Here is a 72,089-nt window from a genome sequence, read left to right as displayed (position 1 = left end):
CCCCATCTCATCCTCTGTAGCACCCATCCACCCAGATGTCCAAACGCCATGCACAAGGATCAGCTCGTTAGACCGGATGCTGAATGGGATGTGTGGATATCCCCGTAGACTCCATTATGCTGACAAAGATAGATCTGCTTCTGGAGACCATGCTAAATATGGAGCAACGGATGCTACATATGGATCAACGGATGGATCGACGGATGGAGAAGATAGAGGCTGACATAGCGGGTATACATCATTTGCTCGGTGTTCATGCCCCTGTTTCCCCGACGCCGGAGCAGGAGGGTGTCATGGATGTGATGAATGGGAGCATCGACACCCTTCCATCACCAAGCGCACCCCCTCAACCAGAAGATGTAGTGTATATGTATGCCATTGAGGAAGACATGACAACCCCATCATGACCACGTCAGGAGGCAACACGGTGACCAAGACAGGAGGAAAGCTTCCTCCCAGACAACCTACCCTCATCCATCGCCTCAAGCACACCCGCTCTCAGAAGACCTATATTCGCTCGCATCGATACGGTGCCCAACATCACCCTGCGCGATCTGCCACCGGCACTCGGGAGAAGTATAGGGTGATGAGTGCTGGTGCACCCCACAAGTATGCCTTGTACATTTTTAAGCACCATGTGCCCTACTCGTTGTACTGCGACTGGGCCTTCAGAGTGAACTATGAAGGAAATCGCCTAAAAAAGGATCTTCAACACAATTTAAGATTGACCATTCTGGAGGAATTGCGGCGCATTTATTCAAATACAAATCCTGTAATGAAAGGCGTTCGCGGCTGCATTAATTGCGTTTTGCGCCATGCAAGGCATCAGCCATGGAAGGACAATCTGGTGGGGTGCGCATTTGACTGAGTGTTCAACTGTTGAAAAGGTTTGGTAAATGTTTTGTTCCAGTCCCGGAGGGCCGCAAACAGGCCCGTTTTTCAAGGTTGTCCTGAAAACCGGGCCTGTTTGCTGCCCTCGAGGACTGAAGTGGTGCAGGCCTGACTGTTCTACACACCATCCCACTGCAAATGTTTTGACTTGCTGTTCTTGTGTAAAGGAGATGTTCCGTTTTGTATATTTTATGAATAAAGAATTTTTTTTAATCACAGGTAAGACCATACTGTTGTGCTGAACTGTACTGTACTGTACATGTTTTGACCTGCTGTACTTAAATAAAGGAGATGTTGTTGTGTGTTTTAACTTGTATTTATACAGAAATGTTTTAACTTGCTGTACACACACACAGGACCTGCACAATTTCAGTCCCCGAGGGCCGCAAACAGACCGGGTTTCAAGGTTGTCCTGAAAACCGGGCCTGTTTGCTGCCCTCGAGGACTGTAGTGGTGCAGGCCTGACTTACTGTTTTGCACACCATCCCACTGTATATGTTTCTTTAATAAAGGAGATGTTGCGTTTTGTATACTGTATTTTATGAATAAAGATTTTTTTTTAATCACAGGTAAGACCATACTGTTGTGATGAACTGTACTGCACGGTAATGTACATTTTTGACCTGCTGTATTTAAATAAAGGAGATGTTGTGTGTTTTAACTTGTATTAATAAAAATATGTTTGTATTTACTGTACACAAGACCTGCACAATTCCAGTCCCTGAGGCCCGCAAACAGGCATGGTTTTCAAAGGTTACCCTGAAAACTGGGCCTGTTTGCTGCCCTCGAGGACTGTAGTGGTGCAGACTGTTTTGCACACCATCCCACTGTACAGTATATGTTTTGACTTGCCGTTCTTTAATAAAGGAGATGTTGCGTTTTGTATTTTTTATGAATAAAGAATTTGTTTTTATAACATGTGACTTTAAACCATACTGACTGACTGTAAATGTTTTTACTTTCTATACATAAATGTTTTCACTACTGTAGCAATAAACCATACACCTGTTGATGTTTTGAATTGCCGTGCACTTAAAATGTTTTTATATTGTACAGTATTTGTAAATAAATGTTTTTGTACTTACTCCACCAATAAAAGAACATGTTGATTTGTTTAAAATTGTTCCATTGGCTCCTTTGATACTATAACAAAATACAGTGTTTCTAGAATGTACACTACTGTCCAGGCACACTGTACTGTATACTGTAGGCATGCTCAGTACAAGAGTATTAAAAAAAATAGAAGACAGATACTGTACTGTACTGTATGTACTGGCACTGTATAGAAGACACATACTGTATGTACTGTAATACATGTAGAATAAATGCATACTTTTTTATTTTTTCGGGTTTATTACACAGTATACTGTATATAAAAATGTATTGTATATTGTACAGTCAGAAAACATCAGCATACTGTTTCAGGTATTCTATCCTAATCAATAACAACGGCCACTAAACTGTAGACTCCGGTACGTGGTTTTTTAAATCCGATTCAGCAATGTGCAGGCATTGTTACACAAAGCGATAATATCCACCGAAATCCCTCCATTAGCCGTTTTCTTTTCTGAGGAAAAACAAAAAGAAAAGTTTTACTGTAATGGTCAGTCCCCTAAAGAAGTTCCCAGCCAGTCCCACTATAATTTTCTCGGGGGGCGTCTCCTGTTCAAATGCGCACGCGCCTACCGTCGATGCGATGACACGCTTATGCGTTTCAAGAAGGCTTCAATGCGCATGCGCCTAGCGTTACATAAATTGTTCAGTATCTGCAGTACTGCAGAAGCCGCTCAGCCAATGATATTGCTTACAGGAGAATCGGTTGACTTTTGAATCGCACCGATATTGATACTGTATTGTCAAAATGAAAAAAAACACAGAAAATAATACGGCAACAATACTCACCATAGAATTTCCCATTCAGGTGGCGCCGGCGCCGGGCCACTGCCAGTCCAGTGTTCTTGATCATACACGTTGATATTTTGCAGCGGGACTACTACATCAGTCAGCTGATGAGGCTGGAAATCGCTTAGGTACATGCAAGCTTGATCGAAACTGCACGCGAAGTCTGGCTCAGGCTTTCTGGACAGACAGCCAGGGTTGTCACTGACGGTGGGACCGTTATTGGAAGCCGGTGCTGGTGCTGGCGCATTGCTTGGCAGCGACTGTCGTTTCTTAGTTGGTTTTAACATGACCTTTCGCCTTTTGCTGTCTGCATGATCATAGATACAGGAAAAAGCCGGTGATACACACCAATACCCTCCAATAAATTGTGGCTCAATACGATAAAAACAGGGATCGCTACATAACCTTTTCCTTATTGCACGCTTCCACACATGAGGAGCTGGCGAAAATTTGTAAAAGTCATAGTTTTCGATAAAATACTGATACATTTGAACAACTGTTGCCATCGTATCATCTGTTGCATTAATCGCGGCCCATATCAAATACGCGTAACTTCTGTCGGGTTTTTGGAAAACGTGCTGCACTTGAACACTCATGGAGGCGGGTCTCTGGAGAATAACAGAAAGTTGTCTTTGTCTTTCTTTAATTTGAAAAGCCTAAATTGATACATTATTGCAACCTCTTCCTTCAGTCTCAAGGCCAATTTACAATAGCACACTGTGGTATCTTTTTTAAACGAAACACCTGCAAGTCGACACATTACTGAAGCGCATGCGCAATACAATTCATGAATATCTGCCATCTGGCAGATACGCGAAGATTTGCAACCTATTAAATCCGAACCATTCTCAATAAACGCATCAACCGTGTGTCAATCGCGCATGACCCGCTGCTGAGAATGCAACATGAATGTGGCATGCACCCGGTGAAATGCGTCACATTCGAGAAAAAAGCCAGGAAAAAAGCGGTGATGTTTTAGAATAAAAGTGGCCGCAGCAGTATATAGCACTGTGCATTATTTTATTATATTTGTGTCTGTGGTCAGTGTGACCAATTATTAAATATATATAATGTATATATATATATATATATATATATATATATATATATATATATATATATGCTAATCCGCGGTGCGCTTTTGTGCCTTGTGTTTTTTCTGTTGTGAGGAGGGCTCCTTCGGGGGCTCTCCTCAATAGGATCAGTAGAAAAGTGGCTCCTGGCACTGACAGCTGCAAGCGGATTACAGATTTTATAGAGAACAGCACGAGTGCAGAAACCTCATTTCGTACCGCTTAGATTAAAAATACTCTTAATTGCATTTTCCTTTTGGCTGTAGATTATCTTATTCCCCTCTGTCACCTAGAACTCTTTTTTTGCCTTTTTCTCTGATCTCACTTGAGCCCCTGACTCCCTGTAACGAAATTGTGGGTAGACAGCCCATTAATAAAGGTAGTGTGCTTGGCTGGTTACCCCTATTTCGCATTGGGGATGAAGGGGTTAATTTTCCATGCACTGTACATGTATTATTTTTTCCTCTGTCCCTTGTTGTCCCCATTTTGCAGGATTATATGTGCCTGCAGTAGTGTATGCCATGGTAAACTGACATTATGGGCTTTGGACACAAGATGCTGCTGTGAGCGCTAATCCATGAGGAAATTGGATACGCGTGGCGCGGTCTCTTTGTTCCATTGCCAAGGATAGGTATCCATTACTGAGACTGGAAGCCATAACCGCAGAGTCAATTGAATCACAGATCTGCGGTTTCCAATCTCAAGTGGTACTCGGATACAATGTATTTCCCTCCCGGTTAGTGAGCGTAACTTGAATGGCAGCTGCTCAATTGGTGTGGGAACTAGGTCAATTGACGTGAAAACCCGGTCAAGTGATGTGTGAATCCCGTAACCACAAGTTAAGTGATAGGAGAAACCCATAGACCAGCATTGCCAGTCAAGGAGAAGCTATATCTCGGGAACGGAAAGGGTTAAAAACCTGACATTTGGTGTGCACCCCATGCGTAACATCCCAAGCACATACATATAAAGATTATAACTGTGGAATAAGGGGAACAAATATTTTTAATAAAGTGGATTTTAGTTGCAGTTTTCAAAGGACAGGCAGGATGGCTTTTTTCTATCTGCCTTTGAAAGTCAACTAGCCACCAAATGTTTTGACACCTATGAGCTGGATTACTTTCCTACGCAAGCTTCCTAGACCATCTGCTGGGCCAATGCCAGTGAGTCTAGGGAAGTGTTGCATATGAAAGTTCCAGAGTTAGGATGTGTGAATTAGCCAGGATGGTTGCTAAATAGGAAATCCTGTTAGCCACCTGGGCTAGCTCACACCCTGAGTCCCCCTCCCCAGCCAGGGAGATGCCAGGTACAAAGGGGATTACACATATGCTAAGCAGGCCAGGTAGCAATGTCGCACAGGTGCTGTGTTAGCAGGAAATCCCTAGAGTGCTCACTCTGCAAACTGTGGGAAAGTTGGGGATTGGGGAATGAGAAAATTCCCATGAGGGGGATTGGGTGGGCATGTTAGAGATACACTCTCAAGCCCTATATACATGCTGACCAAGCTATCCCCGTGCTCTTTCTTTTTTCCATTCTACAATGTGAGCGGATTTCCATCACGCTTCTAATAGCGGATAAGAGCAGTACCAGCGAATTCAGAACGCAACAAAATCTTTCCATCGGAACCAAGTACAGAACTCTGCTTCAGGATTTTGTTAGTGCTGGGGGTTATCTAACGAACCCCAATGGACCAGAATGAACTTTGCCATTTTCACGTAGATATTGAATTTACAGTGTGCACCCCTCGCAACAGGACTGCATGTTAAAGAGACAATATTCCGGGGCTTTGTTTTATTTCTGGACATTCTATCCCATTTCTCTGTTCAGTAAATGTTTTTATTAAGTGTATTCTAAGGTTGTCGTGTGTCTGTGTATCAAGGAAATAAATGACAATATATTTTGCTCAACTTGTATGCTCAATCTATTTACCCAAAATATAAAATTGTTAATAAGTTCCGTCCATGGTGACAGGCCTTATTTACTGGTGGCAGCGTGTGGGATACTGATTAAGCCTATATTGCAGGCCCTGCGGGGCTCTTTAATATAGTAAGGACCTCATGGCTAGCGAGTTCCTCAGACAAGTGGCAACTTACACACACTTCCAAAGAAGCATGAGATAATTCACTGGTCTCTTGACACATACCCCGGGGGCACCATGCGTCTGAGCTCAGGAAGGTTCCATTCGTAGAACCAAGAGCAAGTCATGGAGAAATGTACGGGATACGGTTTAACGACAGACGGTCATTACAAGAGTCAGCTGGAGGAGGATTTTGAAGAGTATGAGGGCAGAGCGGCCCTATTAGCTGCTGTGGCAGCGGATGGTACTCAGCCCGGAGGACAGGAGGTCCCTCCAACTCCGGGGCTGCAAGGAGAGGGGGAGGATGGTGCCGACCACCCAGTCATTGGTGGATTGGTGCCAAGGGGTGCGGAGGGGTCCGCGGCTACGGCCGCCAGACTGCAGGCCAGTGGACTCGGTGCACTGCTCGCCACCTGGGGAGAGGGAATCAGCTATGAGCAGAGGTTAAAGCTCATCTCGATTGCTGTGGGAAAGGGTTCCCAATCCCACCTTGTAAACGGGGAACAAGAGCTTTCCCGGACGGATCACCACAGTTTTAGCAAGTTTATTGATGGCACGGATGACCTGGACTCATTTCTAAATCATTTTGAGAATCAGTGTGGCCGGTTCCGAATACCAAAGAGGGACTGGGTGGTCAAACTGCGACCACTACTATCCGGCAAAGCCAAGAGAACTTTGATGGAGCTTCCCTGTGTGGATGCTGATGACTATGGGCATGTGAAGCGTAAGCTGCTGGTCCAGTATGCCCTGACACCTGAGGGGTATAGGAGCAAGTTTCGGACTGTGGATGTGAACCACGGGGAATAATTTGCGGACTATGCCAACAGAGTGGTCAGGCACGGGACCCAGTGGGTCGCTGAGTATGAGGCTACCAAGTACCATACCTTGCTGGACTTAATCTTTCAAGTACCATTGATGCAACATTTTCCCCCCAAAATACGGTCTTGGATCTTTGACCATAAGCCCAAGACCTGGTAGGACGCTGCCCGGATGGCCGACAAGTATGTGGCTAGCAGAATTGCACTGAACAACCCAGCAGTTCCCAGATCAAGGGCCCGAGCAGCCCCGGGAGCTAAAACTACCACTCAGTGGACAATTAAACCTGCAGCCACAAGCAAAGCGCCAAAAGCTGCAGAGTTCAAAGAGAACGGTGAAGAAATGTTTTGCTTGCAACAAGGTCGGGCACCTTAGAGCCGATTGCCCGGACCGGGACCGGGCCAGAGGACCCCATCAGGGGCACCGCTCCCAAGCAGTGAAACCAGTCGCCCGTGTGCAACTGGCACCATCGGAGGGGACAAGCGCAGCTGTGACGCAAGCCAACAGAGGGATGAATACGGAGGCTCCAACTCTTGCCAACAGAGGACCTGCAGTGGAGGATGGAGGGCATCAGGTTGCGCCAGTCGGGCTGCAACCCAACGATGCCCGGCAGAAGATTCTGCGGAGGGTGACCATCGGAGACCGGCAAGAAGAGGGTTTGCTGGACTCCAATGCCACCGTGACTCTGGTTCGCCCTGATATTGTGCGGCCAGAGGATTTGCTCCCGGGCACCGGTATGCAAGTGACCATGCCAGACGGAGGACCGTGGTCACTCCAAGTTGCCCAGGTCTTTTTGGACTGGTTGGCGGGTCGGGGAATGAGGAAGGTGGGGGTATTGCACGGGTTGGCAGCTGAGGTGCTCCTTGGCAATGGCCTGGGGCACGTTACCTGTGTTTTCACTGCGGAGCTGACACCTGCTGCACCGGTTGAAGCAATTTCTAGGAGCCAGGCAGCAAAGATCACAGCAGCAGCCCCTGTCCACCTGCATTTGGGACCTACAGTTCCAGCAGTCTCTGAGGATACCAGACAGGTAAGCCAGACTCAGTCCACTTCTGACACTGACTTACTGTACCCTGTCCTTGTTCCCTGTCCCCTTGTCTCAGGTATGACCGGGGGTGGCCAGAATTACCCACTCAGTTTAGGGAAGTTATGCAATCTGATCCCACCTAAGAGGGCATGAGACTTTGGGCATCCGAGTCTAAGCCAAGTGAGGGATCTGATTACTAACTGTGGCACCGCGAGCTTTTGTTTAGAGAGTAGGGGGCTACAGGGTAAGATAAGTTCTGGACCTGGCAAGCAACAGTTAGTGATACCCATGGGGTATAAGCAACAGTTATTAAGTGTTGCCCACTCCATCCCGCTTGCGGGGCATCAGGGGGTCACACGCACGAGAACCCAGCTCTTGTACCGTTACTACTGGCCGGGGGCATCAAGCGAGGTGGCTGATTTCTGCCGCTCCTGTGATGCCTGCCAGTGAGGAAGGAGGGTGATCGTGTGAAGGCACCTCTCAAACCATTACTGGTGATAGGGGAACCCTCCCAGTGGGTAGCAATGGACCTTGTGGGGCCCCTTATGATCCCCAGCTGGACAGGGAAGTGCTACATTTTCACAGTGATGGATTTTGCCACCTGGTACCCTGAGGCTGTAGCGCTGGCTACTATTGATGCGAAGGTAGTGGCTAAGGCTTTAATTTCCATTTTCACTAGAGTAGGTTTCCCTAGTGAGGTCCTAAATGATCAAGGGTCGCAATTCATGAGTGAATTGCCACAGTGTCTTTGGGATGCGTGCGGTGTGAAGCACCAGCGCACGACCCTTTACCACCCCCAAATCAACGGACTATGTGAGAAGTTCGGATAATCTCTTAAAAAGAGTGAATGCGCCGCACAGCACCAAAAAAGAAAGTGAAGGCTGATATGGGAAAAATAAAAGAGCTTTATTTGCACAAGGTGCAAGCGAAACCTCTTGACGCGTTTCGGCCTGGGTGGCCTTTGTCAAAAGAGTGATTCGCTTGCATCATCAGACATCCATTTATACATCCGCAAACTAAGGACAGCTGTACATGTTGTTCAATGTAATGAATATCAGGTGTCCAACATAATGACCATTAACAACCTCAGTGTCAGACCTAGTGCCTGCATGATGAACATAGATGTCAGAAAAACATGTTAAAACAAAAGATATATATATAAAAAAGGACCAATCATAATGACTAAGAACATAAACATAAGTCTAAATATCTCAGTAAATACATTAATGACAGGTCAATAAGATATGAATTCTATGCACCTTGAGCTTAAATAAAGCACAGATAATATGAATCTAAATTTAAGTTTAATCACAAACCCAGAAATATGGGATAGGAGAATCAAGGAAGAAACAGGGGTTATAATCAACATTTTGAGCATTAATATATATTAGCAACACTTTCATAGTATCATAATAGTAAAGTTAATGGAAGATAACATTTTAAATCAAAAATAAAAATAAATTGGAATATGTAAATAACTCAGAAAATAGGGAAAGAAGGGAGGGGAAAGAAGGGGGGGAAGGGGGGGGGAGGGGGGGGATGGAATGGAGGGGGAGGAAAAGGGGAGGAGGGAAGGGGGGGGGAGGGGGAGGGGGAGGGGAAGGGTGTAGGAAAAATAAATTAATATAATGAAACAAAACAGACCCTACTAAGAGGTTTCTTGGTGAGCTTGAAAAATTGCTTGAACTGGGTGACGTACTATATGTTATAACAAATAAGGAAAGACAATTCCTGGCATGTGAGTCTCCCATTGTACCTGTGTTTCACCATCTCCCAAAGATCCATAAATCACTGGAGGACCCTCCGGGGCGTCCCATTGTGGCCAGTATTGGATCTTTGGGAGATGGTGTATCACGCTACGTGGACAAATTCCTTCAACCAATTGTTAAAAATTTACCTTCATTTATTGAAGATACTTCATCATTGCTACTTTCATTGGGGGATATTGTTTGGAAAACAGGCTATCGTTGGGTCACCATGGACGTCACGTCATTGTATACCATTATCGAACACCAACACGGACTTCGTGCCATATATCACTATCTTCAACTCTCACCACTTTCCACTGCACAAATCACATTTATTAATGACGCTATTCTTTTTTTGTTGACTCACAATTATTTTTTGTTTGACTCACAGTTTTTCTTACAAACACAAGGCACAGCAATGGGGACCTCTTTTGCACCCTCATATGCGAATCTCTTTATGGGTTTATGGGAATCTCAGCACATTTATGGTAGCACTAATAAATTTCGTTCTAATATCATTTATTATAAACGCTATATAGATGATTTAATTTTCATATGGGATGGTGATCTTGATAGCATTCACTCTTTTATTCACGATATCAATTGCAATGATCTTCACCTTCATTTTACTTTTGAGACACATACTGAAAAAATAAACTATCTTGATGTGACCATCCATGGTGATCCTACAACGGGTATACAGACAGATATTTTTACGAAACCCCATGCTAGAAATTCATACTTGCATGCCAGTAGTAGTCACCCCAATGCATTGATCCAAGGTATACCTAAAGGACAATTTATGAGATATAAGCGCCTATGCTCCAACCAGGAAACATTTTTGGAACATTCCAAGACTTTGGGTTTAAAATTTCTCTCTAGAGGTTATAAACAAGATGTTGTTGAAAGGGCATTTCTAAATGCTGATTTGATGAAACGAGAAGATTTGCTAACCCATAAAAAGAGTAAAAAAGATAAACGAACAGTTATCATGGATGCACCTTGATAAAGAGCGTTGCTCGAAACGCGTTGGTGGGGGCCCGTGGGCTCACTGTATGTTTATGGTTTGATCCATTAAACTTTTATGGGACACACACTCTCTTGCAGATTGTTTTTTCCACCCTGTATTCAGTTGTGCTCCAACCTTCCTATATTGTTTGCTGTGACCATTGGAAGACCGGATGCACCTACCGGAGGAGGTATACCAGGAAGACCACCCAGCCGTGAGTAACATTACTCTTACACCTTACACCTTATTGTCCCACAGCGATATATCTGACTGGACACTAGCTAGTGGGAGTTGTTACTTACAATAGTGGAACTCCATCCAGGCCATCGTGTCATAGTGGTAATAGGTGTTATATCCAACAGGATTTTGGTTTGGTTTAATGCTCCTGGTACCCCTAGGATCTCTACACATGGAATTATTCTGTTGAAGGACTTTATTGCAGCTTTTGATCTATGTTTCTGAGCACCATACAGCATTTTTTACACTGCATCACAGACCATAACCCACTAAATTGGTTGCAGAGGGTGTTGGGATTGAATGCCAATCTATTGTGCTGGAGCCTTGCCTTGCAGGAATTTGACTTCACCATTCAGACAAAAAAGGGCAATGAGCATGGGAATGCTGATGGCCTCCCCCAGCAGGACAATCCCCGAGACCTAAGGAATTCAAAAACTCTCAGGTCAGCCCAGCCACCAGAGGAGGTGGCCAGAGCAAACCTTGGGCTTTGAGTGGGGGAGGTGTAATGAAATTGTAGGTAGCCAGCGCATTAATAAAGGCAGTGTGCTCGGCTGGTTACACCTATTTCGCATTGGGGATGAAGGGGTTAATTTTCCATGCAATGTACATGTATTATTTTTCCCCCTGTCCCTTGATGTCCCCATTTTGTAGGATTATATGTGCCTGCGGTAGTGTATGCCATGGTAAACTGATTTTCAGGTCTTTGGACACAAGATGCCGCTGTGAGCGCTAATCCATGAGGTAATTGAATACACGTGGCACGGTCTCTTTGTTCCATTGCCAAGGATAGGTATCCATTACTGAGACTGGAAGCCGTAACCGCAGAGTCGAATCAAAGATCTGCGGTTTCCAATCTCAAGTGGTACTCGGATACAATGTATTTCCCTCCCGGTTAATGAGCGTAAATGAATGGAGGCTGCTCAATTGGCGTGGGAACTAGGTCAATTGATGTAAGAACCCGGTCAAGTGATGCGGGAATACCGTAACCGCAAGTTAAGTGATGGGAGAAACCCATAGACCAGCATTGCCAGTCAAGGAGAAGCTATATCTGGGGAACGGAAAGGGTTAAAAACCTGAAATTTGGTGTGCAGCCCATGTGTAACATCCCAAGCAATTTCAGCTATGGCCGCCTTTATCCTAATGCAGCCGTAGCCGCGTCGCTCTGAAAAGACGAGGCCAGATGCGGTCTGTTTTCTTTTTTACCGTAGCGGTTTTCGGTATGTTAGCGCTCGGATTTTTAGCGCTGTCTGCTATACTGCAATACCGTCTAAAAACACAGATAGGCGTTCGCGAGCTGTTGTCTTAAAAGTCTAATAGCAATTCAACCTACAGTACAGTACAGCCGTACATTTTCTTCAAGTCTATGTGCGCGCACAGTACTGTAATTGTAAAATGAAACGCATAGGCGTGTTACAGTATCACATTTTTGGCGCATACAGCGCTCTCCCTCTTGCCCCCGCGCACACACAAGGCTGAAGTACTATTTCAACTTCTTATCTACAGTACACATCTCCCACACCATTCCATGGAATTTCTGGCTTTCTGGCTTCAATCTTCCCGAACCTGTCATCACATTCCTGCTTGTATAATGTACAGAGCCTGGTGTCACATTTCTGTGCATGCGTTTATAACTTCACATTCATTTAGAAGTTCAAGTCTGAATTATTTTTTTTTGTGTTTTTTTTTTTTTGTTTCCAGACAAGAGCCTGCATAAAAATTCTTGATATTCTGATAGTCAATCGGTACTGTAGCTTTTTAATGCGACACTAGTCATGCACATGCTTTATTTATGTGATTTTTATTTATTTGGGGGTGTGGGTGTGGTGATCAAAATATTACGATGACCTGTTGAACATATTTCTTTGAACGACAGTACAGGTAATCCTTCATGCAGCTTTAACCCCCTCCCTCCTCGCACACACACAAAAGGCTCAAGGATTTGATTTCAACTTCTTATCGACACAGACCATTCATTTTCAAATGTTTGGCTTTGTGTTTTTAATCGTCCCGAGCCTGGTGTCACATCTCTGCGCCTGCGTGTAATTCAATGTGGGACCGTTTTGATTATTAATGCAGAGACCATTCATATTACTCATCTACCCACCCCCCTCCAACCCTTTGAGGCTTTGTTTAGGGTAACGCATGTGCACGTGTGATTCCTTCTCGAATTTAATATGTTAATCTGATTAGCCCTTCTTGGCAACTACAGAAACTACAGTAGTGTAGACTTGTGAGGTTTACAACCTACATGTACTGTACTGTTTAGATGAATGTAATTAATCAAAATGTGTATCCACAATTGTTGGGGACAGTAGGTAAGGCCAGAAACTGCATTTGTGTTAAACCATCCATTTTGTCTGTTCATAACCTGTTAAGATTCTGTAGTCAGCCTTTTGCTGAAATATAATTTCTAATGTATTCAGCTTCTGACAAAATACATTTCCTCTTTCCTTGCTAAGATACTTTTTGTGTTGTCAGTTTCCTGCTGTTTTAGTCAGTAAACAATAAGACTGGTTCTCTAAGAGAGGCAGGATCATCTAACAAAGTTGCTAGAGAAATTCAAGGTTTTTTTGATAACTGACAATGAACGGGCTATGTATTCAGACAGTGCCTGTATTGGGAGAAATACGCCCCAAAATTATTCCACTAATATGTCCTGCCCATAAATCACGCCTCTAATCTAAGCCACACCCAAGCCAAACCCAAGCCACACCCAGGTTACACCTACGTTACGCCTCTAACCAAACCTTTCTTTTTTCTGTATAAAAATCTTTACCCTATGCTTAATAAACTGAGACAAAGGAATTTGAAACCTGGCTTGTGTTTCGTTTCATTTCCTTCGTTTTCCCGGGCCTGTACATTCATCAGATTGGAGATAACAGTGCTAGTAAGTGATAAAGCTTCCCGGGGGAGTCTGCAGCAGTGAGGTGCTGTATGTTTGTATCCAGTCACAGAAGCCTCCAGCGCATTGACAGGGAAAAGGTTTCTTTCAATTTTGGTGTCAGAAGTGGGATTTCACAAAGGCGGCATGTGAGTATATGTGATTTTTACATTGTCTCACCCCTCTCTGGGAATTCAGTACCTAAATTATGCTGGTTTAAGTCCAGATAATTTCTAAATTGTGACTGTGGATTGGGTTAGAGTCTTTTGACAACATTTTTAGTTCAAGTCCAGAGAATTTTGTGCACGACTGGACTGTCATCTCTGATCTGGGGGAACGACCATTATACTTATCTGCAATTATTTGTCATAATTTAGCTGTTTTTCTATAAGCTACTAATGGGTGCTTTCATGAGTAAGAAGGACTCTGGAGGGAAGCCTACACTGGCGACACACTTTATTCGAGCTCGGCTAGTCCCACGAATTCGGGTATACTCGGGTGTATTGAGGTTTGTGACTGTTTTCTGCCCGAGTGCATTGCGTTATTTTCCAGGCAGGGATTGAAGCATTTTATTCCCGCTGGCTGCAATACTGCACAGTATATATATATATATATATATATATATATATATATATATATATACTGCATTACAATTCATGAATTTATGCCATCTGGTAGACACGCGAAGCATTGCAGCCTATTAAATCCTAATCATTATCATTTAACAGATCAGCCGCCCGTCAGCCAGGCATGAACCATGGCTGGGAAGGCAAACGCAATGGGGCTTGTCAGAGGTGAGGAGCGGCGCATTCCATGTATCTGCCAGGTACATACTGGGTATTTGCTCGAATAAAGTGTGTCGCAGCAGTAGGAATATAAAGTTTTTAAATGAAAGTGTAAACCTAGTCAGACTTCTGAGGAATTTGTTGCTCAGATGGCTGGTGATTATTATTGTGACCCGTTTGTAGATCATGCAGCAGGTTGTTCTCGGCAAGAGAATAAGGCAATGTATTTTGATAATGGACAACACCGAGGTAGGATACAAGGCAGAGGGCAGAATAGACGGAGATCTTATGCTGGTCCCAGAAATCAATCAGGAAGAATAGCTCAGAATAATGGTGCCTGTTTTAACTGTGGTAATTTTGGTCATTGGCAGAGAGAGTGCCCCTACCAGAGTCAGAAGCAGGGAACTGCTGCTTTGTCCGTGAGGGCTCAGAGTGCAAGTCCCTGTAAAAAAAAAAAAACACGCTACCTTATGTAAAAGAGTTTGTTTGAAACCCTGATGATTTTTTTCCTGAATGATTTATTGTGTGAAAGATACTGTGGGTCATGCTGATTATCATATGTGTATAGGTCGCCATCCATGAATTTGCAGATATTTACAAAAATATGAATATTAGTTGCTCATGATGAAATCTAAATTTTTAAAAGGTTTTAAAAGGTGTACACCAATCTAGAAATACATCACAACGGAATAGAACGAGTATATTCAGCTCTGTCCCTGGCGATAGTTTGAAATGTTTATTCGTCCTGGCCAGGCAAAGGCTTTTTAAACTGGACACATTCTTTCTGTTTGCTATATTTCTATCTTAACGAAAGGAGGAATTCTCTCCCTTCCAGTTTAAAGAATGTGCAGCATTCACATTAAAATTAACTAGCTCTGTGCTTAAGCAGTTTATTTATGAGAACAAGGTAATTTTGAAATGTTTTCTCTTCTGTTTGTTATTTCTGTGAAGTTGGTTGGCTGTGTATGAGAGACGTTTTTGTGTTGTGTGTCCTGTATTGTGTGTAACCAGTAAGATAACACATTTCTTTTTTTGTTCAAAAATGATGGTAAAAGCTCCCAAGCACTGTTTGAATTATATATGGTATTATATATATAGACATAAAAGTAACATTAAGGAAGAGGAGTCCCTGTGCTGAGGAGAATCAGAGTTTTAACAGTTGAGCAATAGAGGAAAGGGTGTATCTTTGTGATATTGTGGAGGGACATAGCATGCGCTTGTGGGAGTCTGTGTGTGTGTTTAAAAGTCATCTAACCTCGTCTATATAAAAGTCCCATTATTTTATTTTTGAAAAGCCATACAAAATGCAGTTTTAGAACTGTGTAGGAAGCTTCATTTTTAACATTAAACTAATGTTCCAATCCCCTGCGCGAGGGATTAATCCAGCAATTAATATGTATAAGATGGTGACACCCATTATCTGCTAGCTGTACTGCTCAAGGTTTTTGGTGAAATGCCTGGAACAAGCTGGCTGTTTGTCCGAGAAAAAAAAAAGGAGCTTTGAAAATTATTTTTTTAAGTCGGAGTGTCTTTAAAAGTAAAATCTGGCCGTGTGCTCGGCACTTCACAAAGAGTTACAAGAAATTAGTGTGAAGTCCTATGCAAAATCATTTGTCTATTTTAAAAGGAAATCTCAGGATTTCAGAATTTTTTTTCTCTTATATTTACAGCTTCCCTATTGTTAATGCCACAGTTGTTAACTTCTTATCTACAGTACACATCTCCCACACCATTCCATGGAATTCCATGGAATTTCTGGCTTTCTGGCTTCAATCTTCCCGAACCTGTCATCACATTCCTGCTTGTATAATGTACAGAGCCTGGTGTCACATTTCTGTGCATGCGTTTATAACTTCACATTCATTTAGAAGTTCAAGTCTGAATGATTTTTTTTTGTGTTTTTTTTTTTCGTTTCCAGACAAGTGCCTGCATAAAAATTCTTGATATTCTGATAGTCAATCGGTACTGTAGGTTTTTAATGCGACACTAGTCATGCACATGCTTTATTTATGTGATTTTTATTTATTTGGGGGTGTGGGTGTGGTGATCAAAATATTACGATGACCTGTTGAACATATTTCTTTGAACGACAGTACAGGTAATCCTTCATGCAGCTTTAACCCCCTCCCTCCTCGCACACACACACAAGGCTCAAGGATTTGATTTCAACTTCTTATCGACACAGACCATTCATTTTCAAATGTTTGGCTTTGTGTTTTTAATCGTCCCGAGCCTGGTGTCACATCTCTGCGCCTGCGTGTAATTCAATGTGGGACCGTTTTGATTATTAATGCAGAGACCATTCATATGACTCATCTACCCACCCCCCTCCAACCCTTTGAGGCTTTGTTTAGGGTAACGCATGTGCACGTGTGATTCCTTCTCGAATTTAATATGTTAATCTGATTAGCCCTTCTTGGCAACTACAGAAACTACAGTAGTGTAGACTTGTGAGGTTTACAACCTACATGTACTGTACTGTTTAGATGAATGTAATTAATCGAAATGTGTATCCACAATTGTTGGGGACAGTAGGTAAGGCCAGAAACTGCATTTGTGTTAAACCATCCATTTTGTCTGTTCATAACCTGTTAAGATTCTGTAGTCAGCCTTTTGCTGAAATATAATTTCTAATGTATTCAGCTTCTGACAAAATACATTTCCTCTTTCCTTGCTAAGATACTTTTTGTGTTGTCAGTTTCCTGCTATTTTAGTCAGTAAACAATAAGACTGGTTCTCTAAGAGAGAAAGGATCGTCTAACAAAGTTGCTAGAGAAATTCAAGGTTTTTTTGATAATTGACAATGAACGGGCTACTGCACCGACACACTTTATTCGAGCAAATACCCGGTATGTACCTGGCAGATACCTGGAATGCGCCGCTCCTCACCTCTGACAAGCCCCGTTGCATTTGCCTTCCCAGCCTGGGTTCATGCCTGGCTGACGGGCGGCTGATCTGTTAAATGATAATGATTAGGATTTAATAGGCTGCAATGCTTCGCGTGTCTACCAGATGGCATAAATTCATGAATTGTAATGCAGTATATATATATATATATATATATATATATATATATGTACTGTGCAGTATTGCAGCCAGCGGGAATAAAATGCTTCAATCCCTGCCGGAAAATAACTCAATGCACTCGGGCAGAAAACAGTCACAAACCTCAATACACCCGGGTATACCCGAATTCGTGGGACTAGCCGAGCTCGAATAAAGTGTGTCGCCAGTGTATGTATTCAGACAGTGCCTGTATTGGGAGAAATACGCCCCAAAATTATTCCACTAATATGTCCTGCCCATAAATCACGCCTCTAATCTAAGCCACACCCAAGCCACACCCAAGCCACACCCAGGTTACACCTACGTTACGCCTCTAACCAAACCTTTCTTTTTTCTGTATAAAAATCTTTACCCTATGCTTAATAAACTGAGACAAAGGAATATGAAACCTGGCTTGTGTTTCGTTTCATTTCCTTCGTTTTCCCGGGCCTGTACATTCATCAGATTGGAGATAACAGTGCTAGTAAGTGATAAAGCTTCCCGGGGGAGTCTGCAGCAGTGAGGTGCTGTATGTTTGTATCCAGTCACAGAAGCCTCCAGCTCATTGACAGGGAAAAGGTTTCTTTCAATTTTGGTGTCAGAAGTGGGATTTCACAAAGGCGGCATGTGAGTATATGTGATTTTTACATTGTCTCACCCCTCTCTGGGAATTCAGTACCTAAATTATGCTGGTTTAAGTCCAGATAATTTCTAAATTGTTACTGTGGATTGGGTTAGAGTCTTTTGACAACATTTTTAGTTCAAGTCCAGAGAATTTTGTGCACGACTGGACTGTCATCTCTGATCTGGGGGAACGACCATTATACTTATCTGCAATTATTTGTCATAATTTAGCTGTTTTTCTATAAGCTACTAATGGGTGCTTTCATGAGTAAGAAGGACTCTGGAGGGAAGCCTACACTGGCGACACACTTTATTCGAGCTCGGCTAGTCCCACGAATTCGGGTATACTCGGGTGTATTGAGGTTTGTGACTGTTTTCTGCCCGAGTGCATTGCGTTATTTTCCAGGCAGGGATTGAAGCATTTTATTCCCGCTGGCTGCAATACTGCACAGTATATATATATATATATATATATATATATATATATACTGCATTACAATTCATGAATTTATGCCATCTGGTAGACACGCGAAGCATTGCAGCCTATTAAATCCTAATCATTATCATTTAACAGATCAGCCGCCCGTCAGCCAGGCATGAACCATGGCTGGGAAGGCAAACGCAATGGGGCTTGTCAGAGGTGAGGAGCGGCGCATTCCAGGTATCTGCCAGGTACATACTGGGTATTTGCTCGAATAAAGTGTGTCGCAGCAGTAGGAATATAAAGTTTTTAAATGAAAGTGTAAACCTAGTCAGACTTCTGAGGAATTTGTTGCTCAGATGGCTGGTGATTATTATTGTGACCCGTTTGTAGATCATGCAGCAGGTTGTTCTCGGCAAGAGAATAAGGCAATGTATTTTGATAATGGACAACACCGAGGTAGGATACAAGGCAGAGGGCAGAATAGACGGAGATCTTATGCTGGTCCCAGAAATCAATCAGGAAGAATAGCTCAGAATAATGGTGCCTGTTTTAACTGTGGTAATTTTGGTCATTGGCAGAGAGAGTGCCCCTACCAGAGTCAGAAGCAGGGAACTGCTGCTTTGTCCGTGAGGGCTCAGAGTGCAAGTCCCTGTAAAAAAAAAAAAACACGCTACCTTATGTAAAAGAGTTTGTTTGAAACCCTGATGATTTTTTTCCTGAATGATTTATTGTGTGAAAGATACTGTGGGTCATGCTGATTATCATATGTGTATAGGTCGCCATCCATGAATTTGCAGATATTTACAAAAATATGAATATTAGTTGCTCATGATGAAATCTAAATTTTTAAAAGGTTTTAAAAGGTGTACACCAATCTAGAAATACATCACAACGGAAAAGAACGAGTATATTCAGCTCTGTCCCTGGCGATAGTTTGAAAGGTTTATTCGTCCTGGCCAGGCAAAGGCTTTTTAAACTGGACACATTCTTTCTGTTTGCTATATTTCTATCTTAACGAAAGGAGGAATTCTCTCCCTTCCAGTTTAAAGAATGTGCAGCATTCACATTAAAATTAACTAGCTCTGTGCTTAAGCAGTTTATTTATGAGAACAAGGTAATTTTGAAATGTTTTCTCTTCTGTTTGTTATTTCTGTGAAGTTGGTTGGCTGTGTATGAGAGACGTTTTTGTGTTGTGTGTCCTGTATTGTGTGTAACCAGTAAGATAACACATTTCAATTTTATTTTGATAGGATTAAGATAAGTTTGGGAATGTTTTTGTTCAAAAATGATGGCAAAAGCTCCCAAGCACTGTTTGAATTATATATGGTATTATATATATAGACATAAAAGTAACATTAAGGAAGAGGAGTCCCTGTGCTGAGGAGAATCAGAGTTTTAACAGTTGAGCAATAGAGGAAAGGGTGTATCTTTGTGATATTGTGGAGGGACATAGCATGCGCTTGTGGGAGTCTGTGTATGTGTTTAAAAGTCATCTAACCTCGTCTATATAAAAGTCCCATTATTTTATTTTTGAAAAGCCATACAAAATGCAGTTTTAGAACTGTGTAGGAAGCTTCATTTTTAACATTAAACTAATGTTCCAATCCCCTGCGCGAGGGATTAATCCAGCAATTAATATGTATAAGATGGTGACACCCATTATCTGCTAGCTGTACTGCTCAAGGTTTTTGGTGAAATGCCTGGAACAAGCTGGCTGTTTGTCCGAGAAAAAAAAAAGGAGCTTTGAAAATTATTTTTTTAAGTCGGAGTGTCTTTAAAAGTAAAATCTGGCCGTGTGCTCGGCACTTCACAAAGAGTTACAAGAAATTAGTGTGAAGTCCTATGCAAAATCATTTGTCTATTTTAAAAGGAAATCTCCTGCTCAGGATTACAGAATTTTTTTTCTCTTATATTTACAGCTTCCCTATTGTTAATGCCACAGTTGTTAACTTCTTATCTACAGTACACATCTCCCACACCATTCCATGGAATTTCTGGCTTTCTGGCTTCAATCTTCCCGAACCTGTCATCACATTCCTGCTTGTATAATGTACAGAGCCTGGTGTCACATTTCTGTGCATGCGTTTATAACTTCACATTCATTTAGAAGTTCAAGTCTGAATTTTTTTTTTTTGTGTTTTTTTTTTCTTTCGTTTCCAGACAAGTGCCTGCATAAAAATTCTTGATATTCTGATAGTCAATCGGTACTGTAGCTTTTTAATGCGACACTAGTCATGCACATGCTTTATTTATGTGATTTTTATTTATTTGGGGGTGTGGGTGTGGTGATCAAAATATTACGATGACCTGTTGAACATATTTCTTTGAACGACAGTACAGGTAATCCTTCATGCAGCTTTAACCCCCTCCCTCCTCGCACACACACACAAGGCTCAAGGATTTGATTTCAACTTCTTATCGACACAGACCATTCATTTTCAAATGTTTGGCTTTGTGTTTTTAATCGTCCCGAGCCTGGTGTCACATCTTTGCGCCTTCGTGTAATTCAATGTGGGACCGTTTTGATTATTAATGCAGAGACCATTCATATGACTCATCTACCCACCCCCCTCCAACCCTTTGAGGCTTTGTTTAGGGTAACGCATGTGCACGTGTGATTCCTTCTCGAATTTAATATGTTAATCTGATTAGCCCTTCTTGGCAACTACAGAAACTACAGTAGTGTAGACTTGTGAGGTTTACAACCTACATGTACTGTACTGTTTAGATGAATGTAATTAATCGAAATGTGTATCGACAATTGTTGGGGACAGTAGGTAAGGCCAGAAACTGCATTTGTGTTAAACCATCCATTTTGTCTGTTCATAACCTGTTAAGATTCTGTAGTCAGCCTTTTGCTGAAATATAATTTCTAATGTATTCAGCTTCTGACAAAATACATTTCCTCTTTCCTTGCTAAGATACTTTTTGTGTTGTCAGTTTCCTGCTGTTTTAGTCAGTAAACAATAAGACTGGTTCTCTAAGAGAGGCAGGATCGTCTAACAAAGTTGCTAGAGAAATTCAAGGTTTTTTGATAACTGACAATGAACGGGCTATGTATTCAGACAGTGCCTGTATTGGGAGAAATACGCCCCAAAAGTATTCCACTAATATGTCCTGCCCATAAATCACGCCTCTAATCTAAGCCACACCCAAGCCACACCCAAGCCACACCCAGGTTACACCTACGTTACGCCTCTAACCAAACCTTTCTTTTTTCTGTATAAAAATCTTTACCCTATGCTTAATAAACTGAGACAAAGGAATTTGAAACCTGGCTTGTGTTTCGTTTCATTTCCTTCGTTTTCCCGGGCCTGTACATTCATCAGATTGGAGATAACAGTGCTAGTAAGTGATAAAGCTTCCCGGGGGAGTCTGCAGCAGTGAGGTGCTGTATGTTTGTATCCAGTCACAGAAGCCTCCAGCTCATTGACAGGGAAAAGGTTTCTTTCAATTTTGGTGTCAGAAGTGGGATTTCACAAAGGCGGCATGTGAGTATATGTGATTTTTACATTGTCTCACCCCTCTCTGGGAATTCAGTACCTAAATTATGCTGGTTTAAATCCAGATAATTTCTAAATTGTGACTGTGGATTGGGTTAGAGTCTTTTGACAACATTTTTAGTTCAAGTCCAGACAATTTTGTGCACGACTGGACTGTCATCTCTGATCTGGGGGAACGACCATTGTACTTATCTGCAATTATTTGTCATAATTTAGCTGTTTTTCTATAAGCTACTAATGGGTGCTTTCATGAGTAAGAAGGACTCTGGAGGGAAGCCTACACTGGCGACACACTTTATTCGAGCTCGGCTAGTCCCACGAATTCGGGTATACTCGGGTGTATTGAGGTTTGTGACTGTTTTCTGCCCGAGTGCATTGCGTTATTTTCCAGGCAGGGATTGAAGCATTTTATTCCCGCTGGCTGCAATACTGCACAGTATATATATATATATATATATATATATATATATATATATATATATATATATATATATATATATATATATATATATATATATACTGCATTACAATTCATGAATTTATGCCATCTGGTAGACACGCGAAGCATTGCTGCCTATTAAATCCTAATCATTATCATTTAACAGATCAGCCGCCCGTCAGCCAGGCATGAACCATGGCTGGGAAGGCAAACACAATGGGGCTTGTCAGAGGTGAGGAGCGGCGCATTCCAGGCATCTGCCAGGAACATACTGGGTATTTGCTCGAATAAAGTGTGTCGCAGCAGTAGGAATATAACGTTTTTAAATGAAAGTGTAAACCTAGTCAGACTTCTGAGGAATTTGTTGCTCAGACGGCTGGTGATTATTATTGTGACCCGTATGTAGATCATGCAGCAGGTTGTTCTCGGCAAGAGAATAAGGCAATATATTTTGATAATGGACAACACCGAGGTAGGATACAAGGCAGAGGGCAGAATAGACGGAGATCTTATGCTGGTCCCAGAAATCAATCAGGAAGAATAGCTCAGAATAATGGTGCCTGTTTTAACTGTGGTAATTTTGGTCATTGGCAGAGAGAGTGCCCCTACCAGAGTCAGAAGCAGGGAACTGCTGCTTTGTCCGTGAGGGCTCAGAGTGCAAGTCCCTGTAAAAAAAAAAAAACACGCTACCTTATGTAAACGAGTTTGTTTGAAACCCTGATGATTTTTTTCCTGAATGATTTATTGTGTGAAAGATACTGTGGGTCATGCTGATTATCATATTTGTATAGGTCGCCATCCATGAATTTGCAGATATTTACAAAAATATGAATATTAGTTGCTCATGATGAAATCTAAATTTTTAAAAGGTTTTAAAAGGTGTACACCAATCTAGAAATACATCACAACGGAAAAGAACGAGTATATTCAGCTCTGTCCCTGGCGATAGTTTGAAAGGTTTATTCGTCCTGTCCAGGCAAAGGCTTTTTAAACTGGACACATTCTTTCTGTTTGCTATATTTCTATCTTAACGAAAGGAGGAATTCTCTCCCTTCCAGTTTAAAGAATGTGCAGCATTCACATTAAAATTAACTAGCTCTGTGCTTAAGCAGTTTATTTATGAGAACAAGGTAATTTTGAAATGTTTTCTCTTCTGTTCGTTATTTCTGTGAAGTTGGTTGGCTGTGTATGAGAGACGTTTTTGTGTTGTGTGTCCTGTATTGTGTGTAACCAGTAAGATAACACATTTCAATTTTATTTTGATAGGATTAAGATAAGTTTGGGAATGTTTTTGTTCAAAAATGATGGCAAAAGCTCCCAAGCACTGTTTGAATTATATATGGTATTATATATATAGACATAAAAGTAACATTAAGGAAGAGGAGTCCCTGTGCTGAGGAGAATCAGAGTTTTAACAGTTGAGCAATAGAGGAAAGGGTGTATCTTTGTGATATTGTGGAGGGACATAGCATGCGCTTGTGGGAGTCTGTGTGTGTGTTTAAAAGTCATCTAACCTCGTCTATATAAAAGTCCCATTATTTTATTTTTGAAAAGCCATACAAAATGCAGTTTTAGAACTGTGTAGGAAGCTTCATTTTTAACATTAAACTAATGTTCCAATCCCCTGCGCGAGGGATTAATCCAGCAATTAATATGTATAAGATGGTGACACCCATTATCTGCTAGCTGTACTGCTCAAGGTTTTTGGTGAAATGCCTGGAACAAGCTGGCTGTTTGTCCGAGAAAAAAAAAAGGAGCTTTGAAAATTATTTTTTTAAGTCGGAGTGTCTTTAAAAGTAAAATCTGGCCGTGTGCTCGGCACTTCGCAAAGAGTTACAAGAAATTAGTGTGAAGTCCTATGCAAAATCATTTGTCTATTTTAAAAGGAAATCTCCTGCTCAGGATTACAGAATTTTTTTTCTCTTATATTTACAGCTTCCCTATTGTTAATGCCACAGTTGTTAAAAGACCTACTACAGGCTTTTTCTTTTAACACAAGCAGTAAATATTTTTATAGTCGCTACACATATAAATCTATTTACCAGTTTAATTTTGCTATATCAAGCAACCAACACTTAAGCCACTACTGTTTTCATAACTATGTTTATATATTTGTTCACATAGAATATAGATAATATATGAACAAAGGAGGGGAGATACATAGGTTATTGAAGAACTCTTTGAGATCCCTATAGAGGAACCAGAACTTGATATGTTTGTAAATAATAAACAATGCACAGCAGGGTCAGAATTTATTTGAAGCAATGTTAACTCCAAGGGCTCTTGCAGTAATAAAGGTTGCTGCCATACTAACATGGCTGACAGGCTCTTGGTAAAAAAATACCTTTGCAGAGGGATATATCATATCTGCCAACTTTATAATTTTGTAACCATTTATTCGTTTTTGGGTGTGTCCTGGACATAGAGTTAAAGGACAGGTAATGCATTGTTGCAAGTGCAGTTGCATAAGTGAGCAGGGTATACATTATATACAAGGCATTTCACATTTTTAGCAGAATAGTTACAGTGGAGTATTTGAGGTGAAAGCCAGGAGTGACTGTGGGTGTGGGACAATAGCCATGAGTGCAGGCTGTTGGGATGCTTGATTTGTGGGGCGAGTTTTAAGGTTAGTTAGTATTAAATGACTAAAAGGTTGACACCATTTGCATCAGAGGAGATGGCAGATTGCAGTTAGGTATGAATGAGAGCAAGTGTGTATTCGGAGAAGACAGATTGATCTGTAGTTTGAGACAGTGTTTTTGTCCCCATTTTTTAAAGATTGGGACAACTCTGGCAGTTTTCCAGGTTTTAGGGATATGGCCTGCATACAGGATAGAGTTAATTAAGGAATCAATTGGTTCGGCACAGGCTGAGGTACCGGCTAAGGTACCAAGTCTAAGGAACTTGGATTGTAGCGAAGTCAATTCCACATTGGTTGCTTAGTTTGAAATTTGAAGAGCATTAATAGGGGATACCTCTGTTTATATGCGGATGCTAAGACAGTAGTAACCATATTAATACAAGAATTTATTTCTATGTATTAATTATCTCCCTATGAAACACTTATGGGATGACTTATGACTATCAGTAGTTCAAAGGAACGAATTAAGGACCATGTTATTGGTGATAAAACAACCAATAAGTATTGCATGCAACTAATATATTTTTTTGAGTCTCTCTAGGCACAGGTTAAAGCTGAAAGTGCACCTACGCGAGACGGATTAATGGTCAAGCATTTTCTATGCAAGCACGCTCTTCATCCCACATGAAAAGGCCATTTAAATACTACTCACCACCAGCACTGCAGTAAAAGTTTGCTTAATTATCATCATAGATACACATCACGCACGTCAAAATAGTGCCAGCCTCAGCACAAACAGCTAAAAAAGACAAAGACACAGCGCCTGCAAATTAGTGTTTTGATGGCCATTATACTCCCTGACCACTAATCATCAAGGGAGAAAGGTCACAGGCAAAAGTCCAGGCCTCAACACACGAACTTTGAACTTTTTATTTTTACAGGTTTTTATTATTTTTCAGTTACAATGTATGCTCCATTGGGTTTGTGTAAATGGCGTCCCATAAGGATGACAAAAACAAAAATAGTGTAAGGTATTATTTTTTTTTTTTAAAAAGAAGAGGGCTGCTCAACGCTCAAAAACGGAGAGTAGAAAAAATATATATAATAATGTCAATGTATGATAGGACAACGGTAGCTGGAAGTGAGGGAAAATCTAAACGTTGGGTCCGTAGTAAACAGATGGGAGAGGTGACCAGGAACAGGATAGGTAGTGTCGGAGTTCCAATGGATAAACGCTATCTGGGATAAACATATAACAGAGGAAATATATGTTACCTCTGTGATCTCGTTATAGCCCTCCATCTTCAATGTATCTCCTCGTGGTGCCGGGCGTGGGTATCTCAACCTCCAAGTGTAACGCCGTCTTCCTCTCTCCAATACCGCGGAGCTCCTGAGTGCCGGTGGTGTGTGTTGCAACCTCCGGTCCGTCCGGGAACACTCCACTTGGTCTGCAGGTTCCACGTGCGTCTCCTACGTAGAAATGGATCCCATGTAGCGTGCCCTCACAGCCACCGTGCGTCTCCCCAGTCGTCAGATAGCATAAACAAAAATGGATTGGCATGAAACAGCAGAGTCCCAGAAATAAGCACCATCAGCTCACCAGTATTATTTGTTTAACTCTGTTTATTTTGTTTGGATTTCTAGATTAATAGAATCTCCCTGCAGAATGATATCCCTGTGGGAAAATGTTTTATCAGTCAAACACACGGTTATGTTAATTGCTCACATGTAGAGTTGGAAACAGGAGAGAGCTACCCAATAGACAAGTGCTAAAATGTAGTCTATGGGAAGAACAAGTTTCGGGGAACTTATTCCCAAATGTAGGAGTTGGGTTACTGTATGACAGGTTTACAGGGATATCCTCAATCATGCAACCACAGCCATTTACTCATTTAACCAAGAATAGGATTAATTTAGATTAATGGCCTTACAGAATGGAATAGATCTAGACTATATTTTAGCCGCAAAGGGAGGGGAATATATGCGCCCTAGTTAAAGCGCATTGTTGTGTATTTATGCAAGATTCAGGAACTATTGGGACTTGGTGGTTGGATTAGTTCTCTTGAAGCAAAGCTAGCAAATGTTTTTGTATGTGTGTCTGTCCCACTCATTGCTCTCTATGTGTTAAGTTCAGCAAGAATTTGGTCCAGAAGTACGCTGCAATCCCCCACCAACGCTATGCCTCTTTTCGGTGATGATGTCGCCAGTCCCCAAGAAGAAGAGACTGAAGAAGAAATCAACTGGGCTGATATAATGGCCGGAAAGGAAATGCATGAAGTTATGCACAACTTGGACATCTTGGTCCAGCAGGACTATAAAATAGTTAACTGTTCTTTAAATAGACTGTCTCTTAAGGATATGGGGGGACTGAGAAGACTGGATGTGAGGATATGAGGAAGGTGGGAGGTCACCAAAGGCCGTGAGTCAACCACAAGGAAAGGATCACAAGTCATCCATGTTGACCATAGCATCCATTTTGTCCATTTTGCCATTCTGAGTAAATGCAGTATGAAAGATGCGTGCAAGAAGGATGTTTGTGCAGTCGCTCCTAGCAGAAATTAGCCCCCACCAATTCTCAGAAATAGCTGACCCTTAAATTATGTGACGTATTGAGACATAAGCCATTTTCCTTATCTGCAGAAAAGTTTAATGTTATATATATATGACACTGTTGGTCCCTACAAGGCTCTAGTCATAGAGAAGAGTACCAAGTAAGGTTATAGTTCTTTAGAGAACAATAAGGAGGGAATTGTTGGGGACAGTAGGTAAGGCCAGAAACTGCATTTGTATTAAACCATCCATTTTGTCTGTTCATAACCTGTTAAGATTCTGTAGTCAGCCTTTTGCTGAAATATAATTTCTAATGTATTCAGCTTCTGACAAAATACATTTCCTCTTTCCTTGCTAAGATACTTTTTGTGTTGTCAGTTTCCTGCTGTTTTAGTCAGTAAACAATCAGACTGGTTCTCTAAGAGAGGCAGGATCGTCTAACAAAGTTGCTAGAGAAATTCAAGGTTTTTTTGATAACTGACAATGAATGGGCTATGTATTCAGACAGTGCCTGTATTAGGAGAAATACGCCCCAAAATTATTCTACTAATATGTCCTGCCCATAAATCACGCCTCTAATCTAAGCCACACCCAAGCCACACCCAAGCCACATCCAGGTTACACCTACGTTACGCCTCTAACCAAACCTTTCTTTTTTTCTGTATAAAAATCTTTACCCTATTCTTAATAAACTGAGACAAAGGAATTTGAAACCTGGCTTGTGTTTCGTTTCATTTCCTTCGTTTTCCTGGGCCTGTACGTTCATCAGATTGGAGATAACAGTGCTAGTGTATGATAAAGCTTCCCGGTGGAGACTGCAACAGTGAGGTGCTGTATGTTTGTATCCAGTAACAGAAGCCTCCAGCTCATTGGCAGGGAAAAGGTTTCTTTCAACAACTTCCCAAATTGAATATGTTAATCTGATAAGCCCTTCTTGGCAACTACAGTAAGTAGTGTAGCCCAACCCTAAGCACTTCACACACAAACCTAAAGACTTTTTCAAGAATCCCCCCCCACACACACATTCAAAGTGAATTTAAAGTTCAAAGATAAAAAAAGAGATTTAAAAAAACCATCATCTGAATGATGTTTTTGATAAATTACCAATTTTTGGCATTCTTTCTTTTTCTTTGGGGGGGGGGGGGGGGGCTTTCAATGATTATGATTATCGTGAATGTAATGAAATATTTATTTTATTTTATCAGGAATAAGAAAAACAAATAATCATGAATAATACAAAATTCAGTCTTTATCTTCTTTGTACTGTACATGAACTGTAGTTCTTCTGTCAGTTGAAAATTGAGGGTCGGTGGATAATCATGGAAGAATGAAAAACAAAAATAATCATGAATAATGCACATTTAAAATAATAAAAACAGTAATACAAATGTTTAGTCTTTCTCTTCTTTGACATGGCCACATTGCATTCTGTAGTTCATTGAGAGAGGGGGGGTTTGTGTAAATGTGTGTACTGTAGATACACTATACACACAGTTCACACAATTTACACATGATACTCCCCCTTCCCCCGCCCATCCTTTTTTAGTGCAGCTCTCTGTGAAAAGGAAAGAAAAAAATAGTGCAGTTACAGAAAGTGAATACTGTATAATGGCATTGTGTACAGTATAGCAACTCCATATTGGACTATGCAGTTACTACTGCCAAACTAGTGTATACTGGAACTACTGTATGACTACTGTAAAATACTTTGTAACAAGATTGGGAGTGCAGCTCTCTCTGAAAAGAAAAAAATAGTGCAGTTAAGTACATATAATGGCATTGTGTACAGTATAGCTACAGTATAGCTACTCCATATTGGACTATGCAGTTACTACTGCCAAACTACTGTATACTGGAACTACTGTATGACTACTGTAAAATATTTTAGTATCACAAGACAGCTACCTGCTTAAACTAATAAATCACAGAGCACTAAGGGATGATAATATAAGGATGTATAACCATCCACTTAATGTAGAAGTGCTGCTAATAGTGTGATAATGGAGGATGAATGATTCATAGCGTAGTGAAGCAATTGTTCACAGCATCATAGTCAATGAATCATTATATAGCTCACTCCAAATGAACATGTCACATATAAAGCAGGAGGTATGTACACTGAGTATTAGTAAAATGACCAATTTAGATCTACATAGATAGAGCCAGAAGACTACAAAACACTACATAAAAGCAGCTCCAAGTAGGAGACTGACAACATTGCGCATCCAACGCGCGTTTCCCTCCAGCAAAGGAGCTTCCTCAGGGACAAATTTATCATCCCTTAGTGCTCTGTGATTTATTAGTTTAAGCAGGTAGCTGTCTTGTGATACTATCATTCACTGAGTTTATTAGTTACATCTATACATATACACATATGTATTTGTTCTCATAGGTGTCCCAGAGGGTTTTTTTTACCCTGACTATTAGCGTTTTGTGCCCTGCTATCTCTAATATAATTGTTGTTTGAGATTATTCCAACGTACAATCACTGACACATACGCTTGTTTTGATAATTTAATTTATTTTTAATGCACAATACACAACGATTTGGTAATTTATGTTTTATGTAATTATATTATAAGTTAAATTTTATATTAAGTAGGAGTGCAGTATAGTGAATTCTTTAGGAGACACACTCATTTTGTGTTTCCCCCCCCCCTTTTCTGATGTATTATATTACGTCGATGTTCCAAGAATCTTATACATACTGTAGGGCCCGTTTAGTTCTACCAATATAGTGAAGGTATATTCTGGCAGAGTGACTCGAAATCTTTCAATACAAGTGTATAAAATGTATCAATGAACCCCCCCTTTGCTTGATAGGGGAAGAAAGTGGATTTTGAGACAAAAGGTGAATGTATGTAACTGGCCGTGGGAGGGTTCCTTGATACATTTTATACACTTGTATTGAAAGATTTCGAGTCACTCTGCCAGAATATACCTTCACTGCAAAAAAGAAATCTGCATAAAAATGAACTAAAAGCCTTAAAAGAACTAGGTGAAGCAAGCGAGATTGTAATAAGGCAAGCAGACAAAGGTGGAGGCATAGCGCTTCAAGACAGGAGCGTATATATAGCAGAAGCCAATCGCCTGTTAGGTGATGGGATATCCTATGTACTTCTGCATAGTGATCCAATGGATATCTATCAAAGGGACCTAAAAAGCTTTCTCCTAGAGGCAAAACATATGGGAATAATCACAAAAGCAGAATTTGATTTTTTATTCAAACATTATCCTAGAACACCAGTGTTCTATCATATACCAAAGATACATAAAAATACAGTAAACCCACCAGGGAGACCAATTGTCTCGGGGGTGGAGTCTATGACGTCCAGCGTGTCCCAGTATGTTGACCATTTTTTACAGCCTATGGTGGTCAAGTTGAGATCACATATTAGGGACACGCTGCATATTTTGGACTCCATCTCTGGGATACCCTGGAAATCCACTTACATTTGGGCCACATGTGATGTGGCCTCGCTCTATACATGTATTAATCACACCAAAGGGGTGGCTGCAATAGCACATTATTTGGAGAAGGAAATTCATATCAATAAGACATAAAGAGAATTCATTCTGGATGCAATCCTGTTCATTCTGGAACATAATTATTTTTTATTTGAAAATGACTACTACCTGCAGACCTGTGGAACGGCCATGGGCACCCGCTTTGCCCCCAGCTATGCGAACCTATACATGGGCCTATGGGAGGAGACCCATGTGTGGGGGAATGCTAGGCTGGGGGGGGGGGGGTTGGTGTTCTATGGCCGTTTCATTGACGACCTAATATTCATTTGGGACGGTGAACAGGAGGCATTGGATGAGATTCTAACATCATTTAATGACAATCAGATGGATTTGAAGTTCACTTTTGACACAAATAAATTCAATATTAATTTTTTGGACCTGGAGCTAATGGTTAATAGTGAGAATCAGATTACTACTAAAACATATTTAAAAAAAGTGTCAACCAATGCATATTTACATCATAATAGTAATCATTACCACAAATGGCTGGAGAACGTCCCCAGGGGCCAATTTCTCAGAATCAGGAGAAATTGTTCTCTGGATTCTGATTACTTGGCCCAGGGGGACGCTCTAGCAAAGAAATTTATAGTCAATGGCTACAATAAACACACTGTCATGGAAACCTTTAAACAAGTAGGTCAATTAGATAGAATAAAACTGTTGGATCAGTCAAAGGCTAACATATTGTCTAGAAACAATAAGATGCGCACTATGGATAAAAATCAGACATGCATTCCTCAGTTTATTACGCAATTTAACTGTGCCTCAAAGAAAATTAGAAATGTATTAAACAAACACTGGGAAATTCTGCTTAGTGATCCCATCATAGGGAAACATCTGCCACCAAAAATACCGGTGGTATTTCAGAAGGCAAGAAATATTAAATCAATTGTGGCACCGAGTAGACTGAAAAAATTTCATAACACTAGCCAATCAAGCAATAATATAAAAAATGGCAATTTTCTGTGCAATCGCTCAAGATGTCTTACGTGCAAACATTTAAAGAAAACAGAGACTATTACATCCCATTCAAATGGATCCATACATCAAACAAAAGGGCATATCAACTGTCTTTCAACCCATATTGTTTATGCAATAATGTGCCCTTGTGGGCTTCACTATATTGGTAGAACCAAACGGGCCCTATGTATAAGATTCTTGGAACATCGACGTAATATAATACATGGATTAAAAACACATAGTTTGTCCAGACATTACGAATTGAAGCACAATAAGGATCCATCTTCTTTAGTAGTCATGGGCATCGAGGCCATCAGTTCAACACTTCTAAGTGGAGATAGGCACAAACTTCTTAATCTTAGAGAGACATACTGGATCTACGAATTGAGTACACTCAGTCCAGAAGGCCTAAATGATTGTATCGATGTAAGCACAGTTATCTAAATTCCCTATCTACCAACGTTGGGACTCTTGATCTTCTTCTTCTTTCTTTCCTTTTTATCACCTGATATCCACCTCCTGTGGGTTTGGAGGTCATGGAGGTCTGGGTTGAACATGCTTGAACACAGATGAAGATGGATTACAGATAGAAGACCCGTGGATGGATTTGGATTTTTAGTTTAATGTTTATTATTTTCTGGTTTATTATTTTATGGGTTCCTGATCGTGGATTGGTTCGTGAGTAAGCTGCGCAACGGGAGTCGTTGGGGGCAAGTAATGGTAAGTGAACTACAGTAAAGAAATGTATTTTATTTAACTTGTTAATTTTTTCAAAAGGTTTTTTAACATGTGTATTTTTTATTTTGTGTTTATATCATTTCATGCCACTGTATGTATGTATGTATATATGTCTAGAGAGATATATAAATACAGTACAGTACAGGGTAAGAAATTATGTTGTTTTAAAAGCTGGATTAGATGTGTTTTAAATTATTTTGTGTATGCTGCTACAGTATGCTTTATTGTGAGTTTAAAGTATTTTAAAATTAGATAGATGTATTCCTTGGTATTGTATTGTGTGTTTGAGGAAGGTCAGGGATAGGCTTGGTTTGTAAAGGTTGTATTTTTGTCTGTACTTATATTTTTTCAAAGGCTTATTTGTTCTGCTCTAGGCGTGAATTTGTTAATGGTTTTATTGTTCGGGATCTAGTGTGAATTGTTTAGGGATGTAAATAATGATTGCTAATTGAGTTTTGTTTACTTGGTTGATTAATTTGCAGAATGTATATGGTGCATAGATATTTAGGCATCATTTATATTGGAATGTAAGTTGTTTAAATGGCTTTTCAGAGATTTAGTGATGATTTAGATTGAGAGATCAGTTATGAATATTAAAGGAAATTGATTTTAATTTAGTGTGTATGTATGGAGAAGTGTTTGGTTGTAGGTCAGTGCTTTTGATAACCCTTCTACATTTATTTGTACTGTATATTGGTTTATCATGGGTGTGTATATAACGTGTGTGTATATATATATATATACTGTATATATATATCTCTCTCTCTCTCTCTTTCTCTCTGTCTCTCTGTATATATATACAGTATATATATATAGTTTCATGATGAAGCCACAGTGCAAATTCATGGGTGAGGGTGGGTATCGGGCCTGTGTGGCTTAACCCCTTAATCACCTTTGCGGTTATTATCTGATAAGGTGTTTAAGGGGTTAATTGATATCTGAATGTAATTGCAATGTATTGGCTTTTGATTTTTGTTTACTTGGTTGTAGGGCAGTATGCTTTTTGATAACCCTTCTACATTTATTTGTACTGTATATTGGTTTATCATGGGTGTGTATATAACGTGTGTATATATATATATATATATACTGTATATATCTCTCTCTCTTTCTCTCTGTCTCTCTGTATATATATACAGTATATATATATATATATATATAGTTGCATGATGAAGCCACAGTACAAATTCATGGGTGAAGGGTTGGTATCGGTCCTGTGTGGCTTAACCCCTAAATTACCTTTGCGGTTATTATCAGATAAGGTGTTTAAGGGGTTAATTGATATCTGAATGTAATTGCAATGTATTGGCTTTGTATTTGCTATGTATGTTGTGGACAAGACAAGGATTTTGCTGGCAACGTACACTTCGTATTGATGAGGTTAGTAGTACTTTATTTATTTGTATATGCTAGTTAATGTTTTTAATAATGGGCAATTAATCTATTATCCATATCTGGATAATAGTTATTTTGCACATTATTGTACTGTAGGTGTTGGGGGGGAGGGTGTATGTATTGAATGTATAGGCCAGGTTTATTTTTTTTACATTCAGGGTTTGATTCCGTGGTTTTGCGTGGGGCCTCTGGAGACCACCTGTGGGTATCCTCGGGTATCCCAAGGGTAGCAGGCTGGTGGTTCCACGGGTGACACATGCGGGGATGATGTGTGGTCCCACTTCTGTGGGGGCACCGCGGACCCGTAGTCTGCGGGGATGACGATGTGTGGTCCCACTTCTGTGGGGGCACCGCCGACCCGTAGGTGCGGGGATGATGATGTGTGGTCCCACTTCTGTGGGGGCACCGCGGATCCATAGTGAGCACCCGTGAGTTCCCCAGACCCCCGAGGGAACCACCCGAGGCCCCGCAGACACCTGTGGGTTTGACCCGGGGCTCCCAGACATGCTTGGGCCTACCGTGGAGACCCAATTGTGGCCCACGGTGACCCAAGGAGACCACCTGGGTGCCTTGGTGCTGGCAGGATCCACCAGCAGGCCTCCAGAACCTGTGTAAAAAGGGCTGCTGGTAAACTGTAGGTCTGTCCAGGTGCCCTGCCAGCCCACCGGGGACTAGCGTGGGGCTGCGTTATGAACCCTGTATGTAAAAGGATAAATCTTGTATTTATGGGGGGGCACAGGGGGTGGGTAATGTATTTAATAAATATAATGCTGTTTATTGTGGGTCATTGTACTGTTTTTATTGTGGGTACTGGGGGTGGGGTGTTTCCCCAACGGTATGTGGTTAGGCCTCCCTTGTGGGTACTGACTGGGTGGTTAGGCCTCACGGGGGGGGGGGTTAGTGTGGGAGGGTATGTAGGCATCCCGAGTGGTTGGTGAGGGTGGGTTAACCCCTTCATGACTGTAGCGGTTAATAACCGCTATGGTGATTAAGGGGTTAGGGGACATTACTTTGTATGTTTTAATTTTTGTGTCTGTTTTGCAAAAGCGGATGGGCCATGGCCAGGATGGGGGGGGGTAACGGTATGTGGGTAGGGGTGAGGGTGGTTAGACCTCACAGTATGCACATTGGGTCGTCCCCCCTCCCCACATTTACATACACTGCTCTGAAAGCAATGCAGGGAGGGAGATTTACTGGTAACAGAAACATTTCTCTGCCTTCAGTGTAATCTGTTTAAAGCCCCCTCCCCCCTAATGTGTGTTTCTGTAAAATCTCTCTCCCTTCAGTGTAATCTGTTTAACAGAAACATTAGGGGGGAGGGAGCTTTAGGCCTTTACATCTCTCTCCCTTCGGTGTAATCTGTTTAACAGAAACATTAGGGGAAGGGGGCTTTAAACAGATTACACTGAAGGCTGGGAGATACAGGGAATGTACTGTATTGTTCATCATGTACATTGCAATGCTATGTATAATGTTTAAGGTTTTTTACAATTAGATAGATGTAATCCTTGGTATTGTAAGGGTTAGCTTTGGTTTTAAATTGTGTTTTCTGGTTGGTACTTACAGTATATATTGATTTTTGTTTACTTGATTGGTTAAAATAGTTGACTTGTTTGGAAGTGTTTGTATTTACTGGTAGAGTAGCTTGCAATTATATTGTTAACATTCATTTAAAGAATGTATATGGTGCATAGATTTTATGCATCATTTATACAATGTAAATGCAATGTACTGTGTGGATTGGAATGTTATGTTTTATATTGTAAAATCAGTTAGGATTATTAAATGGATTATTATTATTGTCTGTATAGAGAAGCGTTATCTGTAGGACAGTATGATTTTGATAACCATTCTACATGTATTTGTATATTGGTTCATCATCTGTGTGTATATATACTGTATACTGTATATATCTATATATATATATATATATATATATATATATATATATATATATATATATCTATATATATATATATATATATATATAGATATATATATATATATATATATATATATATATATATATATATATATATATATATATATATATGTGTGTATACAGTGTATATATATATACACAGTATATACTGTATATGTATAGGGATTGTTATTATATATATATACTGTATATATATCCAGTATATATATACAGTATATATTTATTTCTCCTCATGTATTTATTTATTTATTTAGATTTATTTATTAATTGTGGGGCTGCTGTGCGTGAATTTTTTTTATTGGGGGTGAGGGGGGTGCTTGGCCCCTGGTGTGAGTTTAGGACTTGCAGCAGCAGAACAATTAATAAATAAATATAAATAAATAAATGAATATAAATAAATACATTTAAAATACATTTTTATTGATAGTGTAGATGTGCAGAGGGTCTCCAGAGCAGAACTGCACTGGTTTCAGGTCTGGGGACCCCCTGCTCCCCGAGATACAGGCCCCTTTAGGGGGTGCCGGTATCCCTCTGCTCTGCTTGGTTTACAGGCCGCGATCACGTGGTCGGGCCCTTTAAACCAAGCAGAGGGATACCGGCACCCCCTAAAGGGGGCTGTATCTCGGGGAGCAGGGGTCCCCAGACCTGAAACCAACGCGGTTCAGCTCCGGAGACCCCCTGCACATCTACACTATCAATAAAAATGTATTTCAAATGTATTTATTGTCATTTATTTATTTAGATTTATTTATTTATTTATTGGCGGCTGCTGTGTGTATTTTTTTTATTGTGTGTAGCGGGGGTGGGTACATGGGGTATTAGCCCCAACGGTGCTTGTTTAGGGCTTGCGGGGGGGTAGCGGGACGGCTTAACCACTTCATGACCGTAGCAGTATTAACTGCTACGGTCGTGAAGGGGTTAAGTGCACCCGCAACCCCCCCGCAAGTCCTAAACTCACACCAAGGGCCAAATACCCCCCTCACCCATCCCCACTACGCACAATAAAGCGGGCACGGTGGGTTAACCCCTTCATTGCCTTAGCAGCTATCCGCTATGGTAATGAAGCAGCATTTCTGTATTTTTAATAATATTGAGCAGGAGCAGGGGGGGTCCCTGAGCATTAATTTCTGGCTCAGGGAACCCCTGCTCACTGTACAATATTATTAAAATACAGAAATGCTGCTTCTTTACCATACCACCGGCACCCCCTAAAAGGGGCTGTATCTCGGGGAGCAGGGGGTCCCCAGACCTGAAACCAACGCGGTTCAGCTCCAGAGACCCCCTGCACATCTACACTATCAATAAAAATGTATTTAAAATAATTTTTAATGTGCCGATGTTTGCGCAGAGAGAGAGCAGCGGATCTCTCTCTGCTGCAAACACATCTCGCCCCCGCCGCCCATACAGTAGTATCATTTATGTATGTGCATATACAGTACTGTATGTGTACAGTACTGTATGTTAGGGCTTATAGGGGTTGTTGTTATACAGTATATATATATACAGTATATATACTGCATTACAATTCATTATAGGGGACGGCTTCAAAGAGCACAGCTCGCAAGCGCCCCCATGTGTATTTACACGGCATTGCAGTATTGCAACCAGCCGGAATAAAATGCTTAAATCCCTGCCGGGAAAATAACGCAATGCACTCTGGCAGAAAACGATCAGAAACCTGAATACACCCGGGTATACCCGAATTCGCGGAACTAGCCGAGCGAGTATAAAGTTTGTCGGTACTGTAGAGTGAAACGGGGCATTCAAATGAAAGGGGTAAATGTAAAGCCCTTATTTAAGCCCAGAGGAAATAAAGTTTTTAAATGATATATCCACTCAGCTTCTCGTTGCAGGAGTTTAAGATCAATGTCACCACCACGTATATTGCTTTTAATCAGATCGATCCCCATAAATTGCAGACAGTTCAAATTCCCATTGTGTGTCAAGTTCACGTGGCGTGCTACTGGCGTATCGGCTTTATTGATGACAGAGTTAACATGCTCCAATATGCGTCTCCATAGTTCACGAATTGTTTTCCCAACGTAACTTAGACCACAGTTACATTTAATGAGATATACTACATTAAAACTCTTACAATTAATAAAGTGTTTTATCTCAAATTGCTTTGTCTGGTCATTATTGTAAAACATTTTGTGGTTCGAATGTATTGGCAAGCCTTGCAATTGCCACAAGCAAAGCAACCCTTGGGTGGATTTGGTAACCATGTTGATGTTATCTTTCTGTGGTGGTGACTATGTACAAGATTGTCTTTTAAATTTTTGGACCTCCTACTTGAAATACTGGGTGTCTCATTTAGGGCCTCATGCAGTAAGTGTTGATAAGGGAATTATCGCCATTTTATAGCCAAATCTGGGTTTGAGATTCAGTAAGCGCCGATAAGAGCTTGATTTCGCCATGTTTCGGATCCGATTATTTTGTTATGGCCAGTCGGCTGCCGATAAGCCTGTTTTCGCCACTGATCGCCACTTTTTTAAATCGGCTGGATTCAACAAAAAAAATCAGCTTATCGGGGCTGATCGGCACTACGAAATTGAGATGTTATGGCCAATTTCTCCCGCCAACTAAAGTTGGCAGTTTGGAGGGGAGAACGATCGCTAAGGCTTGCCGGAACGGCACTTAGAAAAAAAAAAAGCTGTGTGTGCTGTGCACGCGCATAGTAAGTGAAACTTCTTTGACTTTTGTCACAGAAATTGTGTTTGTGATGTTTTAATTAAAAATCAAAATACAATTTCTTTGACAAAACGCAAATAAATTTGGACTTAGAATGTGCGTGCTCGGCACACATCCCCTGTATTAGCTATTTGCACTAAGCGTGAATTCCTCGTGCGTGTGACTGTGTGTGTGCGTGTGACTGTGTGTGTGTGCGTGTGACTGTGTGTGTGTGCGTGTGACTGTGTGTGTGTGCGTGTGACTGTGTGTGTGCGTGTGACTGTGTGTGTGTGCGTGTGACTGTGTAGTGTGCGCGTGTGACTGTGTGTGTGTGCGTGGGACTGTGTGTGTGCGTGTGTGATGTATGCGCACCCATCCTGCACCTCGCATATGCCCCTGCACCTCGCATCACCCTCCTGCACCTCGCATCACCCCCCTGCACCTCGCATCACCCCCCTGCACCTCGCATAAAACCCCATGCACCTCGCATCAACCCCCTGCACCTCACATCACCCCCCTGCACCTCCCTGCACCTTACATCATCCCCCTGCACCTCACATCATCTCCCTGCACCTCACATCACCCCCCTGCACCTCACATCACCCCCCTGCACCTCACATCACCCCCCTTCACCCCCCTGCACCTCGCATCAACCCCCTGCACCTCACATCATCTCCCTGCACCTAACATCACCCCCCTGCACCTTACATCATCCCCCTGCACCTCACATCATCTACCTGCACCGCACATCATCTCCCTGCACCTCACATCACCCCCTTGCACCTCACATCACCCCCCTTCATCTCCCTGCACCTCACATCACCTCCCTGCACCTTACATCACCCCCCTGCACCTCACATCACCTCCCTGCACCTTACATCACCCCCTGCACCTCACATCACCTCCCTGCACCTCACATCACCCCCCTCCACCTCACATCACCCCCCCCACCTCACATCACCCCCCCTGCATCTCACATCACCCCCCTTCACCTCCTCACATCACCCCCCTTCACCTCCTCACATCACCCCCCTTCACCTCCTCACATCACCCCCCTTCACCTCCTCACATCACCCCCCCTTCACCTCCTCACATCACCCCCCTTCACCTCCTCACATCACCCCCCTTCACCTCCTCACCTGCACCTCCCCTCACCCCCTGCACCGCCGATCACCCCCTGCACCTGCGAGCACGGCGGCAGAGCAGTGTGGTAGGAGGAGGGATGGGCACAGGTTGTGTTGCCCTGCAGTGCCGGGGATCAGGGCAGGGAGGAATGCACATACGGCGAGGAGGCCCATGTGAGTGTGACGCCCCCCCCCCCCCGGGAAGAACACCATGATGCCGGTGGGGGGGTGGGGGGGAGGAATAGAGGGGGTAATTGGGGGGAGAGGGGTGGGGGAAGGTTGAGACGCGGCCGCACCAGGCCCGCCGTATGCGTGGGAAGCGGCGCGCTCAAACCCCCCCGCTTCCCACTTTACCCGAGCAGGAGCCAGGAGTCACTGGCGCCATCGCGCATGCGCGGCACGGCAGTAGGCAGCGGGCGGGGAACGGCGGCCGTTATGAGCGGCGCCTCTGATTTGTGGAGCGGGTGTGATGGCAGTGTTGGGGTCGGGCTGAGCCAGAACACAGCCCGGCCTCAACTGCCAGCACTGACGTCACATCCGTTTCAATTCTGTCTCCACAATCCATTTTTGCCCCATCACGAATGAGGTGCCACTAAGGAAGTTTCACTTCAAAAATTCTTCTGTACATCAATGGAGTCAATGGAGCGGGGACGTATAACAGTATAGTACTGTTTACGTTTCATTGCTCACAATACAAATGTCATTTGCATTACAGTGTGGGGGCATTCCCTGCATTGTGTCACAGCTGACGTGTATTATTTGCATAACATTATACTTTTACATGTTTTCAGCATTTGCGGGTCACATTACTCATCATGTGATGATGTGTCAAGGGAAAATACTATACTCAACTCTTAAAGGAGAACCTCACATCATATCACACATTTTATTGAACTGAGCGACAATTATTTACATGATGTTACACATGTCACACATGTCACACATACACCGTATATTCATGTTCCTTTACATTACACAATGCTTGTAATGTGTCACGCATCTTTAAACGTTCATGTACATCTAAATTCTCATATTTACATCTACGTTTGGTCCTCCCTATTTTCATGACGTCACTTATTGGACAATCAATCACATTGCATGTTTACATTGTAACCGTTGCATTACAAGAACTTCAACCTAACTTATACACACATGTACAGTAATTCATCATTGGGACACCTTGTAAACTCATTCTATAGCAACTATCCTCCTTACAGAAATGCATGCATATGCACACGACTATTCATTGTTGTCAACATGTGACAATAACATGGCTAATTACACATGTTACACAAAACTTTTCCCACGTCAATCTCAGCCTTTTTGTCTAATTACATGACTGACTGTTGCGTTCAGAAGTTTTACATGCATTGCACATGCAACTATTTATTTGCAAGCAATGTTTGTACAAAGCTTCACGTCACATCATTGGCAAATATCATCATTCCCTGCAGAATACACACAACAAATACTTATAACAACAACTGCACACAGCTTGCCACAGAAGTACTTTATTATGTTAATGTAACACCTTGCATTTTACTATGTCACCTGACATCATCACATACCTATTTAAAGGACGCCCATTACCTGCTCATTCACAGCTACTCATTTCAAAATGTTGAGATTGTTTAGGAGACGGAGGAACATTCTTTTCTATGACATGCTTGATGATCAAGAGAATCATATAGGGCAAGGGAGGGACACACCGAGGGACAGTGACAGGGACAGTCACGCGGATACGACAGGGACAGGGAGAGGGACAGGCCGAGGGACAGGTAGAGGGACAGGAGATCAGAGGAGAAGACAGAGGAGACAAGTTGTGCCTCGTCCGCGTCTGTACAGGGAGAGAACCCTGTTAGATGGGATGAGTGAGGAGGAGATTGTAAGTTGCTATCGTTTGAGTTCAGCAGCAATCTTATCTCTTTATCAGGAGATAAGGGGAGATTTAGATTTTTTCACAGCCAGAGGTCGTGCAGTCCCTGGGCTTGTTAAAATGCTGTGCTCATTACATTATCTTGCTTCCGCGTCATACCAGACAACTGTGGGCATAGTGGGCGGGGTCTCGCAATCTACATTCTCGCGGGCCTTTACCCAGTTTCTCTATGCACTCAATAGACGCGCTAGGAATTATATTCGTTTTCCTACAGAGGCGACATTGTGGCTGGAAGTCAGGACTGGCTTTTATAATATAGCAGGGATACCATGTGTGCTGGGTGCAATCGATTGCACACATGTTGCTTTGATTGCACCTAGTCAGAGTGAGCATGTGTACCGCAATCGTAAGCACTACCATTCACTCAATGTACAGGTGGTATGTGATGCGACGATGAGGATAATGCATGTGGTACCCAAATTCCCTGGTTCCAGTCACGATTCCTCTATCCTGAGGAACTCTTCAGTCTTCCATGCGTTCGAAGAGGGACATTTTGAACATGGTTGGCTGCTGGGTGAGTACACATTTACATGTTCTAACACAAAACACATTTTTATTTAGGAATGTTGGCATTGTACAATTTGATCACTAATGTCAGCTTATGTGTGCTCCATTCATTATAGGTGACTCAGGATACGGAATTAGGCCGTGGCTCTTGACTCCGGTGCTAAACCCTCAAACTGAAGCAGAGGACAGGTACAATGCAGCCCATATATCTACAAGATCTGTTATAGAGAGGACATTTGGCCTACTCAAGACCAGATTTAGGTGTCTGGACAGAACTGGTGGGGCTCTTCTATACAAGCCTCAAAAAGTGTCTGATATTATCCTTGCCTGTTGCATTTTGCACAATGTTGCACTCAGGCACAATGTACAAGCAGACCTAGCTGAGCCTTTGGTAGACGAGCATCCCACCCATGTAGCTGCTGAAAATGAACAAACAGCCAGTGGTGGCCAGACACGCCAGAATCTCATCAATTCATTTTTTTCTTGTAAGTAAAAACATATATGTTCCAAGTTCTACTTTTATAGTTACATTATGTTATCTTAACAATAATGTTTTTTTATATACCCTTCTGGTAGGACACAGATGAATATGGGTTGCACACCTTTCTTTTCTCTGCTGTGTGCACAAAGGGATGTGGCACCGGTATGTTATTGTTGCACAGGTTATATAATCCCTCTTCAATTGTACTTTAGTTGTGTGTATGTGAATACAACTGGGGTAACAAAGCACTAATATTTTAGCATTGTGTTGTTCCTTATGCTAACACAATACACATATTATGCCCATACTCATTCATGCTTCTAGTATGCTTACATACAATGTTATTGGTGCAGTGTAACATGTACATCCATATGATGTGTACACCAGCCTGATTTACATTTTGAATGTCATGAAATATACATGGTGTTGCACATTTAACACCAAATACACACTTTGCTGTGTTGTTTACGGTACTGAAGATGGCATGTCAATGTTTGCAATTTATATATTGTTCCTTTGCATTATAGGTATATCTCCAGTATGACTGATCATGGTATGTATATTTGCTGACATCTCTCATAAGATGTGCCTACCTCAATCTTCCTATAATTATTTGAAGTAAAAACCCAACATATTGCTTTTAACACAAATGTAACATACATGTACTTTCTGTATCATGTATATGCATTTAGCTACTCTTGAGCTTTCATGTGCATTGTATTAGAAAATGATTACTCACATTTCATCACATTTTATGTATGTTTCCTTATAAATTCCATCAATGTAATATAGAGGTGTTTGGAGACAAGGGGATAACTGTACTTATTTGTTTACTTACGGGAGCTCATTCATGACGGATGAAATTGACTGATCATAACACTCCATGCATGAATGCCTGTAATCACAACAATGCGTACTACATCTTATATTTAGCAATGTAGGTGTTTTTTAATGCTAGGAATTAATAGTCAACATTAATTTACATTTGTGACATGTGTATGTATAAGTCACACGTGTGTGGATGTGTCCTACATGTACCAAGTGTAAAACTGTTAACAGAAAACACAATTTTGTTGCAAATGTTACTGTCATTTAGCATTTCTAATTTACCAATATGACAATGTTGATAATATTTTTGCAATATAAATCACGTCACTTCATCATTATCATGATGATAATTATCAAGTATTCTCACAATTGTAACGTCAATCACGTGCACATTAGCATAGACACACTTTTTAAGACAACTGTTTGTGTCTGTATCAATTTGTGTAGGATCCATGTATAACACCGACAAATGATAACACCAGCTTTATTATGGTAGCTTATATCATCATATTGACTATACTATGTATTTTTATAACATTTAATAAACACAGTAAACTATAGTTAGTTAGGTTAATGAAATATACACAGAAACATACTTCATTACATGATGTTGATGTCATATTCAGAACATCATGCATTGTAGGAGACCACAACATCTGGCCAATAACATTATTTGCTACAGTCCCAAACCATTTTATCAACATACCCATGTAACAAGAGATTTTTAACAATAAATGGCTAGTTGGTTGTAAGTGTCCTTTACATTGGGAGAAGGAGTGGCTCAGTGAGTAAAGACACACACTGGCACTGAGAGTTTGAAGCAGGGGAGTCTGGTTCAATTCCCGGTGTCGGCTCCTTGTGACCTTGGGCAAGTCACTTTATCTCCCTGTGCCTCAGGCGGCAAAAAATAAATTGTAAGTTCCACGGGCCAGGGACCTCAGCCTGAAAAATGTGTCTGTAAATAATTATTATATTATTATTATTGTTACATAGTTTCGACAGTCATACGTTCCATTACACAATAGAATACACAAATGTGTTAGCAGAGTGGGAATGGTTGTTATATATAAAACACACCATGCCATAAAATGATAGTAGTCATTAAAGAACACTCAATAAAAATTCATGAGGCACTATTTTGCAACATCATTATGTTAATTAAGTGCTTATGCAATATAGGCATAAGGGTATCACATTTTTAATTGTTTGTTAATAAGCGCTGCAAGCAATATAAAATTAGTTCCATATGTAGTATAGTAGTCGGTGGCTCCTCCTCACAATCATCTCATATAAAGGTAGACTCTTCTGAAATCATACATTGATCCGATTGTATCTTCCCCGACATCTCTGAAATACAGCAAACAGATGATGGTCAAATATGGCACCTTACTATATATGTATCTGTGACAACGCGTTACACAGCTCTATATGATTGTGTACATACACACGTCACTCACTTATATGTTAGAAGTACAAGTGTACATCAGTATGTAATGTTTCTTTAAATTTGTAGCAGGCATAACTATGTATATGATGTGAACGTTGCCTGTATACTGAAAAATGTGCGCGCACATCTTAGTGTGCGCACGCACTTCACGCTTGGCTGCACTAACTGTTAGCGCATGCGCAAAACAAAGCGTACGTTGTGCGTTCAATACATCTTGAAAATACCATTAAACATAAAATCTTTATTTCAAATACAATGAATACGAAACTACATTCGTTCTAAACGAGTACATCTGTATTCTTTTTAAACAGACGTGTTTGGACAGAAAGGACGGCCGATAACACAATGCGCAAATGCAATACGTGTGACGTCATGTTAAACCAGCGTGAAACGCACGCTAACACTCCTCTCACTCAATTAACATTCGGCTAACGCCCAGTTGACGCCTACAAACACTGAGCCGCACACATGACACACTGCAGTTACCGTTACTATAACAAAACATGACAGCCAATAGGCTTTGAGGCGCGCACGTCGCTTGGGGGCGGGACTTACATCCGTAATCCTTTTTAAGGACGCCTTGGGCCATGACAAGGGTCCCATGTCATACGTGGTGGACCCGCTTTTAAATGTTGTAGATGTAGCATGATAACAAAACAGGTATGTGTTAGAGTTATGGTAAAATGTTGCTAATATGTTTAAAGTGATAGGAAAGTACGTATATTTATTCCGTCAGCAATGTGTACTACTCTTTCAGGTTCTACTATATTGTATTCGGAAACAATTTCTTTGTGATCGCTACATGTTATGCAGTCTGCAATGTTACGCTGTATCCACGCATTGAAAGGGAAAATGGTGGTTACAAAAAAAAAAAACATTTAAACGCAGAGTCAACTCATAACGGTTGTTATATTTACCATTCTTCTAGAATTAACTCTTCGTCTGGCTGCAACTGGTCGCTCCAGAAATGCAAGGCTTTTTCATCCACGCTTGACCCACCCGCTGAATCCAGTATGACACACATCTCCTCCATGAAGTGCTCATAGGAATCGCCACTGCTTTCTTCAAACAATTGGTCGGGAGGTAGGTTCATTTCTTCGGGTACCCATTCCAATGCATTTTCTGCTGAAAGGCTTGGTACATAATCATAGTAGTTTTGTTGTTGTACAATGTGGGTTTCAGGAATGGAGGGTGCAGATATTGCAGCAGGTATCGATTCACACGGAACAGTAGTAGCGGATCCATTGCTATTGGCATTAGGAATAAATATGCCTTTAACCACAATATATGTGCCCTCTTTCACGGTGAAATGTTTTTCTTTGGCAATCTTCCAGAAACCATAGTTGTCTTCTAGCTTATCCTGCACACGTTCAAAAAAGTCATTAGTTGATAAAGTGAATCTTATTGAGGAATTAAAATTGCGCGCATGCCGACGGTCTTGGTAATAAGGATATTTTGCTCAAATCAAATCATAGATTTGGCGTGTGCTCGCTTGGTGTCCGCAAGTTCTCAAAATAGCTTCTGACACCATGTATTTATAGCCTAAATTCGGATTCATATTTTTCACGAATTCATCAGCCATTGCAAATTAGCGAAAAAGATGTGTGCAGGTATCTGTTCTTTGCTCATCAAAATGAACTGCTCAATGGCTAACAAATTGCTGTGTTTCCTTTTCAAGGTCAACAAAACTATAAACTGTAACTCCTTATTTCAAACGCCAATTGGATTTGTAGTTTTAATTGCTTGAACATTTGTGGTTTGTGATAGCCGCATGTGGGACAAACATGTATCCTTTTTTTATCTCGTTTCTGAAAACATTACTACACTTTTAATTCAGTAACATTGAGTTTTCTTGAAAAATAACAAAGAGCACTGTGTGAAAATAGTGCTTAGACAGCCATATCAGTAAATACACACACCTGCAAAATGAAATGTTTTTTTCCCACATACATTTCTGTGTGTATTTGAAAGTCTGGTTAACTCCCTGTCTGCATGAGTTTAAATACGTGTGTATCTATATATATATATAAATATATCTCTCTCATAAATATATATATATAAAGTGTATATTGTACTACTGTATATGTATATTGTGTATGTGTGTGTGTGTGTATATATATATATATATATATATATATATATATATATATATATATATATATATATAATTTTTTTATTTTTTTTTATATTGCAGGAGTACACACAACATATTGATGGCAGTAAGTAGGCCTTGTATGAAACCTATTTAAATGGTGATAAACATGAGTGAATTAAGTAATAAACATTTGTTTGCGCACAATGTTAGAGGCTCACACTTAGTATAGTTCTCAAACATTAGGCCTGTATTATTTAAATACTGTGTTTTCACAAGGAAGCATGAAGTGTATGTTTTTTGTAAATACATCTATACCAGTTTAGATAGTACTATATATACACACACACACACACACACACACACACACACACACACACACACACACACACACACACACACACACACACACACACACACACACACACACACACACACACACACACACACTGTGTGTGTGTGTGTGTGTGTGCATATATGCATACATACTACATATATATTAGTATAAATTCAGAGATGTTCTTGAAACAAGAACACATAAATGATTAAAGGACAACATTACAATGGCCAGCAAAGGTAAGTAATATTTAACACAAAATCCTGCTGTACACTTACAAGAAAGATGTTTGCAGTTAAATAGGTGCTTTTATAATTGCATGTGAATAATATGCACATGCAATGATTACATCAAGTAACACACCCAAATGCAATGTTTTGCTGCAAAGTCAATGGCAGCTTCTCTAAACTTAGCAACTGGCTCCTGGTGGACCATTACTGAACAGACGATTAAAACATAAATATTTATAACACTATTCATTAATTAGGAGTGTTAACATTTCCAAAACTTCACGTGTACAAGAACATATTTGAAAGTTTGGAAACAACACAGTCTTCAGCATACATACAATATTAATTAGATAATCTGAAGTCAACAAAACAAGGCCAAAGACATATTTTGTGAATTAAAAAATTTATTTTTTTTTGTTCCTTTTGAGAGCGAGTAACAGGCCTGCTTGTTGTCTCTTGAATTTTCCTTTTTCGTTTGCCACCAACTTTAGCCACAACAGAGCCACTTTGAGTGGCCTCTGGCACTTCACGGGCAGGGCTTGTGGCCAGTGACTCACCTACAGGGCTTTTGGGCAGTGATTCACTTACAGGGCTTTTGGCCAGTGACTCACCTACAGGGCTTTTGGGCAGTGATTCACTTACAGGGCTTTTGGGCAGTGATTCACTTACAGGGCTTTTGGGCAGTGATTCACCTACAGGGCTTTTGGGCAGTGATTCACTTACAGGGCTTTTGGGCAGTGATTCACCTACAGGGCTTGTGGCCAGTGACTCACTTACAGGGCTTTTGGGCAGTGATTCACCTACAGGGCTTGTGGCCAGTGACTCACCGACAGGGCTTGTGCCCACTGACACATGTGAGCAAGTTGGTAGACACTGCACAAGTGATGGTTGGTCTGTTTCATGTGTGTCTTTTGTTGTTTTTGACCAAAAACTGGTCAGTAGTAACTGCTTGTGTTTTCTTTTTGTGGCCTCCTTTGTAGGTGTCAGCTGCTGAATTTGTACAGATGGCAGCGGTAGGATGTCGTCAGGAACCTGCACAGCAATGTCTGCTACTTGACCGGTAACATTCGGGCCTGGTGAATGAATATCAGAAGCATGTGGTGAAAACTGACCTGCATGAACAGATCCTGCCTGTGAGGTGTTCAAGTTGAATTGTGGTACATTAGTCATTCTCAAGTAATTAGCTTGTGTTTGCTGAACAACTAATGCTTCGAATGAGGTGTTGATTTTTTGCAACTGTTTAGGCACTTCAATGAAGACTCTGTGGAGATGTGCCAATTGTGAAACTGTTTCTTCCTGCAGTGCAATCATCCTTTCCAGCACTGTCATCAGGTCAGAATGGCGACGATTTTCTGCTTCCACAATTTTTCCCTCAGAAGCTACAATTGCATCGTATGTGGTATTTGCTGGACGATTTGGCGGTAAAACAGTTTCAATTGGAACCTCTTCATGGTCACTTGCTTGTATTTGTGTGTCTATGGCAGCGGCGGCATCATCATCATCATCATCATCATCATCATCATCATCATCATCATCATCCTCTTCATCATGTTCTACAAATAAATGTACACATTATTAAATGGCATGTTAATCTCTGCTGTGTTACTATGTAATTCTACTGTGTCATAAGTAACAACTAACATGTTTCCATACGTTTTATAACCTCACATTAAAAACTACATTGACTTAAGAATAATGTTTGGACTCAGTATGAAATATGAGTGAATGAAAACTTGCTGTAAACTCACAACTCCTACATGATAGTTAACATCACTAACACAATACATGTTGCCTTACACTTCATTTTCACTGACACTAAGTAATCCTATTTAAAGAACATGTGCAAAACAAATAATGAACATGACAACATAACATATAGAAGAGCACATATTATATGGCCACCAACTGATACACTCACCTTCTAGGTGTGTTGAGCTGGCTGACCCAGGTGAAGACACTTGTTCCGTCTCAGGTGACACATGTCCTTCAGGGGCAACTATATATAACAATAACATAAGTTTTACATTTACATGTGTAAATATTGAACAAACAGTTATTGTATGTTCTGTATTTATGAGTACCTAACAGCATCAGTTCCTTAACCCAAAATGTGTGTGTGAAAGTGAACATAAATAGTTGTAATAACAATGTACATGCCTGTGTACTTAGAACTTTTGAGTTCCCTAACATAAAACATACTATGTTTCTGCAGTAATGCGTGAGGATAAATAGATTAAATTTGTACATAAAAATCATATGTTGTGTAGTGATATCAGTATCATAATGTACATAACTATCATGAGATGACCATTCACAATGGTTATCATGAAGGTGGTCATATTGCAAAAAGTGTTGTTTTTGGTAGAGGATATGTGTGGTACATTAATAGAAGATGTGGCACACCTGAATGTGGCTGTGACTCAACAAGACAACACATGCAGTGTGTGATAATGTGTCGTTGATAGTAGTTCAACTATAGATATGAGTGAACTAATGTGTGACGTACGCTTTGATAAGTAATGAGTTGTTGGGGCATTTAGTAGCTAAAGTTAAGCTTTCAAATGAGTGTGATTAACTTCAGTTGTGCTAGTCAGGTTGTAAGAACGGTATTCCCTTCCCCAAAAAGCCTAATCAGCCACACCTTTCAATTACTTGAAACAGGTGAAAATGGTGTGAACTAAGTTGACCCTAAAATGAGGCTGTAATTAGTGTGTGTGCTGAACCCCACCCCCTCTGTTGAAGTGTATGCTGTGATGAGATATTAATTGCAGCTGCTTTAACACAATGGTAGATGAGCTAAATAGTCGTGTGCAGTTTTTAAGTTATGAAAACAATGACATAACATATGATACGTGTGCCTCATTATGCTGTCTGTATATGACTTAAAGCAAAAATGGACCTTTTCATTAACAACTATAGATGTGTTAGTGCAAGTGATGTTTGTAGGGCGTTGCATGCAATATATTTGATGCATGCTTAAAATAGGCAGTAATGTCATGTTTGTCGGAGTAAAATAAATAAAATACACAATAATATTATACATATTTATGTTCTGTACCTGTAGCTAGTAATAATTTCTCATTAACATGTGTTACACATGTGTACTACCCTGTTGTTCCCCATCTTCGCCCACCATCAATTGCTTCCACTGCAGCAATGCATTTTGGGAATTCACATGTAAATGACCACGCAATGGCACGTGCTATATTAGTTACTGCTTTTAGTAGGACTACAACATATATGTCTATTTTGATATATATATATATATATATATATACAGAATCAGACATATACATATATAGATGCAGGTATGCTTATATTGTGAAGACAGTATAAAAAGCAGTGTAAATATGCAAAATAACTGTAAGCAACGACACGCCTAGTACAGTAATATTTCTCACCTGGTGGAAATTGTGAGGGATAAATTCCAATATCCCGGTCACCAGGTAAGCCTTCCACGACGACGGGAAGTAATTTTGCCCGAAGCAGCTCCTCCAATGGAGTTAATATGAGACGTTGTGGTGTCGGCCCACCTCCAGTGCCAGTAGCATGCACGCGTTGGTGTTGTATTTTCTTTTTCAATTTGGACCTAATATCATCAAATCTCTTGTGACAATTCCGCTTGTCCCTCACATGATTCCCACACGCATTGACACCAATGACTATTGTGTCCCACATTTCTTTTCTGCTTGCTGAACTTGTCCGCCCTTGAAAAACATATAAAATATATGAGGTAAATTAATAATAATAGAAGCACCAGTTTCCTACACTGCTAGCTGTTCCAAGAGATAGCAAACATGCTGTTTTATGTGTAATATGTGAAGCACATGAGCATTCACTACTAAACCTATACATGTAAGCAAGGTTGCATTCATATTGTATGCAGTTATGGCAAATTGACCGCCTGTGTTTAGTTGTCCTTGTAAGGCATGATAAAAAGCTGTGTTTCCAGACTAATTAACATAGAAAGATATTCTGAACCCATATTTGCATATGAACAAAACTCAGATGACCTAGGATCACATGTATTTGAATAATAAATGTAAAGGTACACTTACCTAGTAAATGTCCATATATACTGTCATAGTGCTCCAGAATGCCAGTGACAAGAGCTGTATTTTCCTGGTCATTGAAGCGAGGATTACGTGGCTTCTCCACACGTTTCTTCCGAGCAGGTTTAGGGTCAGAGCTTGGCTGGTGCTGACTGGACTCTCCTTGTTCCAAAGGAAGAGCCTCCAAAAGCTGCCCACCAGCAAGCACGCCACCACCATCCACCCCATCAGCAACTACGCCACCAGCAGCACTCACAGCACCAGCACTCCCACTCCTAGCACCAGCACTCCCACTCCTAGCACCAGCACTCCCACTCCTAGCACCAGCACTCCCACTCCTAGCACCAGCACTCCCACTCCCAGCAACAGCACTCCCACTCCCAGCAACAGCACTCCCACTCCCAGCACCAGCACTCCCACTCCCAGCAACAGCACTCCCACTCCCAGCAACAGCACTCCCACTCCCAGCAACAGCACTCCCACTCCCAGCAACAGCACTCCCACTCCCAGCAACACCACTCGGTGCACCAGCAACATCACTCCCCTGAACAGTACATTCACTCCGATGCGTACTCCCACGAGTAGCACTCCCACTCCCACCAGCATCACTCTTCCCACGCTTTGCGGGCATACTTCCAGCACTCACAAAAAACAGACAATAAATGTACAGCCAATCACACGAAACACTTCCACATATAAAACAAGACAAAGATGTAAACAAAACAACAATGGACAAAGCTCACCCAATACACAACAAGTCTCTCAGTCAATATGCAAATGTTCAATCAGCCAGCTCTGTGCGTCTCTCTCTCTCTCACTCCCAACAACACAGAGAATGATTAGCAGTACACGTTGCCTTTAAATATGGCGCGCAATCCAATACATGCTTGTTTCGCATGATTCAGCAAGATTTGTGATTGGGCAACCTAACAGCACCCCGCCACGCACGCCGATACACCTGTGTGTGATCGGCTAATCATCGTGAGAGTGGGCGGATTTGTTTTTGGGTTGATTTTGAATGTATTCGGCACTTACTGCATACGGAGAGGAAAAATCGCCAATAACATGACTAATCGGTAAGATTGCCGATTTCACATAATCGATGCTTACTGCATGAGGCCCATAGTATTAATGCCAAATCACTATCCAATCTCAAAATATGCCAATATTTGGAAAATATTTTTTTGATATCTGACCATCTGTTGCTGTAAGTGCCAATGCATCTGATTTGGGTATCCTTCATTTTTGTATTGGGAATCTATAGAGCATCCCTATCACACTTGATGGCCCTGTTGTATGCTTTTTTTTAAATTATTGGCGGAGTAACCCCTTTCCTGAAATCTATTTCTTAGATCTTTATATTGTAATTTGAAGTCTTTTATATCTGAGCAATTTCTCCTAAGGCGTAAATATTGGTCTGTTGGTATCCCCCGTATTAAGGAGGCTGGATGTTGGCTGCTTGCTAATAGCAAATTGTTGGTAGAGGTGGGTTTTCTAAACACTGTAGTTTGAATCATATTCGTTGAATCTTTACTGATCCCAAGATCCAAAACTGTAATTTTGGATTGACTATGTTCAGAGGATAGGCGTAAGTTGAGAGTATTAACATTAAGTTTGTTTATAAATTCAAGCAACAGATTCAGTGGCCCACTCCAAATCAGGAGAATATCGTCAATAAATCTGAGTCACAGATCTATATGTTGGGTGTACAGATTGTTATCATCAGCAAAGACAACGGTAGCTTCCCACCAGCCCAGGTACAGATTGGCGTATGTTGGAGCACAAGATGTTCTCAAAGCTGTTCCCTGGGTCTGGTGTTAATAAAGCCCATCGAATACAAAATAATTATGTGTTAATACAAATCTTAAGAGGTCAATCACAAACTTATTATGTTCCAAAAATCCACAATGTCGCGATGATAGAAAATATTCACATGCTGTTAGTCCACTATTATGCATAATGCTTGTATATAGTGACTCAACATCCAATGTTACAAGCCATGTGTCACTATCAGTTGTTATACCATTCAATCTGAGCAACGTATCTTTAGTGTCTCTGATGTGTGACGGTAAAGCAAAGACAAATGGACGTAATATTTTGTCCAAGTATTGGCTAGTTTTTTCTGTAAGATTATTGTTGCCCGATACAATTGGTCTTCCAGGTGGTCTTTCTTTGTTCTTATGTATTTTTGGAAGTGCATAAAATGTGGCTATAGTTGGTGTTTTAATATGCATATACTCATATTCTTTTTTGTCTATAAGTTTGCGATCAAGTCCATCTCTCAAGATAGCATATAGTTCCAGTTTGAATCTGTTGGTTGGATCCCTATCTAGTACATTATAGGTGTTCTTGTCTCTCAAAATACGCCTATTCTCTCTGACATAGTCTATAGTGTTTTGAATTACAATGTTTCCACCTTTGTCTGATGGTTTGATCGTAATTTGATCATTAGCCATCAGTTCTTTAAGTGCCTTTTGCTCCCCCTTTGTGATATTACTTTTTTTCGAGTGAGTTGGTTGCAAACACTCCAGATCTTTGGATACTAGCTCAGTAAAGACTTCTACTTGTGGGCATACAGTCATCAATGTTGTGAATCTACTCCGTGGTTTTAGATTCGTGAATGGACCCTCAACAGATGCATTGGTTTATTCATTGTCATCAAGTAATGTCATGAGGTCATCGATATGTGCCTGTTCCTGTGTTGTAATATCCCTAGTTTCCTATTGCTTTCTCCTATTTTTAGCATAAAATTTATGCAATAGCAATTTGCGGGAGAAAAGATTCAAATCCTTTATCCAGTCAAAAAGTTTAAAGTCTGTGGTCGGTGAAAACGACAGACCTTTTTCAAGTATAGTGACATGCAATGGAGACAGTATAAATTCGGACAGATTGAAGATTTTAAGTTTGTCTGTGACTAGTGGTAGTGTTTCCTTGACCTCCCTCTTCTCTCTCTTAGCTTTCTTTTTTCCCCTTCTAGTTTGTCTTTTATTTGGGATTGTTCTAAAAAACATCTCTGTCTGTCATAGGTTGTAGTCTTGCACTAGTTGAGGGTTGTGCAATTAATAATCCTGGTTGTACACTACCACCAGAATCAGATTCAGTATTCTCAACTTCTGATGATGAGTAGTTAATAGTTTTAGGTTTGGTTCTCCGAAATTGTTTATAATTGTAAACCTTATCTTGAGAATAGTCCTGACTATCACTTTGAAATTTGCGGTGTTTTCTCTCTTTAATCTCGTTTTAAATTTTAACACATCTTTGTGTAGTCTGGATTCTACTGTAGATCAACAAATTCTGCTTCTGTTTTAAAATTTTCAATCTTTTTTAGTTGTAATGTGAGATCATCATCTAATATTGCTAGTTTAGTTTTTTGGAGTTATATATATGGTTGCTATTTTGGGCTTATAAAGCTTTAAGAATTACGTAATCCTATATAGGTTGAGTCTCAGCAATGTGGTCCAAACTTCATACATATTATTGTGGTGTGCACCACAAATGTACTATCTGTGCATGATTCTGTGACCTTGTCACACTCTCATTCAATTGTTAATACTATTAGCATAAAGTAAATAGGCAGCACCCATTTACTGTTGCGGCCGAGTTTATTATGACCTTTACCCGGTCTCGGCCGCAACAGATACCGGGCGCGCGCCGAGGTGTCCCGAGCGCGTGCCGGAGCCTCGGAGGATCGGTCCTCCGATTGGGGCTTCCCCCTCCCCTCTCCGGGTCCGCCGGGTCCCCCTGAGCCCCCCACCGCATCCCCCACATTAGGAGCAACCCAGGGCTCCCTCGGGGAGCCCTGGGCATGCGCGCCGTGCACGCACGCTCCCGATGAAGCGTCACCACGCATCAATGACGCACGGCACACCGAGGGAAAGCACCGAGCAAGCCGGGACCCCTCCCGGCTTGCGGCACTAGCCAAGTGCTAATAAAGTGTGCCGCCTCTGTATGTCTTAAATTAACTAGAGAGAAGGAGAATACTCTAATTATTATTGTACTAGTGAGCGGTGTGTCTCTTCTACTGTGTTGTCTTATTTATGATCTGAGATAATTTAATAGTTTCTCTTTCTACACACCGGCTCCTCATTTATATTGCTTGAGCACCATGACTGGGTTTCTGTCCAGTAAATGGGATACCGACCTGTGGATTGATGAGGCAAAAAATGTATTTTCAACTGAGCATGTATATGTGAATACGACAGATTCGGACAGTATTCATGATTATTTTAGGGACCTTCAAAAATTGTTTAAAACTCAAATTCAAGTATGGTGGGAAGTTACAAGTTTACAAATTTATAAAGAAAAAAATATGATCCCGAGAGGATTGAGAAGTAATCTGGCCCCGGCATATCATATCACTGATATTGACTTCATTAAAAACTGGGAAAGGATTCTATCAGATTGCTCCAACCAGCTGATTAATCTATTAATAGATTCACAAAAAACTAAACTAACAATAATAGATGATTATCTCACATTACAACTAAAAAAGATTGAAAAATTTAAAACAGAAGCAGAATTTGTTGATCTAGAATCCAGACTACACAAAGATGTGTTAAAATTTAAAAACGAGATTAAAGAGAGAAAACACCGCAAATATCAAAGGGATAGTCAGGACTATTCTCAAGATAAGGTTTACAATTATAAACAATTTCGGAGAACCAAACCTAAAACTATTAACTACTCATCATCAGAAGTTGAGAATACTGAATCTGATCTGGTTGTAGTGAACGACCAGGATTATTAATTGCACAACCCTCAACTAGTGCAAGACTACAACCTATGACAGACAGAGATTTTTTTTTAGAACAATCCCAAATAAAAGACCAACTAGAAGGGGAAAAAAGAAAGCTAAGAGAGAGAAGAGGGAGGTCAAGAAAACACTACCATTAGTCACAGACAAACTTAAAATCTTCAATCTGTCCGAATTTATACTGTCTCCATTGCATGTCACTATACTTGAAAAAGGTCTGTCGTTTTCACCGACCACAGACTTTAAACTTTTTGACTGGATAAAGGATTTGAATCTTTTCTCGCGCAAATTGCTATTGCATAAATTTTATGCTAAAAATAGGAGAAAGCAATTGGAAACTAGGGATATTACAACACAGGAACAGGCACATATCGATGACATCATGACATTACTTGATGACAATGAACAAACCAATGCATCTGTTGAGGGTCCATTCACGAATCTAAAACCACGGAGTAGATTCACACCATTGATGACTGTATGCCCACAAGTAGAAGTCTTTACTGAGCTAATATCCAAAGATCTGGAGTGTTTGCAACCAACTCACTCGAAAAAAAGTAATATCACAAAGGGGGAGCAAAAGGCACTTAAAGAACTGATGGCTAATGATCAAATTACGATCAAACCATCAGACAAAGTTGGAAACATTGTAATTCAAAACACTATAGACTATGTCAGAGAGAATAGGCGTATTTTGAGAGACAAGAACACCTATAATGTTCTAGATAGGGATCCAACCAACAGATTCAAACTGGAACTATATGCTATCTTGAGAGATGGACTTGATCGCAAACTTATAAACAAAAAAGAATATGAGTATATGCATATTAAAACACCAACTATAGCCACATTTTATACACTTCCAAAAATACACAAGAAGAAAGAAAGACCACCTGGAAGACAAATTGTATCGGTAACAATAATCTTACAGAAAAAAATAGCCAATACTTGGACAAAATATTACGTCCATTTGTCTTGGCTTTACCGTCACACACAGAGACACTAAAGATACGTTGCTCAGATTGAATGGTATAACAACTGATAGTGACACATGGCTTGTAACATTGGATGTTGAGTCACTATATACAAGCATTATGCATAATAGTGGACTAACAGCATGTGAATATTTTCTATCATCGCGACATTGTGGATTTTTGGAACATAATAAGTTTGTGATTGACCTCTTAAGATTTGTATTAACACATAATTACTTTGTATTCGATGGGCTTTATTAACCCCAGACCCAGGGAACAGCTATGGGAACATCTTGTGCTGCAACATACGCCAATCTGTACCTGGGCTGGTGGGAAGCTACCATTGTCTTTGCTGATGATAACAATCTGTACACCCAACATATAGATCTGTGGCTCAGATTTATTGATGACATTCTCCTGATTTGGAGTGGGCCACTGAATCTGTTGCTTGAATTTATAAACAAACTTAATGTTAATACTCTCAACTTACGCCTATCCTCTGAATATAGTCAATCCAAAATTACATTTTTTGATCTTGGGATCAGTAAAGATTCAACGAATATGATTCAAACTACAGTGTTTAGAAAACCTACCTCTACCAACAATTTGCTATTAGCAAGCAGCCAACATGTGTGATAGGGATGCTCTATTGATTCCCAATACAAAAGTGAAGGATACCCAAATCAGATGCATTGGCACTTACAGCAACAGATGGTCAGATATCAAAAAAATATTTTCCAAATATTGGCATATTTTGAGATTGGATAGTGATTTGGCATTAATACTAAATGAGACACCCAGTATTACAAGTAGGAGGTCCAAAAATTTAAAAGACAATCTTGTACATAGTCACCACCACAGAAAGATAACATCAACATGGTTACCAAATCCACCCAAGGGTTGCTTTGCTTGTGGCAATTGCAAGGCTTGCCAATACATTCGAACCACAAAAATGTTTTACAATAATGACCAGACAAAGCAATTTGAGATAAAACACTTTATTAATTGCAAGAGCTTTAATGTAGTATATCTCATTAAATGTAACTGTGGTCTAAGTTATTTTTGGAAAACAATTCGTGAACTACGGAGACGCATATTGGAGCATGTTAACTCTGTCATCAATAAAGCCGATACGTCAGTAGCACACCACGTGAACTTGACACACAATGGGAATTTGAACTGTCTGCAATTGATGGGGATCGATCTGATTAAAAGCAATATACGTGGTGGTGACATTGATCTTAAACTCCTGCAACGAGAAGCTGAGTGGATATATCATTTAAAAACTTTATTTCCACTGGGCTTAAATGAGGGCTTTACATTTACCCCTTTCATTTGAATGCCCCGTTTCACTCTATATCTCAAATCTGGTTGCCAATGACTTACACATATCCCTCGACCAATTGCTTCCCTATTGTTATTCCAACAAAAGGAGCATTCAATCCTTGATTGGATATTAATCAAAACAGTACTATACCTCATTTGCCTCTATATCCATTGTAGTTGGCTATACTCTGGTCTAGTTATACTCAGTAACAGTATTTAACTGGGTAATGTGCAGAGCAATGTATTTATTATTTAATATGTGACTTATCGTTTATGATTTGGTATTGATTATTAAAATTATTTAGGAATTATTTAAAGTGATTTTAATATGGGAAATAAGTTTGATGTCATCAGCCCATGTGGAGAGGTTGTGAATCTAATAACGTGCATCATGATGACCATATTTCTGGTCATTCTTTGAGTGCAATTGCGATATAACAATAGCAATCTCTCTATCAGCTGTTCTGATTGAATCGCATACTGCGGAGTGTATATAAATCACGTCTGATTAGCTGTACCATCACCCACCCGCCCCTGACGAAGCTCCACCTGGAGAGAAACGCGTAGGGCGTGGGCTTAGTGACGCGGTGACGTCATACACGTGGTGTGACTGACTCAGTCACTGCTGGGACTCATACAGCGCATCGCTGTCTATGGAGATCTGAGGGCTAAGACTGGCAGAACTTGTAGCTAAGTATTCGCTGTTACAACTGAGAATGTTTACATTGCAACATATGCTATATGTATCACTAGAATAGGTTCCCCCTAGTAATACTTGCCAGCGATGTTAGAGCTGGGCTGTTATTATTAACAGCATTCATATGTGAGGTTAGAATAGGGATTGCCCTACAATCATTAACCTGTTGCATTATACCATAGCCTGCTGCCTTCCTTCACACTGCCGCGTGGCCTATTACGGAGGTATAAGGGCTAAGACTGGTAGTTTTGGAATCCATGAATTTGTTGTTACAATCTTGCTAGTTGTTATTATGATTTGAGTGCAATTTGTTTCACATATGACCGTGACACCATTAGCAAGAGGTTGTCCCAGTACAACTTGCCAGCGATGCTAGAGCTGGGCTGTTACTAGTAACAGCGTTCATATGTGAGCTTAGCAATAGGGATCCCCCCTCATTCATTTTACCACAATTGTTACCTATCAGTCTGCTACCCACCTTCATTGGAGTTATATATATGGTTGCTGTATTGGGCTTAAAAAGCTTTAAGAATTACGTAATCCTATATAGGTTGAGTCTCAGCAATGTGGTTCAAACTTCATTTGCTTAGGGCTGTTTACTCGTTACAGCTGTGAAGTATATTGAATTGTTCCCATTAGGACTTGTCAGGGAACACCTTGTGGAATTTTAAAATTGTTTGTGTGATTTTTAGTTTATGTCACCTATATCACTTCTGGTTTTTCACATTAGAATATCACTGTAAAAAATATAAAAATACATATTATTGTGGTGTGCAACACAAATGTACTATCTGTGGATGATTCTGTGACCTTGTCACACTCTCATTCAATTGTTAATACTATTAGCATTAAGTACATAGGCAGCACCCATTTATGTCTTAAATTAACTAGAGAGAAGGAGAATACTCTAATTATTATTGTACTAGTGAGAGGTGTGGCTCTTCTACTGTGTTGTCTTACCTCAAATATCCTACTATTAGGGATCTACACTTGCATGCTGAGATAGTCAGCAATCACCTCACCACTTTCAGTGCTCGAGTGAAACAGATAAACCATTACCATACAAGTATTGGTCTTTTACCTCATAATTGGGTTTAGTGGAGCTGTGAAGTACCTTTCACCACCAGGGAAATTGGATTACAGTATATATACCACCTTCACCTGAGTTTTGCGACTACCTAGCCTCTGACTACTCACCAAGCCTCTAAAAATGTATCCCGAGGCAAGCTATATTCATACTTTTCGTTCACATATGTACGGTAGCTATACAGTAATCAGACATAGGGTTCGGCTTTCCAGTTATATCATACATAGGGGGCTATGCACTAAGCTCCGAGCTTTCGCGCTGGCCTGAAAAAAATTAGTATGTCCGATAAAAAATGAAGCCGGCAGCGCGATTCACTAAGGCCCGCAGCCCATTTTTTATCGGACGTGCCCAAAACTGGCTTATCGTGCGTGCAATGTATTTCCCCCCTGCTATCGCACTTAAAGTTCCCGTACGCTAGCTGATAGAAAAAAAAGCCACTTGTAACATTTGCATGGAGATTTGCCATCTCCATGCAAGGCTGTTACAGGCGATCGTATAATAAATAAATACATTTTAATTATAGTGTACATGAGCAGGGGGCCTCCTGAGCTGATCCGCATTGGTTTCAGGTCTGAGGACCCCCTACTTCAGGAGATACAGGCCCCGTTATGGGGTGCCGGTATCCCCTGCAGAATTTCAACGTCCCGGTCACGTGACGTGGACGCTTGAAAGTGCAGGGGATACCGGCACCCCATAATGGGGCCTGTATGTCCTGAAGTAGGGGGTCCTCGGACCTGAAACCAACGCGGGTCAGCTCCGGAGACCCCCTGCACATCTACACTATAATTAAAATGTATATTTAAAAAAGAATTAACAAACATCAATACACGACCCACCTCCCGCCCTCCTCAGTACAATAATGTGCAAAATAACTATTATCCAGATATGGATAATAGATTATTTGCCCATTATTAAACACTGCATTAGCATGACATCACATTTAGCCTCAAAATGGTTAACAGCCACCTGATTGGCTGTTCAAACCATGTTCCGACTTTAATTTTTTGTTTGACATGACGTCACTTAAAGGGAATGATGCCAGTCAATCAGAATGGCTGTGCTTCATTTGCCTTTAAGATGACATCACGAAGCCGGCGTCACATGGTATTTCAGCCAATCAGATTTTGGGAACCAATTCCACACTCTGATTGGCTGAAATACCATGTGACGCCGGCCATCTTGGATTTCGTGACGTCATCTTAAAGGTAAATGAAGCACAGCCATTCTGATTGACTGGTATCATTCCCTTTAAGTGACGTCATGTCAAAAAAAAATATTAAAGTCGTAACATGGTTTGAACAGCCAATCAGGTGGCTGTTAACCATTTTGAGTCTAAATGTGACGTCACACGCCATATTTAAGGCCGTGACGCCTCATTTGAGCCCAAGAAGCCAATGAGACAGCATCGGTTTGGATTTAACATGGTGTATTTTGGATTGACAGATGAAGAAAAAAGATAAAGAAGATCAAGAAATGGTGACAGATGAAGATAGAAGAAGGTGATTAAAGAAAGAAAAAAGAAGATTTGGGTACCTGATCCGGATCTTTATGGCGGATGGCATCGGATGCTGTTGGCGGGCTTCAAGGTACGTGAGCTTCCTGTTACCCCGGGAGTCGGAGGGCCACCGCTTCTAATGGTAAGTAATAATTGAATGTTTGTAAATGTCTTTTTTAACAGGTTTTTTCATTGGATGTAATTGTTGATTTTTTGGAGGAGGCACATTGACTGATAATATACTGTATTAATCTGTACCACTTTAGGGTACAGATTAATACATTATTATTACAATTTTTGGGGGGCATTTCTGGCTTGGTATTGCTGTTGGTTTTTTTAATGTCTGTTTCTTATGTGGATGTAATTGTTTGTATTTTTCCTGCTTAATGAAATAAAATGTTTGCGATTGGTGTACGTTTGTAGTTAATGTTGTATTATGTTGGCTAATGCGTTTTATGGTTCTTCCAGAGATTGTTTGGATGTATTTATTTGTCTTTTAATGTTTACATTCATTAATGTTGTAGTAATTCATTGGTTTCATTGGTTAGTGTTACTATTCATTTTGAGTTGGATTAGGAATTAATTGGTTTCATTGGTTAATGGTTTCATTAAATCATTGTTGATGTTGTTACTGCTTGTATTCATTGGATTAGCTGGCTGCTGTTTTTATTGACTTTATTTAGGTATGCTAATGCAGTGTTTAATAATGGGCAAATAATCTATTATCAATATCTGGATAATAGTTATTTTGCACATTATTGTACTGTATGTGTTAGGGGGGTGTATTTAGTTAAATATATTTTTTAGTATTTTTGTTGGCACAACATTGGTACCGCAGGCCCGCGGGTACCCTGGGACTCCCGCGGGGACCCTGGGACGGCCGCGGGGTCAGCTGGGGACACCCGCGCGACCCCCGGCCTCCCTCGGGGACCCCTGTTGTATTGGTTTTGCGCCTGCAAAAAGGTAAACAAAGAATTTTTTCTATGTCCAGCTTTTTTTATCACCTGCCTTTAGCTGGTGAGCTTTATTGAGCGCAACTTTCACGTACGATCAGTTTGCATTGCTTAGTGAATCCCGCAGAAGGGCAGGATTCAGCGCAAACAGCTGATCGTACGATCAAAGTTGGACTTTGAAAAAATTTCAAGAAAAAGCCCGTTTTAGAGCGCAAAGTGCCCGTTTGCGCGGCTTAGTGCAAAGCGCTCGGCGGAACTTCAAAGTTCTAAAAGCACTTTGCGCTCTTAAAACGACTTATCACTGCTTAGTGCATAGCCCCCTTAATGTTACAACCAGATACTTTGTAACACTATACTGATAGTATCTCGCTACATACACAGCTACCACAGAATACACTCTGTACTGACAGCAATTGCTACTGCCTGTACTTGCGGTAGGGTTCTAACATGTTTACATGGTAGGTACACTGGCGACACACTTTATTCGAGCTCGGCTAGTCCCACGAATTCGGGTATACCCGGGTGTATTGAGGTTTGTGACTGTTTTCTGCCCGAGTGCATTGAGGTATTTTCCAGGCAGGGATTGAAGCATTTTATTCCCGCTGGCTGCAATACTGCACAGTATATATATATATATACTGCATTACAATTCATGAATTTATGCCATCTGGTAGACACGCGAAGCATTGCAGCCTATTAAATCCTAATCATTATCATTTAACAGATCAGCCGCCCGTCAGCCAGGCATGAACCCAGGCTGGGAAGGCAAACGCAACAGGGCTTGTCAGAGGTGAGGAGCGGCGCATTCCAGGTATCTGCCAGGTACATACTGGGTATTTGCTCGAATAAAGTGTGTCGGTGCAGTATGCTATTATATGTTCTGTTTTGGGAAAATAGACAATTTGTTTCCTTAAGGAATCTTCTGACCTTGTAATGTCCGGCCTAGACAACCTGAAGCTTGTTCTGGCATGTGGGGACCAGAAGAAGCACTGGCTTTAATTAATTCTCTATCTTGGACCTTGCTGTCATACCAAGTTTTATGCTTGTCTGAGTTATCCTGTTATTGGTCTTTACAACCCTCATGGGATTCTCGAGTTGCTCCTTGAACTTCACAATGTATTCCACCACTGTGGGATGATCTCCACCTCTCAGTCCTAGCAGAACAGGTGAAGCAGGCCCTGGACCATTCAGCCATAGAGGAGCTCAAAGGGTGAGAAACCGGTAAACTCCTTTGGCACCTCTCTATAAGCGAACAGTAGGCGTAGCAGTTAGTTTACCCAGTCCTGGTGGCCCTTTTTGACAAACACCTGTAGCACATACGTGAAGGTCCTGTTGCACCGCTCACAAAGTTAATTAGTCTGGGAATGGTAAGGAGTAGTGTGCATCTGCGTCAATCCGCACAGAAAATCAGAGATTCTGAACCAGTTCAGACATATTCCCTAGCACTATACTACTCTAGTCTTCTGGCTATCTTTCATGTACTACCTTTGTCTTCTTTCACACTCCAAATGTCTCACTCTTCTGCTAATTGTGCATACTGCACTTTCCTTCAATATCATCCACAGTTGCACAAAAGTTTTTAAGTCCTTCAATGTATGCTTCATATCTGTAGTTGACCCTGTAGTTGTCTTTTAGCTTGCCTTCCTAGTAGACTATGCCCACTATCTGGCCTTCAGCATCCCCTCCTGCAGTAGGTTATATGCTCTGCCTACCCTAAGGCCATGCAGCCTAACTAGCTGTCTTGTGGACTTCTTTGGAGCACTGACTGGTCTCCACAGGACTGTCATGTGTTTTTTTTTTTAGTTTGAACTTCATAACTTCTCCAGATATATCTACGATACATCCTGGCAGAGTTACTGTACCTCATGCAGGATCCTGGTGCACTTGCCGAATACCATCCTCAGTATCAGGACCCAACCCCTTTCCATCCAGAAATGTAGCAATCCCACACTAGGATTTTTGTGGTTCGTCATGTTCCTCAAGCCTGTCATGTGACATTAACTGCCCTCTTCAGAGATTCATTCGGCAGGGGCTAACCATAATTTTACCAGCCATACTCTTGGGCTTACAGTACCTTGCTTAACACACTAACACAATATTTTACAAAATGTTTTGAATTCTAATTATTCTTTTCCCAAACTAATCTTAACAACCAGGAACAGTACAATACAGTATATTTATATATATATAAAAAAAATCTTGTTTCTAATATTGTCCAAGACTAATATTGCCATAGTCTTATAAAAAAAAGTTGTATTGTAAAGTTTCCACTGAAACACAAATATATGTTGTGTTCACATTCATTAAAGATTATGATAAATGGGCATTCATATTTTAATGTCTTCAATATTTAAGTGTTTTCTAATAAATGGAATGTTCCACAGCAGGGTTCATTATTTGTAATGCACTTGTGCAAAACACAACCGTTCTTTGGAGATTGAAACAGGGCAATAAACATAGATGCAGTCATTCTAAAATAAAATTGCTTTCAAACTAATTGAATGAGTCAAATGGAATTCATTAATAAATAAATACTAAATGACATTTAAATTATGTGGATTTGAAATATGTAAGTAAGGAGAAAAGGTTTAAATCCAAAAAAAGGAAAAGTTGCATTGACAATTTATTTGCACAACACCTAATAGAATTTTATTATGAACTGAATTTCAAATTATTTGCATGGTTTTATTATTCCAGGCTTTATCAAAGTGTTAATTAAAAGTGTTTGCAAACACATTTTAGAAAACATTTGTCTCCCAGCTATTCAGTGTTTGTCTATCATACAATAAGCCACAGAGGATTAGTGTTGGGATAACTAAGACAGTGATATGTGGTAAATTTGAATTAGGAATAATTGGCTGGAGTAACTGAACCATTAAGGGATCAATGTCCTTGAATGCAGCTTTTGAAATCCAGTTTATATTGTATGTTTGCACCTGCTGCTTTCTTTAATTAACTCTGTATGAAGAGCACTACACATTTTGAATCTTGATACGAAATCAAATAATACAATCAAATGATGTAATAAAAACAGCTTGAAGACATTCATTATTAACAATTAATTTATAAGCATTTCCCTTATGAATGTGATAAATAGGTGAGGTAGATGGATAAGTAGAAATCATTATTGTTTTCCATTTTGATAACCGTAGCACATATGCCATGACTGAATTAGAAAAATGCTAAATCTATAGAAGGAGTGTTTCAAAATACACAAAAAAAGTCTACTAAAAGCAATCAACTACATGCATATTAGAATGGGTGTGATTTATTGTCTAAATTATTGAATATTGGAAGTCTTTGTACTAATTCCTATTGAATTCTACCAACAGAAACACTTGTTAAAATTCATCCACAGTCATCTGCACAGATGCCTTATTTGATTTTCCAGCTAAATTAGGAAGCCTACTTGAAACTCCAGGGACTCTGACAGCCGGCAGTGTTGATGTGTTCACATGTGAATTTTTACATTCTTATATTTTTTTAAGGATACAAACAGCATAATTAGTCATTGAATTTTCATTATTTTTATACGAATACCAGTTTGCTTTTAGTAATAATACATCTAGACAATGTATAAAAGTGAATACATTGAAGTTAAAATACTTAGGTTGTTTGGGTGCCACAATATGCCCTTGATATTCAATGCACCCAGTACTATCTGCTTTATTTTGCATACAGATTTTCATCTTTTTCAGGTATTGCACCAATTAATGCAGTATTATGCATTACCGCTTCCGCAATATTATCGCAACAAATACACCAAATCTAATGACCACAAAGGTTAACTTGTGCCTTAATATTTTAACATTCACCTTATTTTTTACATTATTTCTTGCAATGACCAGTGCTAAGGGGGTTAATAATGCCAGCTACATTTGTTCCTCGTGGAAGCTGTAAATTATCCTTTATAAGGAAATATTATTACCATGAAACAAAATGAATTATTTTGCAGAATTGTAGGTTATAGAAAAAGTACAATGTCTAACAATTGTCGGACATTATGTTATTTTGTACATACTGTATATAAAACATACAGTAATAAAAATGTTTTAAACTTACTACAGTAATGTAATTGACATTTTGAAACTTATGTAAATATTCCAAGGGCCTCATTCTAATAGGTTCAATAACTAATTCATTGAGCTTTTTTTTTTCAACTTTGTATTTTATTCAGTTTTCAAGAAAAAATAAAATTTGTCATATACATTGTGCCACATTTGCAGTCTTTCATAACTTGTTTATATATTTTAAAATAAAAAATAAGAAAAAAAACCAACACACATATATACCTACATATACGACGACGACGACGACGACGACGACGACGACGACGACAACATGGGGGGGAAGTCACATTAGGAAAGAAGGGATAGGGAGGGGAGTTGAGCAGTTGAGCAGTTCCTGAATGATTTGACCAATTTTCTATTCAGAAAGCTTCGATAACTTGCCAAACTTGATCGGGAAGTGCATTTTCCCGAGTGGTCTTGCTCCTGCTCAAAAATACAGAGCGGGAGCTGAAAAAAGCAAAATAGCGCAATTTTGATAAGATCACGCTATTCTAATGGCTACGATAATGTAATTGGGGCTCTGAAATAGCGAGCATATCACAGATTTCATCTTGCATCCCCAAGGGTATATATAAAAAGTGTGGGCTCCATAGCATACATCTGTAAAATAGGTTTATTAATGCACAATATAAGAATTCAACTCACAAAGGCCACTTGAATATGCACATAGAAGAAACTGTAGCCCGGATCGTAGGTAGAAGTAAAAAAACACTGTTTGTGTGCTTGTACCGGGTCCTCATAGAACTCTTGGTGACATTATTCCACTTCCCGGTGCGTGTCGAGGTTCCCCAAGAAACTGGTGCTCAAGTTATTATGGTCCCACACTCAGCTCACAATATGGATGAATACCGGGTCCTTGTGGGGTGAACCAATTGCAGATGTAATGAACCAGAAGAAAAAGAACTCAGTTAGAATAGCCCTCAGTTATCTGAAGTGATGAATGTATTGACTTAAAATAATCTTTAATGGGTTTAATATTTTAAATTAATGGGTGCAAAGAAAGGAGTAAAAATTGATCATGACACAATCTGTCAAATGACTCGGATTGTGTCTTTAGTAGCGATGACACTATGGGCCTTATTCAGAAAGCCTCGATAAGGCCCTTATCGAGCACTTATCGCCCAAAATGGGTACTCGTATTCAGATAGCCTCGATAAGTGCTCGATAACGGCCTGTATCGACGCAAAATTTTATCACCATCCGAAATTCGCGAACTGAGCGGCGATCAGCCGCTTATCGACCATTTTCGGAGGGTTGATAAACTCGCGCGATTCAGAGACCCGCGAGTCGGCTGTCTCGGCCTATCACAACCCCATCGCAGCCCTAAAAGGCGTTCTTCTCCCCAAATCCAATTCACCACAAATTTTTTGGTCAATTGGTGGGGAGATGAGTCGATGAGCAGCTGATAGCCATTAATAGCAGCTCCTGACCCCCCCGGCATGCATCCGAGGCAGGAAACATGCATGTACTGCTGCGGCACAGTTTATTCGAGCATTTGCCCGTTCTGTGCCGCAGCAGTAGCCTGGCGCGCGCCCGAGTGTGACGGGCGCGCGCCGAAGCAGCGGAAGAGCGCCCTCCGATCGGGGCGCTCTCCCTACCGCTGCCGGGTCCGCCGGGTCCCCCGGAACCCCCTGCCGCTGTCCCGCGATCGCGGGACACCAGGGCTCCCTCGGGGAGCCCCTGGACACGCGTGCAGGGGGCGCACGCTCCCGATGACGCGTGACCGCGCGTCTATGACGCGCGGCACGCCGAGGGGCGGCCACTAGCAAGCCAGGAGATTTCCCGGCTTGCGGTACCGACCACACTTCAATAAAGTGTGTCGGTAGTGTACAGCAACTTCATTACCTTAACGGCTAACCGCTAAGGCAATGAAGGGGTTAAACACCCGTGCCAGGCTTACTGTAAGAAACATACAATACAATACAATACTGTAGCTAGCGGGGGTGGGTGAAGAGGGAATTTGGCCCTTAGTGGCTGTTTAGGCATTGCGGGGAGGTTGCGAGGGGAGTTAACCCCTTCATTACCTTAGCGGTTAATATCGCTAAGGTAATAAAGGGGTTAACCCAACTGCTACCCAACCACAAGGTCTAAACACCCATCCTTAGTGCTAATGCCCCCTTCACCCATCCGTGAGGCCTATGCACACACCCCTGACTGACTATACCCACCCTATACCCATTGAGTAGTATAGTGGTTCATCATACCCATATAATAATAATATGTGCATGAATACGGAACATGGTTTTAACAGCCAATCAGGTGGCTGTTAACCATTTCGAGGGTAAATGTGACATCACAAGCCATATTTAAGGCCGTGTCGCCTCATTTGAGCACAAGAAGCCGACGAGACAGCATCGGCTGGGATTTAACATGGGGTATTTTGGATTGACAGATGAAGAAAGAAGATAAAGAAGAACAAGAAATGGTTACAGATGAAGATAGAAGAAGGTGATTAAAGAAAGAAAAAAGAAGATTGGGGTACCTGAGCCGGATCTTCATGGCGGATGGCATCGGATGCTGTTGGAGGCCTTCGGCTGTGTGTTCTCTTCATCTTCTTTAGGAAAATCAAGGCACCACTGGTATTCGTTGTGGGACTCCATTGTGAAAGATTGACACACAAACCATTGGACTCTATTGATTGGTATTTTATTCCATTTTTTTCTAGCACAGGGAAATGCATTTTATTTTTCATATCTGTTTAAACTTATGTACAAGGGAGCATTTGTGTGAGTTTCCATTGGCTGCTTTCATATGAAATTTCCCCACTTAGGATCACTGTAATTAATATCTAGTTTGGTATTATCTCAAACATTGAGCACATTTTGAATTAGTTTTAGCGCTTAGTTTATGCACAATACACTGGCGACACACTTTATTCGAGCTTGGCTAGTCCCACGAATTCGGGTATACCCGGGTGTATTGAGGTTTGTGACTGTTTTCTGCCCGAGTGCATTGAGTTATTTTCCAAGCAGGGATTGAAGCATTTTATTCCCGCTGGCTGCAATACTGCACAGTATATATATATAAACTGCATTACAATTCATGAATTTATGCCATCTGGTAGACACGCGAAGCATTGCAGCCTATTAAATCCTAATCATTATCATTTAACAGATCAGCCGCCCATCAGCCAGGCATGAACCCAGGCTGGGAAGGCAAATGCAACGGGGCTTGTTAGAGGTTAGGAGTGGCGCATTCCAGGTATCTGCCAGGTACATACCGGGTATTTGCTCGAATAAAGTGTGTCGGTGCAGTAGGTAGTTTTTTCCTCCTGACAATGCTGCATCTCTCATCCCCCCGAACTCGGCTTGCACCTCGACCACTCGGACCTCTCCGCTCCCTGAACTCGGCTACGGCAACCACTAAGGCATTCCTACTCTCCGGATCTGGCAAGTACTATCGCTATAGTCTCCTGGCTTGGTCACACAAATACCACACTCTGGACACGCTCCTTTCTGCTGCGGGTGCGTGCGTCCCACCTCAGTACAAGAGACGGGTCTCTTCTGCGGGCAGCACTGTGTTACATTGAGGAACACAGACCACTGGATAAAATCCTCCCTAGAAAGCAGTTTGCAGCTCACCACCAAATCTCCCTGCTTCAGCACAGACCAGAATAGTAAGACCGGGCAGAAGAATGAATCACATTCACGGTACCCCGGTAAATGCCCACAAACCCCAGAATCTTGTGTGGGGTTCAGTACATCTCTCACCAGGTATAAGGTGGTGAGAGTTATTAGTTTTTAAGTTACAGTAATGTTCAGTAGGGGTAGAAATCCATTTGCACGATAGACAGATTGGCTACTCCGCCCTCTAAGCTTCAAAGGTAATCCAGGATATGGAGGTATTAAACCATTTGTTAGTTTGCTTGGTAGGGGAAGAGAACTTCAATAAGCCATCCTGGCAAGATGTCACCCTGCCCAGACTGACCGGCACCAGGAAAGAGGAGCAGGGTCTCATATGCTAAGCAGCAAAGGGGCAAAGTGTGCATATGCCCAGAGCAGAATGAGAAGCCCCGCTGCCAGGTTTGCAAAGTTTTGGCAACTCTGTGATAAGGGGACGGATATATTCCCATAGAGACATAGGCTGTTATGTATAGGAATGTTAACCCTATAAGAACCCTTGCAGCCCATCAGGAAGAGAATCATCATGCTGTAACAGATTCCCCTTAGATGCATCATGCTGTAAGAGATTTGTAACATCGTACCAAAGATTAAGCTTCAAGAGTTCTTAAGAACTAAGGTTCCAAGATCCAGTACTACGGGAAAAGAATGAAAGAAGCAGCTCTGGTGGAGTAAACAGCAGTGGCAGGTTGCAATGCTGACGAGGACTTTTTCAGGCTCTATTCGCGTGCAACTCCCGCTCCTGGACAATTGCTCCTAGAAACTTTTTTTTTTCAACATTTCATTTTGGGAACAAAATATTTTGTTTTATCCCATTCCAGTAAGTATATTTTGAGTGTAATTGTAAACTAATGTGTGTGTGTTCATTCTGTAAATAAATCACAATTTATTTTATCTCTTGCTTTGCTCAATCAAAGGATCCGGTATTTTGGTGTTAACAGTTCTGGTCTACCATGAGAGCCACCATTTGCCAAACTGCCTAGAATTTACACTAGGATGGGGGTAATTGAGGAACTACTCCCCAACTAATACCTTGATGACACTGAGCCCTTTCAACTCCGGGCTTTTACAGACATCATGGCACCAAGCCAGTGGGATGCCTTAGAAATCAAGAGCTGCACATTCTCAGCTCATTTAGTGAGTTACTAGATGAATACTACTGATGCAGCGGCCGTTATTCGAACGGATCACGAATTGGAAAACAATATAATCCCCTAATTCTCCCCGGTTTTGGA

General features: G+C 40.9%; 1 long non-coding RNA gene across 1 annotated transcript; it reads left to right on the top strand.

Moving 5' to 3' along the window:
* Positions 1–45,909: 45,909 nt before the first annotated feature.
* LOC142471455 (uncharacterized) lies at positions 45,910–49,273 on the top strand. The gene is made up of 3 exons (XR_012789433.1): positions 45,910–46,251; positions 48,808–48,984; positions 49,130–49,273. It is a non-coding gene; the product is annotated as an uncharacterized LOC142471455 (long non-coding RNA).
* Positions 49,274–72,089: the final 22,816 nt, after the last annotated feature.

The sequence above is a fragment of the Ascaphus truei genome, chromosome 1 (assembly GCF_040206685.1).
Source record: "Ascaphus truei isolate aAscTru1 chromosome 1, aAscTru1.hap1, whole genome shotgun sequence".
Classification (NCBI taxonomy): Eukaryota; Metazoa; Chordata; class Amphibia; order Anura; family Ascaphidae; genus Ascaphus; species Ascaphus truei.
The sequence above is the reverse complement of the archived record's forward strand: the minus strand, read 5'-3'. Positions and strand labels throughout refer to the sequence as shown.